Here is a 72,089-nt window from a genome sequence, read left to right as displayed (position 1 = left end):
GTGGTGTTGTCAGCCCATATGCTCCTCTAAAATGTGGACGTGTGGTCCCACTTTTAACTTCCGATTGTGTTTACTGGCTATAGTGAATACAGGTAAAACGTCAAAGACAAAACCGCAAACAGTACAAACAAATGGCATACACAGTATATACAGAACTGGATACAGAGAACAGTGAAAGTTGCTCAGTGGCGCATGAAGCCAAAAATATTCATAAAATGGAAAAAGACTCTCCATAAACTCTCCTTCCACTCGTTCCTTTTCTGCTTTCTTTCCTTTTTGACCTCCTCCCTTCCTAACTTCTCCCCACGTTTAATTTCTCCGAGGTCGTCGATTGTATTTGGCTGGCTCCTTCCCCCCCCCCACGCACGAACCGCCTCTCTTCTCTCCATCCCATTCATTCAAGCCACATTCATACACATGTACCATCTGTACCTCTGCATTGTGTCGAGCTGTCTCAGTGTACTACAATAAACCAGTTGTGATGTGGGCACAGGGCTGCACTGTGAAACTGCCAGTAGAGACATAATAGTCCCTGCCTCCGGGTGCGTTATCTCTCCGATTCTGTCCCTTTCCACCCCCTCATTTTCTCTCTCTTTCCCTCCGTCTCCTCCCCCTCTGCTCCCCTTAGAAACAAGATAAGTTTGTTGGAAACTCTTTGTTGTTGCAGGCCATTGTCTGTTGTCTCCCGTGAGTAACTTTATATCCACTGTGATAGATATGGCCAGACCCTGAAAAGATGTATTAGTTAATTAACTTAATGGCGTGTGTGGATATATGGCGTGAGTGAGCAAGTGTGTGTGTGTGTGTGTGTGTGTGTGTGTGTACAGTACGTGTGCAAGCATACAAGTGTGTATGACTGGTGTGAATTTGTGTGTTTACACATACTGTGTGTGCATTTATGCGTGCGTGTGCGCTGTCTAGTGAATTGAGCAACATAAAGGAAGAGGCTCATTACCTCAAAAACCAGGAAGACAAATTGGAACCAATGGTCTGATCGCTCCTCCACTTATAATTAATGATGCTGCGAGCCTCCAACCGAAGCGCTTATCCCTGCACTAATTTCGTCACAGATCCACCTTTCGCCACACGATTTAACAGGAAGCATATTGTACAGATGCCACCGGTGGTCTCCGGGTTAGAAAAGTGAGCACGGGAGTGGAAAGTTTGCCAGTTTGACTCTTTTGCACCAGCTGGAGAAAATATGTTCTGGGGGAAGGAAATGAACAAAAGGCAGAGTGGAGCAGACTGGTGGTGGTGGTGGTGCTGGGCGGCTGCCAGGTGTGACTTTGTGCGAGTGTGAATGTGGTGCAGGGCAACTAACTTTTTCTTTAGTTATGTATTGAAATTAAAAAAAAAAAAAAGTCTGAAGCAAAATCGTGACGAAGAGATGTTGACTACTTGACTTTTTAAGATAAAATGAGGGCGTTTCTAAAAGACTGCTTTGCCATTTGATCAGGACACTTGTATCAAACCTTTGTCAAATATGATGTCATTATGGACATTCAGATAATCCTTGAGAAGCTAAAATGGGTGACAATTGACGCTCATTCCAAAAAGGAGCCAATGAGTTTTTGCCGTTGAAACAAAAAAATAAAAATAAAAAAATGGCTTCGCTGCTTTACACTTTCGCTTTTGTTGCTCAGAGGGAACCATCGCAGGAGCCCTTGATTGTAAACTGAAAAAAAAAACAAGTTCAACTGAATAAGTACAAGCAGACATAAGTGATTCGGACGTTGTTGTCCAAAATCTGCAGCGTGGGGGGACCAATTTAGCATTGCACTCAAAATCAAAATCAATGCAGCCTCCGTTACTCACAATGCAACTCGATCACAGGGGGCTCCGTCTGAGACCGGGTGGGTTATGCTCGTAGCGGCTAGTGTAGCCTCGAGTCGCTCGCCTCAAGTACAGCAGAGCTGGGCTACTTTCTAACTCCTCACCCCCAGAGGACCCTGGAATCTGGTTTGTCGCTCCTTTTCTGTTCAGAGTGGAGATGGACCGGTACGCCGGATTGTAACCGGCACCAATGTCAACCTTTTTCGACGCATTTGGACGTAATGTTTTTATAGTTTGTGGGTGCATGCGTTTGTAAAGCATTTCAGTGCTCAGTTTTTGCTTAACTTGTAATATGTAATACACAGGTAACCTGCTTATGCACCTTACTGCTTTCTGAAGTAGATCTCCAGCCAGGCGCTTTCTAAAATAATTACGTCCCTGTCACCTCCCGGGCACCGTAGATTGATCCTCATTAAATACAGTTTCTGGGTCATTGTCCTTATAGGCAGCCAACTCAATCTTTGGCCGCATGCTACCTTACATGAAAACAATTCAGATGAGTTCCACACAATTATGGGAGGGGGGGGGGGGGGGGGGGGCCCTGGTGTTGGTTATTGGCAGACACCCTTGTTGTTGGGGTCTTGGGAGAGAAAAGGTTGGATCAGTGTTTTCCTGGTGGAGGCTGGAGGAAAAACACATTTGGGCTGCTGTGTTTCGACGAGGAGCCTGTCTAAAATAAGCAACCTTGATGATGGATGTTCAAATGTATAAATAATTGGAGACAGGTTATGACTTTATGATTGCTCTATGATTTCCTGTCACACGGTGACCATCCTGACAGCCAAAAATATTGTCTATGCCGATCCCGGCATTAAGGCGCAATAATAAATAAAGTATTCAGAAGACAAACAGGCCTCAGGGCAGGAACGGCGTGGCCTGGAAGAGGTGGGAAATCATGGCACGGTCATCATCACACCTGACATCCACGACACATTTACTGCCAATAAAAGTCATTTGCAGCGTAATATATTACTCCGGTCCCACGCAGCTCCTAGACGCATTTGTTTCACAGCACGATTGACCTGCCCCGACCTTGCCTCGCCGCGCTCCGTGTTTTTATCCATAAAGGTCGACCGGCAAATCGGGAAGCAGCGAGACCATTGCGGCGGCTTGGAAAACCTGCCGGAGACTTGGGGAGAACGCCGGCCGGCCGCACACAGCGACGAATAATTAACGAGGTGCAGCTGGTGAAGCAGGCGGCCGGTCAGGGGGGACCGGCTGAGGCAATGAGCCACAGGTGTGCAGGGATCACACTGCGGGCACCTGGTGGACAGGTGAGGAACGGCAAACAGGAAAACAAACTCACAGCAGAGGCTGTCCCGCGTTCGTGCGGAGGGTTCGCCAGATCAGAAGGCCATCCGAAAAAAACAGCTAATGGGGAGAAAGTGGACTCCAGCAGCGAGTGTGCGCCGGTGTTTACTCGCCTACGTCTAAAGGCCTGTGGGGGAGAATGGAGGAAAGGATCACCTACATGAATAAAACAGGATTTTAGAAAAGCACGTTGCTTTTTCGTGCTGGCTTCGCACAAAACCACAGAACAGCAATGCAGAACGGCAGGTAGTGTCTCCAACTACCTGATATTTAGTCCCAGGACACAGAATGACACTACAGTGTTCACAGCGGTGAAGACTAATGCGCGATTACTTTGACCACACATGAACAGACACACACACACACACATAAAAAGGCCATCCATCGTTGCCGCTGGACTGAAGGGGATTCCCTTTGAATCTGGAGAGTTTTGATTAATGAGCGGTGAATCATGGGAGGTTGTGAAGGTCACTCTGCCCTCTCAACAGCTGTGAGTAATACAGCTGTGTCTCACTCCCGCTCATCCTCCATGGGATGCGTTTGTGTGTGCGTCTACGCTCATCAGTCACATTCTAAATCAATAGGTTTTTTTTTGTTTTTTTTTTGCTCTCGAAGCCAATTTTACATTGTTTGTTTGTTGTCGTATGCAGTGGGTCTAAACCTGCGGAGTAGCATAGTGGACACTTCATGTGGGACTGTCTTTCAGCAATTTATTGCAAGGCACCAGAAATGGCATCAGCCGTAGAGAAACAAGGCATTCAAAGGGTCTGTCTTGTTATAAACGCTCTCTGCTCCATGAACACACTACCAAACACACGACGGTATAATACAATACACCCTAGCGTTGCGAGCTACACAGCAGCGACAGATTTGTGTGTGTCAGGATAAGTAAAACTCTTGCTCTGCACTTATCAATACATTCATTTGACACTCGTTTACAGTCGCAAATATAATAAAAAAAATGGAAAGAACAGAAAGTAAAAAGAGCGTACCTTTCCAGGGAAACATCCAGAACAAAGGAGTAGCAGAGCGGGGTTCGTAATAACGCCGTACATTCCCCTTTATAGGAGAGTGTGTGGCTCTGCATTACAACATATTCACTCGCGCACTTAAGGAAACTAAACTATAACCTGGACCCTTCAAAATAAAATTCTGTGTCATTTGCGTATGAATTCACAGAAACGTACAATACCCTGCTCATAATTGAGTGTGAGAACACACACACACTGCAACATTAGTACTTTATACATAGTGTGTGACAGGAATGAGAGAGATCCAAAAGGAGGCTGACAGATTGTCGCCCACGCTGCAAAAACAAAACTCCACCTTAATAAGTGACTGAATCTCTCTTTCAATATTGAAATGTGACGTTTATGAAAGCAAGAGGGGGTCTCTGCCAGCGGGGCGAGATAATTCCATTTGTTTCCAACACTGCTGAGCTGGTTTTCTAGAAACAAGCACCGGAGCCTCACAACAGTAAAGCGGACTTTTCGCTTCACTCCGTTGCTATCAAGGAAATAACACTGACATACAAGTTGACTTGCGTTAGGATCAGGCAGTCCCACAATACGCAGATTTGCCTTGTTTAGGGTAATAGAGGGTTAAATCGGGGTATAAAACCTGCATTCTTCCCTCTGCGCATGAACTCGTTTGTTCGTCTTTTTCTTTCCCTGTGCCTACGCACTTCAGATAATTGTTTTTGTTCTATGTAAAGCACCAGTTTATCAAATTCCCATTTGAGTGGCAGGCATATGACTTTGCATGAGCACCTTGAATGTGGCATAATGAGACGTGTATTCATATTAATGCACTCTGGTGAAAAAAAAAAAAAAAAAAAAAAAAAAAAGACTTGAAAGGAAGTCGTGCTCTGCATCTGGGCTCTGAGGAAAGTGTGTGTGTGTGTGTGTGTGTGTGTGTGTGTGTGTGTGTGTGTGTGTGTGTGTGTGTGTGTGTGTGTGTGTGTGTGTGTGTGTGTGTGTGTGTGTGGGAGGAGAGGTGGGCTGTCGGTAACTGAGGATCTTTTTTCAATGTCCAGCCTGAGCAGCTAGAGAGAGGGAGAGAGTGTGTAGGTGTGGAGAGGGGAGTGGGTGGGGGTGGGGGGGCTTTGTGAGGGATGGGAGGATGAATGCGGGGGAAGAGATAAACACAAGGGAGACGAGGAGGGAAAAAAGAGAGGAGGTGCACCTCAGTACACATGAAGGATATTAGAGTCCCTCTGCTTAATGGCTATAAAGTGACACACATCAGTGTTCAACAGCTATTACAAAGGCCTGGGTGGTAACATCACCCACGGGTGATCACAGGTCTGTGGCTGCAGTGAAAGCTCTCGAATGGACTGTAAAAAAAAAAAAAAAAAAAAAAAGGTAGTTTTAATGGGACATTCTTTTTCTTTACAACCTGGGCCTTATTTTCCTTGTTCCTGGGAGTTACGCCCAGAGGTTTAGTGAAGAGTAAATATCATTTATGGCATTTACAACCACCGGTTTTGTCCTCAGATCTCATTGTACATTATTATGGGTTTAAGTTTAAACTGCTGTTCCTCCATTTTGCCATGAGGGGGAGTATTTGGTATTCAAGAAAGATGGCTCCACACAGGTATGTGATGTATGTTAGCCCATTTCTAGGAATGTTCAAGCCTGTCGGGTGCATTTACTCTACATCACCGTAACTAATAGGAATTTGATGAAATGTGAATTGAACTCTTTTTTTTTTTGTGTGTGTGAAATACTTCCTGTTTCTATAATAGATGTTTAGGCGTCTCACTGTGACCTTTAAAAGATAGATAGACATTACAAGATACTTGTCGGTGGAAACTATCAACAGTCATTTTAGAGGGACGATTTAGAGATTCTTTGCATCCAATCACAACCAATCCTGTACCGTTTTAAGTGCATGGTCAACTGTGTCTGCAGTTGCATATAACATAGTGTCACCTGCGTACAAATGGAGACAACAAATGGCATCACGCCAGCCTCGAAGCCCGTCCACACGTGTTAAAGTACTCCGTACACCCAGATACTAACATGCTGGGATACAGTGATCCGCAGCTGAAAACGAATGCGAGCCAGGGGCGTCCCTACTCCCAGCGCCCTTGCTCGGACCACACATCCATGTTCGAACTCGGCCATCTCAACTACACACCTGTAAAGCTTCGTGCAGGCGTTAGGTTATTAACATACACTGTAAAGAGGAAGGGACCTAAACTCAATCCTTGTGGAACCCCCTTTGTTTGGAGTTTATACCTTCACCTATGACACAATGAAGCTTGTTTCACAAGTAATTCCTGGTCCAACCAATATTTGTAAGGCACTTCAGTACAAGCACCGAGAGTGTGTAGGAGACGTACACACCGTGGCACATGCAAGTGTCCCTAACAGGAAGTAGAGAATGTAAAGAACCTCTATGTCCACCTACTGGGGAATAGAGAACTTTGAAAAAGAGACCCCGGTTGCACAGGACAAATAACTTTATTTCAACTACACTGGTAAGAAAAGTAATACAAATAGAATTTGTTTTTCAACTTTTTTTTCCCCAATGGTGGAAAGTTTACTTTACGTTTTGATTCCTCATGACCCACTGAGATGGTGAAATCCAGCTGTCAGCACTGCCACTGGTGTTTTTCACAGCTTTGTCACTTGTCACAGCAGGAAAAGCACACATTTAGGTGTGCTTGTGAGCCAGCATTAACAACGCCAGGACCACGGGACTGGTACATCCAAATGGAATGCAGCCATTATTCATTTATTAATCCCACCTCGTAATTAACAAAGTATTTTATCCCAGATTCATTGACAGCCTCACGGTGATACAGTTGCACATCTTTAAGGGGGTCAGCTCACCGACATTACAAAACGGTACATTTGTCCATGTACACCTCGTGACATCCATTCACACAGATCCCGACTTCCTTTCAAGTTCATTTATATCTTTTGATATCCACCTCTGAGATTTCTGCCGCTACCCTCGTACAATAGGAGTGATTGAACTGGAGAAGTGCTGTGAAATGACACTTCCTTCGTCTCCGTCTTTGCTTTCTCTCTTTGCACCTCCCCCCCCCCAACCCCCAACCCCCACCGTTTCCATCCTCGCTATATCTTCCTCTCAAAAGCAAAAGCTCTCTGTGTAAAGATAACCATAGAGAGTGTGTGGGAATGAGTCTGCAATTACAACAAGGAAATATATTAATTAATTGAACTGTAAAATCAATTGTTACAGCGCTTGGGAAAAAAGAAAAAAAAAAAACACAGCAGCGACTGCAATTATGTTGATGTCGAGCCAAAGGGGATTTTAGGGTCTGGGAACACTGAGAAAGCATCGATCTCTCTTCTTTTTACTTCCCCGCCTCATTTATTTCTCTTTCCTCTGTGGGCTTCCCTCATTCTTTTGGCATTCTGTCTCTGTCCATCTGTCTCGCTCTCGGCCTGGCTTCACAGGCTTGTTGTGTCCATTTTGTGTATTTTCTAGCTTATGCTTCGTAGCTTTTTGGCTGAGAGCTGTTTGCTTATGTTTATTAGCAAATAAAACAATCATATAACCAGATATCTGAGGTTTTATCTTCTCCTCCTGTGACGTTTTCCTACCTTCCTCGTCCCATCTTCACTGTCTAATCTGCCCTGCCTCCAGCACTGTTGTTCATTGGATCACTGAGACTCTGTGCTGTTAGACTTACTGTTTTAAAATGTGGCCTTTGTGTGTTGATCCCTGTTTCTTTGTGGTTTGCATTCCTTATTCTCAGGACGACAGGAGGGAGCACCCTTGCCACTTCCCTTCTTGGCCAAGCAAAACATAAAACATAAACAAGTAAATCATAAAGCAAAGAGGAGCGTCCTTGAATATGATAGAATAGAATATTTCACTTTTGCCTCTGCCTCAATGCTCAACAAACCACTCAAATTCGCTGATTTGTGCTGCTTATTATAAGTTGTGGTCGTCTTCCAATCAACTAATTGAGAAACTGGTAAAAAAAATAGAATCAGGCTCTCCAAAATTAAAGCTTTATTTGAGCAGCACTCTAGTCAACTTAGTTTCAGATTCATTTTAGATGCTTTGTGGGGAACAAAGCTGGTGTTCAAACACTGCGTGTGCCGTCCTTGTGGTTTACAGAAAAGATCTGGTGCTGCTGAATTGAGAGTGTGTCAGCAAATAAAAAAAAAAAAACGAGTGCACACTCAAACAGGTGTACAACAACGGAGCAATGGCCACGTCTCTCCACGTGCAGCAACGGGCAGGAGTGTGTGACCCTACAATCTGCAGTGAACTACAATAACCATAATTCATTGCTGAAATCTAGAAATGATACTTACAGATTGTGTGAAGAGTTAATGCTATGGCATCAACCGGTGCCATATTATACCATCTATTTGACTACGGGGTGATGATGTATGAGAGTAATAGCCGGTTAATGGTGCTGGAACACTTACTTACACTTACTTAAAGTCACTCTATTTAGCATTAATAAGCCGTACTAAATCATATATGGTTTTTAAACACACTGTGATGGAGTTGTGAGCTGCATTTATTTATGTAATTGTCAATAACTATAACTCCTCCCGTGGGCACCTATACGTGATGATATGTAAATAAGTTATAATTGCTGACAAATACTGTACATTAACGAAAACTTAATGTCATTGTAGCTACGTACTACTAATATGTGTTATAAACCATTTATTAGATGTTCCTATGTTGCTTGTAAATGCTAAATAAGGAGACCTAAAGTGACGTGTTGCCTTTTCGGGGGTAATCATAAAGTGTTAATATATAAATCATAACATAAAAGAATAAATAAATCAAATGTAAGCTTATTTAACAAAATAAACAAATGATAATTTATCTTTAATGGCAAAAGTGACAAGTAACACCCAACTGTCAGAAATGAGTCCATCCCTATAAAGAGTCGCTGGTCAACATGTTTGTGACGTGTGCTAACATTTCAAGTCAAATCAAGCCAATTTGATTTAAACAGCCCAACATCACAGATCAGTCTGTATCAGATATGATGTATAAATGTGCGCGAGAGGGTCCCGCCGCCACTAAAGTTCACTGGACCGAAACCCTATACCATGTTCAAATTGACTGACAGATCTCTTAACACTGGGACAAACTCTAAACAATGAAATCTGTCACAAAATGTTTTCTGATGCTGTTAAAAGGTTTGTTTAAATCAGCAATGCATGTAAAAAAACAAAAAAAAAACAGAAGTAAAACAGCCATAAAGTATATTTTCAGTTGACATAAACACAGAACGATGGTTTACCATGTAAATCAAATCAACAATCTAAAGCATATGAAGTTATCTTAAAGGATAATTCCAGGCTCTTACAATTTCTGTATCATTGTTGTAGTTGTGACCTTTTGCTGAGATCTGGGAATTGGATTTGTCGAATCTATTTAATTCATTTCAATTATATTTATATAGCGCCAAATCACAACAAAAAGTCTCACGACACTTTACAAATAGAGCCGGTCTAGACCGACTCTTTATAATGTTATTACAGAGACCCAACAGCTCCCACCATGAGCAAGACCTTTGGAGACAGAGGAGAGGAAAAACTTCCATTTAAGAGGCAGAAACCTCGAGCAGAACCAGACTCTAGGTGGGGGGGTCATCTGCTTTGACCGGCTGGGTTGGAGAGAGAGAGAGAGACAGGCAGAAAGAGACAGAGAGAGAGAGAGACAGAGAGAGAGACAGACAGACAGACAGGCAGACAGACAGGAGATGTATGGCAGCACTAGCAGTAGCCACAGCAGCTATAATTATAATAGTAATGGAAATATGTCTGATAATAGTCGTTGCAGCTGTAATAATAACTGAAATATGAGCAATAATAGCAATAACATCCATCTAATCTATTAAGAGGAGAAAACAAAGGTGAACATGATGAAACATTATCTAGCTCCCGTATTGTGTCGACGGGCAGGCGGGACACAATACGGCGGGAGGAATTTGATTTGAACATCCGAAGACAGCGTGCCGTGCTGTTGCCAGCTAGCTAACCCATGAATGCTGGCTCTGTGCCGCTAAAAGTCGACCATTGATTGATGGATGGATGCCATGATATTATTGGTTGAAATTGGTTGGTTCAAGCTTATGTAAGCACACGTCATATTTTGTTTTAAAAAGGAAGAAATCATGATTGAATTTTGAATACAAATTTGTGTGCATGTATTGTTAAAATCCGATGCACATGATGGGATGTGATCTAAAAGGGTTAAAAGGGCATTTTCGACTTCGAAATACTACCCGAACTGTGTACGTCACAGTTTACAGACAGACTTCCTGGTTTCAACTTTGACTTGTTGTACTTGCTATAGTTGTACACACAGTTTTCGTGGACAACAGGTTATCACTGTGTCAATATCAAGTAATGTGCCTTTAGAATTTAAATGAATATTAAACAGTTAGATGGTGCCACTCTGGCAGAAATAAGACGAGAAAGGCGTAACTGTGTTTCGACTTTTGTAGAAATTGCTACAGCAGTGTGGAATGAGTGCTATATAACAAAGATACTGTGTTGTTTTTTTTTACATGCACTTTTTGCAGGAATGGAGATGTTTCATCCCGCTACAGATCTTTTACCTCCTCCTCCTCCTCCTCCTCCCCCGTCTCCCCTCCAGTCTCTCGCCATAATCCGGCCTGTCATGTGCAGCCACTGACTCTCCTGCTAATGAACAACTCCGTCTTCGACACTCACCTCACAGCAGCGAGGGCTATGGGAAAGAACGATGTGGCTCTGCCGAGTTCTCAGGCAAGTTCAAACCTCCCAATGTCAAACTTTGGAGTGCTGCTTTAAAGCCTTAGTCCAGGAGAGGCAGGGGACATATTAGATTGTAAATGCTCAGGCACAGATGTAGGAACTCCAGGAGATTATGTGGACTTCATTTGAATTTCCTGCGCTTAATTCAGACTCCTGGGCTTGTGGACAGAGGAAGCGAGCATGAGAGGCTACGTAAGTGCAAGTACGAGTTTAATGGGTTTTCTCTACTTCTTCCTCCCCCCACAGTTTTGGTCTCATTAATTTTTCTCTTTGTTTTGAAGGGGGATAAGAAAAAAAAAAAAAAACCTTAAATCAAAATATTTGATTCTTTGTTCGGAGGTTGGAGAGGCAATATGTTCCACCATCAGAGATCAAATCTAATTCAGATTGCCCTGAGGTGGCCATTTTGGATGTCACTGAATGTGTTAATTATTGATATTGATATATGTGCTATCCAATAAGCCTAACAGGTAGGCCGGGTTTTGATGACCAAGTTTCCAAATGGTGGATTGCGTGCTCTGTGTTTGTCCCACTCATTGCACACGAGCTAGCCAGAGGGAACTTCTTGGACAGGCATCTCAATTCAATTCAAAACACTTTATTTGTCCCTTAAGGGGCAATTCAAGGCAAGGGAGCCTGCAAACATTTACACTCATAAAAATACAAATACGACAGTGTAAGAGTTTGAATACACAAGGATTAATAGCAGTGTCACTCCATAGCTGGCAAACAATATCCAACAACCACAAAGGCACATTATGTAAAAGAACATGTAAAAAGTCACAAGTGCAAGAGCATTTATCAGTGGATATAATTATCTCAGATGTCCACCATGAATAAACTTGCATAAATCCGCTTGGAAATCAAAAAAAGAAAGACGCTCCTTACAATTCCAGAACTTGCCTGAGAATCGGGATGTTTTGAAGTTTTCTGCAGTAGCAAAGTAATCCAGTCATAGTTGTTTGTATGTCCGTGAGGACATTGCAAACAGCAACTAATAGCTAATTCGGCATACTTTATGGCGCCAGTTTGCCAATATGTAAACGGGGGGGGGGGGGGGGGGGGGCCCTCCAGTTGCTTGGATATTGTCTGAGGTGGGTCCCACAGTGTCAGACTTTGAAAACTCTTGTAAATTGTCACTTGTAAAACGTTGTCATTTTGCTTGACAGGTGTTGTGTCCAAGGTTATGATTTTCTCATCTATAACATAGCATTACGGGATTGTTGGCGGAAAGAAGTTGCAGGCTGCATGCCACGGACACTGCTACTTTTTTCATTCCATTACAGGAATCTTTGCGGGCACTATATATATATATATATATATATATATATATATAGCATACATTTCACACTCAAATAATGTTGGACAGTAAATATAGTGAACTATACAATAAACAGGGAGTGATTTCGTGCAGGCACAGTGTGTAGCAGCAGTTCCAAGGAGACGTTAAAGTTAAAGTTTTGTCTGTGTCTGTCCCACAGCTGAGCCACGACTCTGAACAGTCTTTGTGAGGAAGAAAGTTTTTAAGCCAATTGAAAGCTTTTTTTAAATGTTTTTGATGGTTACAAGTTAACATTTTCTACCTATCAGAGGCGTTAGGTTGTATTGTATTGGCGACCAAGAGCACCTTTGACCTTTGTGGCCATGTTTATTCTCTGACCTGAGAGCTGAAATATTGAAATACTAATACGCCATGTTTTGATTGCTCATGTTGAACTCCAGATGTCCCCCTCTTTTACGACTTATTCAGTTGTATCCTGCAAGAACGACAACGATACAATCGCCTGTCTGACATATGAGCGCCATTCATGCTGTGATCCTCAAACATATCGTCACAAGAGAGAATTTCAGATTCTTTTGCTTTGGATTCCGGATTTCCTCTCTTTCTTTTGTCTCTCTGTGTTTTGTCTTTCATCTGTCCCTTTTCATCTTTTTCCTCAATCTCTTTGCTCTCCTCTGCCTCTTTCCCCTACCTTACCGAGTCTTTTCACTGCACAACATCCTTGGCGCTCAACAAGAAAGACGTCGCCATCGGGAGAAAAGTAGACTTACTGTTGCTCTTTTGAAGCATCACACAGCTTACAGCACAAGGGCATTGCAATGATCAGAGAGACAGATAGAGAGATGAACACAGGGTGGGGGGGGGGTGGGGGGGGGGCAGAAAGTGAGAGAGACAAGAGGAAGGAGATTGACATGGGGAAAGAGGGGGAGACAGAAAAAGAGACCAACATAGATATGAAGAGACAAGAGGTAAAAGTTGGTGAAAACATGCGAGTTAAAGTTAATGAGCACATGAGGAGAAGAGAAAAGAGATCACAGGAAAGACTCAGTACCTGGGCAAAGAGGGAGATCATAGGGTTTAAGATTGCGCGAGTATGAGAGAAAAGACCCCGAGGAGGGATCTACCGCCTCCACCTCCTTATCTTCTGTTCCCAGGGTTTAGGGGGAGCGGAGCAGAAGACCCGGTGGGTCTCCAGAGCGCTCACGGCTCCACACAAAAAGTGAGAAAAGCCGAGGAGCAAAAGTACGGAGCAAGAGGTGAGACGGCAGAGAGGAGAGAGGAAGAAAAGCCAGACGAGAAGAAAACACACCAAAGAGGAGAATAAACATCAAAGGACTGGAAGACATTTTGGGAATTACACTGCTTTTTGTTCTGAGAGTGATATGAGAAGACTGACAGCATATCAGTAACATGTGCGTGAATTGCAGAGCTGGAGTCAAGGCATGGTTAGCCTAGCTTAGCATTTCATGGCCATCCAACAGTTTTGGAGTTTTTGCCATCCCTAGAGCCAAAACCCAAGCCTCTAATAACTCCCCCCCCCCCGTATTTATTAACCCGATGTGTCTTGTTTGTTGAACATGCGCAAAGAGCAGAAGTGTAAAAACTACAATTTGTGGTTTCCTGGGGCCTGACGTCATTGTGAGGTTGACAGATTTGGTGCCTCACTCATGATTTGTGCCTTAACAGACACCAAAACCCAAACCTGTGCTTACTGACTGGATCTGGCCCCCCTGCACTACAGCCGGGGGCACTGCAGAGAACTACTGGGCAGATGGACAAACGGTTGTTTTTCAAGAAATAGTTCCCGTAACTGACACACATGGTCGTCTTTCATTTCTGTCGAAGCGCAGGTTAAAACGAGATACCCGACAAGAAACACAAAATCTCGAAGTGTTCCTTTATCTAATAAAAGAAATGGAAAGAAAAACCAGATGAGACCATTATTCTCACTCCCACTCTCCTGACCACCCTCTCTGGCTTGCTATTGAACAGGTGTACCCTCTTCTCAGGCATTCAGCGCTGACATGCTTGACCTCAAACTGCACACTGTGCACGCTGCCATCAGCTCATCCAGCCTCTCACGCCTCCGACTACCTAAATCAAAATGTGACCCTTGTCTTTTTCAGGAAAACATTTTATGGCGGGTGTGAAGAATCCCCCCGGGCAGTGTCACCTGGTCTAAACGCTCTTTCAAACAGTCCTTTTTAAAGATATGTGGCATGTTGAGGGAAGAAATTCAAAATGAAAGACATTTCTACTCATAATGGATGTAACATAGTTAGAAAAGGATGCTGCTGGGAAAGAGTCAGAAGACGTTTATTTTTTCAAAAATTGTATTGTTATGGGAAGAAACAACAGTTGTACAGTCACAGCAAATGTGTTGCTAGAAGAAGAAAGAAATCCTTGATAATACAAAGAAAGTAACTCATGAAGCAACTCATGAAGCAATGAATTGAGGCTGAAGTGAAACTGTAACATCAGCAAGCAAACAATTACTCCCCCCCCCCCAGAAAAGTACATCACAGTGCAGCCTGACTGGGTGCTCGATGGCACTGTCGGCCTGTCAGTCTGTCTGTCCACCAGGCTGAAATATCTCAACAACTATTGGATAGATTGCCATGACAATTTGCGCAAACATTCACGATTCAGAGGCAGAATCCTACAGACTTTGGTGATCAGATAGACTCAAACATACTTTTCCTCTCGCGCCACCAGCAGAGTGTTTCCACTTATCCTGTGAAATATCTCAACATCTGCGGGGCAGACTGGCACAAAGTTTGGTACAGACGTGGGTTCCCACGCAACGTATTGTCCTGACTTTTACTCTAGTGCCACCATGAGGTTGACATTTATGGCTCTGCCAACAGCCACAAGGGGCAAAAATGAGCCCATTCCACACTCAAAAACACACTTGGACAAGCAACACATGGATGGGTTTTTCTGGCCTGTCCGCCATCGTTACTCTGCTATTTTATCCACCCCTCCCTGCTGCGAATGAAGTTGGACTCGCTGGGTCAAATCAATGATGAATAAGAGCTTTCAACTCTGTCTAATACATCCATTTACATTCCACACACTGTTCCTTTCTTTCTTAAGCTTTTGAATGAATTCAGATCATTAGTCATTTATCAGTATGTAATGCCTCACTGTGTGTTTCAGTACTTAGGTATATGTTCCCAAAGGCTCTTGGTGCAATCTTCAACCCTCCCATTCTCCCATTAAAGCCCTCCCCACTAATGATTAAGTCTCGGGGGGAAAAAAGTGAGCGGGAAAAAAAACAGAATCAATACTAGTGTTTCTAAAACTTTTCTCCCAAATGTTTTGTGTGTTTTCAGGGCAAAAGAGGAGACCGTTACCATACCAACAACCCGCCCGTTTAGAGCAGAACCAATGGATTTCTGTCACTTGCACCATCTGGCATCCCCTTTTTACTTAACTCCAATACATGCTGGCAGGGATGTAAAATGGTCTCTGAAATGTGACATGGAAAAAAAAAAAGAAGAAAACTCGTAGGACAGCGAGGAGCAGCCCGTTAGCCTGAGGGATGTTTCTCAGTCGCACCACAACAGGCAAACACGCATACGCAGGGACCAGCTGGGAAAGTGCTAGAGTTGTAATTACAGAATGATTATCTCGGAGATTGGCTGATGTGAAAATCCACAGCTTGATTGCAAAGATGGAATAGGAAGGATTGACAGATGAGGTGATCTGGGGATATGATCTTATCTGCGCGTGTTGCTGTTCAGCCATCGTCCTCCAGAAAACCCCAACAAGTACAAAGTAGCACATTGTCATTTCAGACATTTTGCTGATGAGATTTTAAAACACATTATCTGAACGCTTTTTCACGTTTGGCTCCACACAGTTACAGGCAAGCAAAGCAAAAAGCACATTGTGTTCTGTTGACGACACCACCCACCACCATCGGACTCATCTCTGGAGAGGATGAGTCTGCCTACAGGTGGGAGATTGACCATCTGGTGACCTGGTGCAACAGCAACAACCTGGAGCTTAACGCTTCAAAGACAGTGGAGATGGTGTAGACTTCAGGAAGAGCGCAGCCCCACCCGCCCCCATCACCCTGTGTGACTCTCCAGTGGACACTGTGGAGTCCTTCCGTTTCCTGGGCTCCATCATCAGCCAGGACCTCCGGTGGGAGCTGAACATCAGCTCCCTCATCAAGAAAGCCCAACAGATGCTGGTTCACTTCTACACCGCCATCATAGAGTCCATCCTCACCTCCTCCATCACCGTCTGGTACGCTGCTGCCTCCACCAAGGAGACAGACGCAGACTGCAGCATATCATCCGCTCTGCAGAGAGGGTGATCGGCTGCAACCTCCCATCTCTGCAGGACCTGTACTCCTCCAGGACCCTGAGGAGAGCAGGGAAGATCGCTGCCGACCCCTCCCACCCCGGACACCATCTGTTCGACCCCCCTCCCCTCAGGCAGGAGGCTGCGGTCCATCAGGACCAAAACCTCCCGCCACAAAAACAGTTTCTTCCCCTCTGCAGTCAACCTGACAAACTTACATTGACCCTACTTATACGTTATATTAACGTACATCACCCCCTACTGGACACTTTACTTTATTCTTGTCACTGCACTGTTGATTATTATTTATCTTATCTTATTTTTATTTTTATTCTTATTTTACCTTTTATATTCTACTTATTTGTTATCAAAACAATAGCACCTTCAGACCACGGCAAATTCCTTGTAATGTATGTTACTTGGCAATAAACAGTTTCTGATTCTGATTCAGGACATTACTGCATCACTGACTTCTTCATTTTAAAACTGGTTGTTCTCACTGATCTGCCGTGTTGCTTATCATTTCAGGGGCACCGAGTTTTCAGACATCTATCCATTATATATAACCACTTATCCTTAGAGGGTCGCGGGGGAGGGGGGGCGAGAGGTGGGGGTACACCCTGGACAGGTCGCCAATCAATCACAGGGCTGACACATAGTGACAAACACCATTCACGCTCACAGTCACACAGTTAGAGTTATCAGTTAAGCTAACCTGCATGTCTTTGGATTGTGGGAGGAAGCCGGAGTACCCGAAGAGAACCCTCCCACCTAGTTTTTAGACATCTTGCTTACATAAAATGTGAACTCACAAAAAAAAAAAAGGGGGGCCATTGGTCATTTGTTCAAATGCTTAAAACGACCTATTAAACAGAGTGTTGGGCACCTCATGTTACGTAGTGACACAGGTTATTATGGGTGGAAAACTGGCATTGTTGTATGTTGCATCTGTATAAGGTTAATGTTACTACTGGGCAACCCAGGCACACACACTCTGTCCGTTCTACACACCAGGGGACCAGATGCACAAAACTGCATGTACCACTGCTGTCAGACGGTTCGGTTCTGTAAAACCTGTCTGCCGGACTTGACGTGACCCTGCCCCTCTACACTCTCTGAATGCTGAAGAGAGCACTTTCAGGCTTGGGGCTCACCAGTTTTGGACCAGAAACGGACAGTAGACTCAGTGCTTGTTGACCTGTGGATACCAGTCTTGACTGCCTTTTTTTTTTTTTTTTATTTACTGCAAAAATAATACACATGTAGAATTACCACAATTATCACAGTCTGTGAAGTAAAACACTGCATAATGCCTAACTCTCCAAAACCAGACAAACCCTAACGTTCAATATATTTAGAGGTTCGGACCTGGCTTATATTGAAGCAACGTGACACTCGGAAATATCACGTCCGGAATGTTCTGACAAGAAACCTTTTGTGGTCATGCAAAGTATTGCTGTACTCTCTTAGAGGCAAAGGCGTTATATAGTATGATGTTGTTGTAGGGAGGAGGTCGGGGTGGCTGGTTGGTTGTTGAACATGTCTGACACCTGAGACTGTGGTTTGCGACACATGTCCTACCGACAGTCAAACCTCGGTTCTTTATGATCAAGATTATGATCGTCCCCTAAACAAGTAGTTTTAGTTGCCTAAACGTGACTCAACCTTTGTCAGACACGGTGGATCAGAACTGATCGGGTGATCAAATTGTACAAACGTGGTGTCGGTCAAACACTACAGCTCGTCTACTTCTGCCTACTTCTCTTGAGTTAGTCTATGTTGAATTAGTTACAATGAACCCAACAGCAGATCCCATTATATCCCCATCATACACAAGCACTCGTAGACTGTGGATGAGAGCCATGGTGGCCTCGACTAAATCTGAGGGCAGAGGATTGATGAGGGCCTGTGAGTGAATGTAATTCAGGTGGGAGAAGGTGACATTAGGGCCTTCTTGACAAAATGGGTCTACAGCGGTAAGTGGGGGCTTTCATTCTGACTGGAGTGGCACGGTCAAAGGTTGTTAAGAGTTTTGAGGAGGCCTTGACGGTGAGGGGTTGAGATGACCATGGACTATGAAGGGGGGGGGGGGTTGGGACTGGACCATGACCTGTTTTAAAGGCAACACTGTTTCAGCAAGGGGGCAACACAAAGCTGCTCCTGACTGAAGCTTCAAACCTCAAGAGGTCCGTAAAAAGAGCAGATGGCTCATCGCGTTATTAATTTACTTTTATGTATCTGTTGTTTCTCAGAGAGTGGAAAATCCTGTCCTCTTCCTCCCTTCCTGCTGTCAGCAGCAGTCAGCCACTGGACCGTACACTCGGGCCAGATCTGCTTTCTATCACTCTCCGTTTCTTTCTATTGTCTCCTTCCATACGAATGTTCCATTTGTGGAGCTGCGCCTGTTTAGTTTCTCCTTTTGGCTCTTTTTACACAAGCTCTCCTCCTCATTTTCTCTTTAATACTTACACCACACTCTCAGTCCTTCCTTTCTTTCTTTCTTTCTTTCTTTCTACACTATCTAAAAGTGGTTCTCCTCATTTTTTATTCTCATTCTCCGTCTTTTTTGTCTTTCTCATGACTCATTCTGCTGAATGCTCAGCCCTCCTTTTCTGTTCTGTTGCCAGTTTCTTTCCCTCTGTTACTTTCCCCTTTTTCCTCGCCTCTGTCATTATTTCTCCCTCTTGCTTTCTGTCGTCTGGCCTCCGATCCAAGTTTTCCTTCAGCATGAGAGGGTTTTAAATAACTGTGATTGGAGAGGTTGGCAGGGTGCAACAGGAGATCTTATCTGTCACTTAAACACCAATCTCACCCAGGGCTTTAATTCCTCTTTCTACTTAAAGAGATACTGAGGATTTAATGTTACCTCTGCAACGTTGAAGATGTGAGAAAATAGAATATATATATATATATATACATATACATACACACACACACTCAAGCTATCCTCTTCTGAGGTGTTCAGGTTAGAATGACGGATGATTTAAAAGTGGACTTTGTAAGAGGTGATGATAAAGTTTGACAAAGACAGTGTTGGCCGCTCTCTCCGGCAGACTGTGACCAGAAGGGATCATTTCAAATATGTTTAACGACGCATCCCTAATTTCTCCGACAAAACATTTCAAGTTCATGTCCCTTTTTATTAGGACACAACCAGGTGGTGTTTTAGTATGGCTTTAAATGTCTTTGACATTTTGAACAGTCAAACTTCCATCCATCCATCCATCCAGTGCGCAAATGAATGAAAGTGCACTGACATATTCATTACTGTTACCACAGTAAAGACAAGGAAAAGGCACCAAATCGAGAATCATCTGTCTTCCAGACTCCCTGCGGCCACAGATCTGTGCAGACTGGAGAAGCTTCGGGAGGTTCAGGGTCGTGGCGAAGGAAGGCATGGAAATGAACGTCGACACACCCCCAGGGGCCTTTGACATGTGTCCGAAAACACTCGCCTCCATTACACAGGTCCATGCACCCGTTGCAGCAAGCGGCCATGGCGTGTTGATGCACGTCAACATACCGTATATCAGGATACGCAGTGTTGAGTGTTCCACCTGTGTTGTGTCCGAGTCATACCCTCACCCCCCCTTCTCTCCTAAGTAATAATTCAAACTCAGTTGATAAGTTCAAACAAAGTTCAGCGAATAAGGACAGGAAGTGCGTTAAACCGACCTATTCTCCAAAATTGGACCAGACGTCCTGTCTCTGAACAGCCTGTCTCTATAAATTCTGCTAAACTGGCAGATACGAGTTTTGGTTTTTGCATCTGCCCGACACCCTACGAAGTGAGAAACCACACACTTGCTAAGCAAGGAAGATGAGGTATTCGGAAAATGTGGTTTATGGTCTTATTGTGATGTAGAGATGTGTTTCTCAGAAAATAACCGTTTTGAACCCCTAACCCCTTGGAGGGGGGTGAGGGGTATAAAAGGGAATGCAGAAGAAGACATGACATGCGACATGTGTGTGAGCTGAGGCGACCTGCCACCTCTGACTGACTGACTGACTGCTTAGGCTTTTGCCTTAGTTGTTTGTGAGCCTTTGTTACTTGATTGTTTTATTTTCTTCTTTTTGGACATTTTTGTATCCATTTACTCTTTTTGATAAAACTCCAATAAAATTGGGTTGTACTTTGTACACTCCAACCAAAGTCCTGTGTTGCTCCTCTCTGTTATCATCTAAGTAGCCGCCCCCCCCAGGTAAGAAGACTCCTCTCCTTGAGATATGCTGACAGTAGATAATCATTTGGCTTTGATTGATGAATTCTAAGAAAGCTGCTATGTATATATTATGATGTTTAACATGGAAGGACATGTTGAATAGGTTCAGCTCAGCTGTCTGATGTTTTGCTGCTGCTGTGGATTGTTTGGAGGTTACTGTTGAAGTTTCTAAATAGTTGGGACACAGGGAGGGATTTCCTAAATTTATCTCTAAATTGTGAATTAGGGATTTGGGCATTTGAGGCGGCCCAGTGTGAAACCAGGCGAGTGTCCGCCACCCTTCCGTGTGGACCTCCCTCAGTATTGATCTTTTCCTTCAGGGTCTTACTGGGGTACCACCAATCTTCAAACACCTATCACACACAGATATTCCTGCTAATATCCGGTCTTTGGCACATAGTCAACTATATAGGCCTCATTGTTATGATATTCCGGGAACGTAACCAGACTCCCTAAGAAGTCTTGCGTGTAGATTTTGGGAGTCCGTTCGAAAACCTAAAGATTAGGTCGTAGAACAGCCGTCACTCAATGTGATATCCGCGTTGGGTGGGGGTATCGGTTGTAACATCTAAGAACCTCTTCAGCAGGGTGTCCCGTTTCCCCAAATGAATGACCGTCCATTTCGTTTCTTCACTTTCTTTGCTGATCCGATCAAAATGCAGAATTGAGATAACGTTTATTAACACCACTTGTAAATGCAGAGGCCCGTGGATGGGATGTCCTCATTACATGTTACAGACGGATCACACGTAAATAAGAATAAATGGTGGCCCTGAGCGTCTGAGTCCTGGTATTGTGCATCCTGGCTCACTGGCATGGCTTACTGGGACACTTATAATAAGACAGAGCCATCGTCCTGCCATAACGTGTCAAAAGGTCTGCTGTGAAAACTAAATGGCACATCCCGGCGACTGTTCCTTGACTACTGCTTTGTGTGCTGTGGGCATCAAATGGTGCGACGCTCCTAGGCAGCTGCTGCACTCAGCCAGACTCCTTTTCCACACATCAGAAACATCTTTCTTGAATAAGTTCACCCACTGGGCATTTTTATGCTGCTTTCCATGATCTCAACAACTACTTTGCTGACTATAATTTGTTTTATGAGACAGAAGCGACAGCCAGAGTTACAAAAATAATAGTTATATACTGCAGTTTTTATGGAAATGCAACTAAAGGCTTGTCTACGCGGGAGGTGTTTCAGTGGAGTTTTTCAGTCATCCATCTCACGTGTGTCTGACAAAAGGTACCCGAATACAAAAAAATGTAAAATCATTTCCAACCTTGTGAATGCACACACAGGGAGGTGCAGGCCAAGACTCCATCTGAATGCGAGACATATGCCAGGTGGAGAGGCTGCGCGAGTGTTAGACGACGCACAGGGCAGGCGTGTCATCTCTCGGCCTACCTAGCACTCAGCTCCCCTGTTGTGCTTGTGGCCGGTGTTTGCACCGACTCTGAAATTGGTATGCGAGCATGAGACGCTGGCTGCGACTCGTCCCATTGTCCCTCTCACACTGGTGTCGCCTGGACTTGTTTGTTTTCATGTGTTGCGTTTGTGTTGCTGCGGTAAAAAAAAATAAAAATTTCGTGAGACTACAGTCACACAGATGAAATGAGCGTGACTGACACTCTGGTGAACCTGCAGCAGTTAAGAAGATGAACACAAGGATGCAATAGTAAAACACAATATTCTACTTTAAAAAAAAAAATGAAGATGAAGAGGTGTGAGATGGTCAAGACTGTGAACTGTGCCCCATGAAATGACTCCCCAGCACACGATAGTACACGAACATCCCCATTCCGCTTATAAAGCCTGACCAGATCCCTCTTGCACTGCACACCCGCAGGCACTCTGAGGTTTACAGTGGTTAAACTGACAGCATTAAAAATTAACCAGAAAAGTACAATATTTCTACTGTATGTTTCTCGTATTCTCAATTCACACCCGGGGGAGAAATAAATTCCCCTTGCCTCCAGGTTGGAGAACAAACTCGCCCCCCCCAATGAGAGTAAAGTAAGCCCATTTTCTACCAGTTTCTTCCAAGTCTGCCAATACATATTGGGGTTCACTTAAACATTCAAATGCTGTTGGTGATCTGGTTTTACACAGACGTCTTGATTCAGGGCCACAAACCACAAACTACGTCACCTAATTGAGAGGACAAGACTGGATCTTGATTGGAATCCGATTAGAAGAGCAATATCTGGGATGTGTTTATCCTAGCTTAGCACAAAAACAGGAAATAAAGGGAAATGGTAAACTTTGCTCAGACATTTTCATGAAAATGCAATGCCTTGAAACAACTCAAGAGATTGATCCCGATAGTCAGTGGACAGCCGGAGAACCAAGACGGGGGTCATAAGAACAACAAACAACTGCACTCTGGTTGATAAGAAAGATGTGTTTGCCGCACTTCCATCAAGGTGTCGAGAAGCATTTTGGTCTGGGCCCGTTGGTGACGCCCTTAGAAATCGGAAATTAACTGAGAGGCTCCAGATTTATCTTAATACAGCAGGTCAGTCACTAATAAATCCCTGGATTTATTTTTGGTAACTGAAAGAAAAAACCTGAATAAATGAATGGAGAAACATGATGAATGCCGATGCCTTCACACAGTCCACAGGGGTACCTAGGAAAAGGATGAGAATCATGCTATAGCCTTCACAGTCACAAGATCTCAACCTAACTGCTAACACCTATGGGAGATTTTATGCCAAGGAGCGCTGAGGTTGGTCTCGAGGCTCAAAACAGTCCCAACAGTCCTTAAGTTCTTCCTTTCATCGTCACTGCCGTGGACTTCTGAGATGGTTTTCTGTTTCTGCAACCAGCAGTTCTTGGTCAACAAATAGCTTTAAAGCAACTGCTCCTTAAACCACATTGTCAATGCTGCCGTTATCGTTTCTGATCATTTATTCGGTTCTCAAAAATGAATAATTAAATGTATGACAAAGGACAGGAGATGGTAATGCTTACATAGAAAGACAAGAGAAGTCATCTTCAATAGAAAAATACATCAAAAACAGAACGTAGACTTGTCGTAGTTTGGTGTCTGGCTTCCAACTCTTTCTAGTCACGTCTTTCTCGCTATTGGTGGTCCTGGTTTCAACACTAACAGTTTTAACAGCTTAGTAACTTTACTTTTAGTAACTACTCTGTAGCACAAATGTTATTTTTTTTTTTGAGCATACGCTTCGAGCTTGTAACACAGTGGCTCACGGTCAGTTCAATGAAAAATGATGGGAGATGGGCTTGTTTGTAAATGCATCAGTGATCAAGAGGGTAATTGAAATTAAGGCTGCGGCTCGAGGGAAACACAACACATATCTGTGCTGAAGCACACTTGGCATGTAAGAGCTGCGAGCTGAGGTGAATCATACATTCTGCTCACACACTTAAATATAACCCACAACCGTACATATCTACTATCACGGTATAATTAGGCGCTATAATTACCTCTTTAAACACTTCAGGCTGCCGGCTATTACATGCTGCCTGTTCACCTACCAGGACACGCCAGATAACCCCAAACTCCTCTTTTTGTTTCCATCAACTGCGCCGTATCTCTCTCCGACGTACATATACTGCCCCGTGGATACACTCCATGTACCTTTTTCATGTGCACACCTCTATTCAACTCACTATGTTGCTTATGCTCATGTGCAGTAGAACGTGATGATGTTCTCTGTAATGTAAAGCCGAACCATGCCTGCAGCGTGAGCCGAACTCTGCGTCTGAACCACACACATGATATTCTACGTCATACAACAAAATCTGGTGTGTGTGTGTGTGTGTGATAGCGAGAGTGAGAGAAAGGTGTGGTGGCGCCATAGATCGGCAGGCCAAATATATTTTCACTTCCTCCCTGTGGGGGGGGGGCACTCAGAACACACCAGCCTCATCTCCTGCCGTGCGTGTTTGTGTGTCAGGACCAGTGCAGATGTCCGCTGTGTATTTGAATCAGTCACAGCACACTGCCTCCCAACACAGCTGAAAATCCCCTCTCACGGCCCACTGACGAAAACAGCCCATTTGGACAGAAAGATCACAGCACCAGAGGCTGCGGAATAGCTGCTTTCTCTCGCCTTTCATTTTTAGAGTCCCCTGCTAAAATAATGATGAGCCTGGCTCAGAGAACTATGAGGGGAGTCATTCTGAGATAAAGATAGCCATGTAGATTACGCTCAATTCACCAAAGCCTTCACATCTAATGCTATTTATTTTCCTCACAAAACCCACAAATACATATTAATGGATCAATCCCGTTGACTGGGTCACCAAACTTTCATTTCAAAGAAGCCTTCATGTCCCACGATAAAAATGTGGCTCTAAATTGAGTGGATGCAGTTTCACACATCAATTTTTACACACGATTGAATCTCAATTTGAACCGATTTCACTTTGGGTTGATTGTATCTGCATTTTAAAAGTAGGTACAACACAGTGGAAGAATCACTGACATGGTGGATTGCACACGTGCTGGGGTAATGATTGCTTTAGCCTACATCCCTCTAGAAAGCTAATCCCTTCCCAGCAGGCCTGTTGTCTAAAATATGGCCACATTTGGGCGTTTTTTGCCTTTTCAACATTGCAATGATAAACACGCTGATATCAACGTGCGACTCACTTTGTTTAAGGGGCAGTGTGAGCCGCATTTTACTGTATTCCACTGATCCCTACAGGATAGGGGAAAAAAAAAAGTTATTTTCCATAATAGCAGCAATTTTTGTGTTGATTGTTGACACTAGCACTTGGGGTTATGCATGCATACTGTAGCTGCTACACCAACGTGTATTTTAGATTAGAACTTAAATCTAGTAATAAAAACATGTTTTCTCTATTTTCTTACAGGAGGGATCTGCCTTATTATACCTTGTACCTACAGCATATCTAAAAGAAAACTACTGGAACATCTGACACACCTGCAAGTGTATTTGCAGTATGTGATTGCCAACATGTCTGTAACATCCAACCACAAATTGCCACTTTTAAATTTCCGCTTGTGTATGGCTATCAAAAAAATAGATAAAATGTGTTAAGACTGGCAAAAAGGCACACCTCTGCTTCCAGTCTTAGCGCTAAGTTAAGCTAAGCTAAGCCAGTCATTTCCCTTTCGCATTATTATTTAGTAATTTGACCAATTTTTTACAGTGATAAGAAAACACATCAGCAGTAAATGGCCTGGCTCTTTTTAAAGTTCAAATATAAACAGCATAACAGCATACAGGAAGCATGTGACTTAAACGTCCACTGAAGCTGAAGAGACCGAGAATCAAAGTATTTCCCATCCATATTTCTAGGAATGTTCCTATCTGTTGAGATTTTGTCTAAGGCTATATTTGGGTCAGAAGTGATTTTAATGCTACTTGTGGGGACATTTTCAGGTTTATGTGACTAATGAAGCCCATGGAGACACACACTGATATTTCATGTTTAAGTGAATTGTGAAGCCAATACATACACACTACATTTTCAAGCTTTCAACCAGCTCAGAGTTCAGACAAAACAAGGGAGACCACACAGATAATGACGGATTAAACAAAACCAATTTATTTAACCGATGCCAACACAATGCACAAAAGAACAGAGAAGCTGGTAAATCAGTATTATCAGTGGTGTAGGGAGTGCATGAGTGTGGGTAAAAGCAATGTAGGTAAAATGTATATATCGTAAAGCAAATCTAATAGAACCCAAAACAAAACCCTTCTGGCTGGGGGGAGGGAGAGAGAGAGAGAGAGAGAGAGAGAGCGAACTGCCAAATCCAGCTCTCTTATATGGCAATCAGGGAGAGCTGTGGCTCGTCCTCCTGAGACACCTCTGCCACTCTGTATCCTACACAAGAATAGGAAAACACACACCGGGAGCCACAAACAAGGAGTGGGAGGGGTCATCACATTATAAAGACCTGGTAATACACAAAATAGAGCCTGGATTTGCAACTTGGCTCCTGTTACATATGTCTTACAATAAAAAACTAAAACTTAGAGACCAAATTAGTCATGCTCACCATTTAGATAACCTCTGACAGAAATGCCTTTTTCACATTTTGAGTAAAACTGAGCTGTTCAGAAACTTGCAAAAAGCTAACTTTAAAAAAAAAGGGACATAGCTCATTAACGTGGTCAGTCTGTTTAAGTCTTATTGCCTATTTCTGAATTTTATAGTAAATGTTAAATGAAAAATAAAAAGATGTAACACTTTATGCCTTTCTTCTTCTTTTTTTTTATTAATTGCTGGCAAAATATGTAAATTACATTTCCCAGGGTTAGGGTTATCATCGTAGTCCGAAGCATCCGAGGATTCATCAGGTCATTAGAGATCTGAAGGAAAATTAAGAAAAAAAAAAAAAAAAAAAAAGCATGTAATTTTATCAATAAATTACACCTTAAATAATTGCCAGGGTACCATTCTCCCTGCAGGACCCTGACATTGCGCCTAACACGACTTTTGAAAGTGATGAATCATTAAAAACAATACGATTTTTGTTTTTTTGTCTAGTGTCTGTCACTTAAGCTTTTGGAGTTTCCGTCATGAAATCTGCCATCATCAACTGAAGAATGTTCAACCTTTGAAACCATTATTAATAATGTAGTTAAAACTTTTGTCTTTCAACCAAGGTGCATGAACTGGAAATAAACCCGTAAATTGGAGGAATTCAGCTACTCTTGGAGGCCAATAGATGTTCTAAAAACAGTGTTCTTGAACATGAATATCTTGAAGGGAATTTGGTCTTGGCTTTACATCCTCACAGAATCATTCATTCTGATGATCAGACTAAACATCCTCCGTCTCTCAATGATCTTTCCATTAGCCTCCTCGTAACGATCCTCACGCCGCCCGTGATGCTGCTCCAGATTTTGCAGAAGGCGGCTTGCTCTAAACTGTCCAAATTAAGTGTAAACAAAACCTTAGTCTTACTTGAAATTCTACAAATAGTAAAAACGATAGCTTCCAAATAGTAAATATCCCCAAGAACATGAACTATCTTCATTAAAATAATGCAGCTGTCTTATCTGACCTGCAGTAGGAACAATTCCAGGGGACTTAAATGAAATGAAGGAGAATGAATATTTGTTTGTAATTCCATAGTAATGTAACTGGAAATGATTATACAATACATTATACTGTGTAATGAAAATAATTTCAGTTAAGAAATAAACATTGTGCTGTACTCGAGCCAACACTGAGGACAATTTGACATACATGTAACACTTTGTGACATATATTGAGATGAAATTTTAACAAAGCCATTTCATTTGTGTGTTTACATGAACCAAGATATCTATTTAATTTCAGTTCTAAATGACAACAATCCACAATAAAATGTATAACGACCTGTTGGAAGGATGAAGTGGATCTGTTGCTCACATCTGGGTCGGCTGAAGGTCGAGTCTGGATCTTGCCACTTTGTGTATCCTGCAATATAATGTAGATCATTTGTAGTCGATAAACTTATTTCAGTGAGAATAAATTCCTATGGCCTCTCTATTATAATCACCTTTGCTAAGCAGCAGGTTAGATGAGCAGAAACATGAGCAGAAGGAGTAAAAACATAGGATTTAGTGAGAATAAAGGCCAATTTCATGTTTTGAGGGGTTAGTTAGTGCTATCAAATGGTAGGAGTGATTCCTTTCAGCTGTGGTCTTCAGAAACAATGATAATGTCGACGTGAACATTAGACACAAAATGGCTGTTTTAATACAGTGAAAATGCACTTCATTAATTATTTAACGGGTGACACATAGGGATGTGATTGCAGCATAGGACCTGAACCCAGACAAGCAACTGTAGCTAGTGTTCATGAAAAGAGCACACAGTAGGCCTCACAGCCGATATCAAATGAACCGAACAATACGTACCCCGAACCGTGACAGCCCAACCGCCAACTGTCACATCGTTCGCAATTGCAACCATAGGGAACGATATATAACATACCTTATTAGTCGTTGATCCAAGGCTTGTGACCTTCGGATGGGATAAACTGAATAGCCTCAGTCTGCCTCACCTTTTTGGCATGCTCTTCACTTGGCCATGTGCTCCTCCAGCATCTCCATGGTAAGATGAAAAAAAAAAAGTCATAGAGACAAATACAGAAGACCAATACTCAATTTGCATCAAATACGATTTATAAAAATGGTAATATTTTGCCTTTAGTCACAACTTGTCTTACTACACTCTAGCACATTAGCCTACTGACCTGATCAGTGCAAACCCTGTGCAACTGCAGTTACAATAGTGTAAGCTACCTTAACAAATACTGTTAATATTACATTATAATACTATAAGCTCTGCAAATAACATTTTCTGGACTCAACAATCAATATCAATGTGGTAGAAAACATTATTGTTATCATATAAATTACAGAAACAAAATCTTACTATAACAATTAAATTTAGCTACAGGAGAATAACTGTCTCTCTAGTAGAAAAAGAAAAAGTAATGAATTACCACCATTTATTGTGCCCTCCCACCACTTCTGTTTGAAGAGTCTTCCATGTGGCACGAGTCCTTTGATGTCCTTAAGCTAATTAGCTAACATTAGCTTATCTGTCTCATCGCAGTAAATGTAAGCAATTGAGGAATTGGCTTTCTATACCAGTAGGCTGGTGACTTCATTCAGCGGTGACGATTGGGAATGTTTTTATTTGACCCTCATTACATGGATTATGTTTATTGCAGAAATGCTAAGACGAGCTTAAAATGATGGAGAGTGTGTTTGGGGAAAAAAAAATTAGACATATGGAGGACCGGTCACATGACACCGAAACACGTGACTGAAAGTGTGTTAAATTCCAGAACTGATCACTAGTTGGCACAACGGCAGATGAGCAAAAACCATCAACACACTTAATTTCATAAAATTATCATATTTTATGACATGGGAGGTTTTTGGTTTAAGGGCATGCTGGGGGGCGTCTAGAACACTATAGTGCGCTCGGAAAAATGAGGATGTCAAAAGTCCTGATAGTGAAGGTGTGTTATCATAAAATTGTTCTCTCTCTCACACACACACACACACACACACACACACACACCCCAACTCCCCCTGTCACACCCCCTGCCCGGCCAAGGCCAATTAAGCTGGCACTCTCTTTTGGCCTTAACTAAACTCCCACACACCTGTGTGTACACACACACACACACCCACCCCCCCCCCCCCCCACACACACACACACACACACACACACACACTGTGTCTCTCACTCTGTCTGACAGGGACAGATGGACATGTGTGTGGCTGATAAAGAAAGGGAGGCTCCCCTCCCCTGAAAGAGTTCAATGAAGATTGATAGCACCACTTAACTAAACACACACACACGCACACACACACACACGCACACTTAGATTAATAGGCAGGCTCTTGAGATCTTTCTGGAGAGTGTGTGTTTGCCAGACGTCTGCAGAACTTGAACCACCTTTGACTGGAACATTATTGGGTATCTTCATGATCAAACTTCTGTCCGTCACCAAACAGTCATTATATGACCAGGGTGAAAAGGCAGGTAAACTACTAGCTTGGCGTATTAAAGCCTTGCAAGGTGAGAGGGTGATCCAAAATGAATCTGGAAATATAACTTCAGACTAATTAACGACTCATTTAAAACGTTTTACAAGCACTTACATTAGTCAGAGTCTCCTGTGATCCAGAGATTCAGACAGAATTTTTTGGATGGGAGACAGTTTCCCTCTTTATCTGCAGAAGAATGAGCACATTTAGAAGCCCCAATACGATCATTAGAGTTGTCTGAAGCCATGACTAGAATGAAGGGTGGGAAGACAGCGGGACCTGACGGGATCACCAAACACATCTATAAAGCCTTTTAAGGAGAAACTACTAACCACCACTTTTGGGAATGGTTGAGGAGATATTTGAAAAGAGTTGTCTTCCCCCAGCGCTGCAGAATGTTATCCTAAAGCCAGGTAAAAACCTGTCTAGATGTGACTCCTATAGGCCCATATCATTGCTCAACTCAGACACAAAATTGATAGCTAAAGCACTGGCTTTAAGACTTTAAGAACACCTGCCTTACCTGCTAGACCTTGATCAGAATGTTTTTGTTCAGGGAAGACAGGCTTTCCGCTGATTTATATTTTACACGTAAAGAGGGCCTCCTGAAACGACCATTCTATCCCTAGATGCTGAAAAGACTTTTGACAGGGTGGAATGGCCATATCTATTTGAAATATTATCCTATTTTGGGTTGGGGGAGAATTTTGGCAGGTGGATAAAGATTTTGTATAGCACTCCATCGGAAGTATTGACCAATAGCATAATATCCAAACCATTTGCATTATCAAGAGGTACACGGCAGGGCTACCCTTTACTATTACTATTTGTATTTGCAACTGTGCTACTGGATATTGTGCTACAGAACGCACTCTCAGATCACAGGAATCACAATTTGAAGCATCGAAGATCGCCTGGCCCTTTATGCTGATGATATTGTCCCATTTCTGAGAAATCTAGCTGTGTCATTGCTGCCTCTCCTAAAACTGATTTTGGAGTATTTTCAGGCTACAAGGTTAATTGACCAAAAACGAACAAACATTATTTTTCTCAATAAATCGGAGAGACTAAATCCACCTGTTCATACAGATTTCCAAAACTCCCCTGAGGGTTTTAAGCACGTAGGAATAAATATTACGCCTGAAATAGAAGATCTGGTTACGATGAACTACGACCCAATCATAGCCTCTGTAACAGATTCTATGAATAGATGGACGCTACTCCCTTTGTCCCTGATAGGACACATTAACATTATCAAGATGAATATCTTACCAAAACTTCTGTATTCATTTCAATCCTTGCCATCGAACCCATCTTCATTCTTTCCCAAAATTAAGATTACAAATGTATTAATAGGAGACCAAGATTACGCTTGTCCCTTTTATACCTCTCTTATGTGAGAGGAAGGTTCCAGCTACCCAAACTCTATCCTGGTATTACTGGGCAGCCCAACTAAGAGCAGCAATGTGTTGGTTTTTAGATGGAACTTCTCAACCTCGGGTGGAAATTGAACGGAGTACAACAACTCCATTACCATTAAGTCTGGATTTGTTCTCTGACTCTCCAGAGAAGCTAAAAAAAGGGAACGCAAAACCCTTTTGTCAGAAATAAAGTTGAAGTCAGGTTTAAAATGCACAGCAATTTCGGTATAACTTCACAAATACCCTCTTTTACTCCTATATGGGGTAATGGGGGATTTACGGCGGGAACTCATGATCCTGGGTTCAAAATATGGGCTGACAAAAGGCCTCAACAAGATCGGTGATCTATACAATAATGACAGTTATGGACCTTTGGGATTCTATGGAATGAACATAATAATCCTTCAACTATTTTTTTTTTTTTAAATGTTTGCAGCTTAGGAGCTATATAAATCAAAAGGCACAAAACCACTCACTTCTATGTCCACCTCTTTAGATGTGGGAAAAAGTGCATCACTCTGACGGTCATGGACAAGTGTCTTTGATCTATGACAAAATCAGATGTTCAAACTATCAATACCAGATTTAGACCCCTGCAGTTGTGTTGTTTAGTATTAATATATGCTGCTTTTCATCCCATAAGGAGGACAAGGAAAGCCCTTCGCCTAACCGGTCAATATGTCTTCACCACACTGTGGTTTTGAATTTAGGCAACTGTGCAATTTTAGGGCATTTTTTTTGCCATTTCCAGGCACTGTACAAATTCCTAGAGAATTAATCAGATCAACTTCAAATTTGGCATGTGCAATCTAAAAACTAAAAATTTTCATGGAATAATAAATAATAATGTCAGTCAAGTCAAGTCAAGTCAAGTCTGACAAATAGTATTTCAAAAGGAAAAGAAAATGGCTCCGTCAAACATTCGAAGCAAATAGCAAGTTGCAATGAAATATAAGAAAAACCAGTCCTGGAAAACCAACAGACCACAACTCAATCCAACTATCTATAGGTGTATTAAATCCCAGCAAGCATCAATGAAATATAAGAAAAACCAGTCCTGGAAAACCAACAGACCACAACTCAATCCAACTATCTATAGGTGTATTAAATCCCAGCAAGCCAAGCTCTGTGTGTGTGTGTGTGTGTGTGTTTGTGTGTGTGTGTGAAACAATTCACATTGAATGAAACATACAAGACAAAGCAAATAGCAAGCAGCAGTGAAATATAAGAAAAACCAGCACTGCAAAAAGGTGTATTCAGTTCCAGCAAGCCAAGCCATATGACTTTGCGTGTGTGTGTGTGTACATGTGAAACAATTCACATTGGATGAAGCACACAAAACAATGAAGCAAATAGCAAGCAGCAGTGAAATATAAGAAAAACCAGCACTGCAGAAAGGTGTATTCAGTTCCAGCAAGCCAAGCCATGTCTGTGTGTGTGTGTGTGTGTGTGTGTGTGAATGAGAGTATGTGCATGTGAAACAATTCCAAAACAGTCCAATCCTAATCTACTTCATCACCAACAGAAGAAAGACAACTCAAAAAGCTCCAGGTTTTACCACAGATCCTCACAGCGATTATTTGCAACTATACACTGTACTCACAGCACCGTTAATCAGTCAGTCAGAAGTCAACAGTCAATAGTCGGTTTGGTGTCAGCTGTAACTCCGAAATAACCACATCCACCGCATGATTCCTCCTCCAGACACCGTCTCCAGATGAAGCTGCTTACCCTGAGATGGCTACCAAGACTCCAAGGGGGGGGTTATTTTAACCGGCGCAGCTTTTCTAGTCTTTACGGCGCAGGTGTAGCGGATCAGGAAACTCGCAAACCAATTGCATAGGAGTTACGCCAGCCCACGTGATGCTACTCAGCCAATCAAATCTGTGCATTCCAGGCACTGAACATTGCGACTCTGAATACAGACAAGAGAGGTGAGGGACCGATGATAAGACGAGTGGACGATACAGGGCGAGAAGACACATTATTTATTGTGAAATTGGTTGAGACTGTTAAGTCAAGATGTGAAACAGTTAAAAAAAGAAAAAGGGAAACTCAAGCTGCTGCTACACTTTTTGTTTTTCTAAAATTAAGCACTTTATTTTAAGATGCACAATTTTTCTAAAGCTATTTTAGTTATTTTCTCTATTTTATTTTTAAATGCAGCCCTTCTTTGACTTAATGAGAGAAGAACATTATACACATCTACAGTATTATATATCTGTAGAGTTCAATGTTAAGTGACAATAAATATTGTCAAAATGTTTTTGAATTGTACTTTCTTTACTTGATTTGACAGTCAGTTGTTGATGACATGCAGACGTTGATACAACTACTGGGCTACTTCAATATATATCACAACGCAAGTTAGACATTACGATGTTCCGGACCTTTGCTTGAGGACATTTTCTCCAACTGGACCTCTTCGAATTGTAGTTGAATAGATTTTTTCCCAGGTTAGAGTTACACTGCACATTTTTCGGAGAGTTGTGATTGGATTATTGGAAGACTGTGGGTGTTAACTGTAGGAAATATGACTTTTGACAAGTGGGCAGTGATGTTATTCTGATGGCTGGTCACTACACTCCTCCCCCCTTTGAGAAAGCCGACCTGAGGTGAGGCACTGTAGTTGTCCCCGAAATGTCGTCTCAGAATTACATGCCAAGGATTTAATTAAAGTGTTTTTTATCTATGGGGGGGGAGACTTACTCTCTGAGCCAGAGGAGCTGTTATAATGATAATCTTGCCCCCCTGCAGATCCTTTCACCCATCCACCACTGGGAGCAGAACATGCACTGTCTGAGAAGCCAAAGAAGTCCTCCTCATCAGAGTCTTCATGTAAGATTCTCCAGAACACGATTGCGCTCCTGCAGGTCTTCAACGGGAGAGTAGCAGGGTTTCAGGTGAGAAATGTGGACAACTTTTAAGTCTCGGCCAGAAGTCTTCAGAACCACCTTGTAGTTTACTGTCCCAACTTGCTGCACCACCCAATATGGCCCCTGTCATTTTGGGGCTAACTTAGCAGCAAAGGACTGGCAGGACTGAACATGTGGTCTTACATCCCAACTCAGCTTTGGCCAACAGACCACTCTCCGGGAGGTCCTGTGCTTTCCAAGACGACCAGAGAGGGGGTCTTGGTGGAAATACTCCAGACGTAGCATCCTGAAGCTGGCAAGTATGTTAAGTTGGTATGCCTGGCAGTCACCATGGACATCAACATCCCTATCCCCATCCCAAAAGACAAACGCAAAATATCCCCCCCCCCCGCCTCAGCTCGTTCAGACTCTTACCAGTAAAATGTCTGCCTTACCTCCACCACTGTCTTGTAATCCCTCAGATCTTGTCAACTATTATAAGAACACACTCTCCTCCTGTCTTGATCTGCTGGCTCCCATTAAAACCAAAGACAGTTTCATTCACACACTCCTCAACTCCACCAGATGAAATCCCGGAAGCGCCAGCTTGAAAGACTGCAAGAAAACCGGTTTAACAGTGCATCTCCAAGCCGACACAGACTACCTTCAACAATACAAAGACGCTCTCGCCACAGCCCGGTCCACCTACTACTCACACCTCATACACTCTGACTCCACCAACCCCGGGGCTCTTTTCCACAATAAACAAACTTCTCAAACCCAGTGACAACACCTCCAAATCCCTCACAGTTAGCAAGTGCAAGGTCTTTCCTCTCATTTTTCCAAACAAAAAATTGACACCATCTCCAGCAATCTGACCACCTTCCCCATCCTCTCCACCTCCCCACCTGCCCCCACACCCTTTATCACACACCCTCTGTCCCAGTTTTCCCCTGTGTCGCCAATTGAACTGCCTAAATTCATGGTTAGAATGAAAAGCTCCACCTGCACTCTAAATCTCATCCCATCCAACCTTGTTAAGGACTGCCTCCCAGCTATCTCCTTCCTCATCACAGAAATAATTAACACCTCCCTCAGCTCTGGTTCAATCCCCAAAACACTCAAATTGGCTGCTGTCACCCCCATCCTCAAAACAATTCAAAGCCAACCTCATTTCCAATGATCTGTTTGGACCATTTCAATCCGGTTTCCGCTCACGGCACAGCAGAGAAACAACCCTCCTCAAGTCACCAATGACCTACTCCTCCTCTCCTCAGACTCCAGTCATCTCACTATTCTCATCCTCCTGGCACTGTGGCCTTCGACACCATAAACCACACTATTCTTCTCTCCAGCCTTGAATCCTCCCTCAACATCACCGGTGCTGCCCTCTCCTGGATAAAATCATACCTCACAAATAGACAACAGTTCATCAACAACAACGGATCCTCTGTCCCAAGACATCCCCCAGGGTTTGGTGCTTGGTCCCCTCCTGTTCATCCTCTATATGCTCCGCCTTGGCAACGTAATTCGCCGTCACGGCCTTCATTTTCACTGCTACGCCGATGATGTCCAGCTTTACATCTCAACTAAATCCATCACCACTGCAACCCTCTCCACTCTGACGAACTGCCTCACTGAAATCAAATCATGGATGCAAGCCGACTTCCTCATGCTGAACCAGACATGGATCATCACTGGTCCCAAATCCCTCACCAAAACCACTCACAACCTCTACCTCACAATTGATAACTCCATTCTGTCTCCCTCCCCACATATCCGCAACCTTGGAGTCATTTCTGGCAGCAACCTTTCCTTCGAAATCATATCACCAGAACTGCCTTTTTTCACTTAAAACAAACTTAGCTTGTCCCCACCCATCACTCTTTCTCTGCCGCTGAAACTTTGATTTGTGCATTCATTACATCCAGAATTGACCACTGCAACAGCATTCTTTATGGCACATCATCCAAAGTCCTAAATAAACTGCAGTATATCCAGAACTCTGCTGCCTGCCTGCCTGCCTACCCACTCCCACGACCACATCACCCCTGTCCTCCAGAACCTCCACTGGCTCCCTGTCCGACAAGGAATCCAATTCAAAGCCCTCCATAACCAGGCCCCCCTCCTAACTCACCGATATGCTCCACCACCACACTCCTTCCCTGCAGCCTCCGCTCCTCTGATGCCAACCTCCTATCTCCACCTCTCAGGACCGAGCACCGGACCTGGGGCGACAGAGCCTTCTCCATAGCTGCCCCCTCCCTCTGGAACGCTCTCCCCAAACACATCTGTGACTGCACCGAACTGCCCATGTTCAAGTCATTATTCAAAACTGCTTTTAATGTGTGTTTTATGTTTTTAATATGTTGCTTTTATCACCATTTTAAGTTATAGAAAGTGTCTGAGTACCATGCAAAGCGCTCTATAAATAAAATGTATCATCATCATCATCATCATCATGGTGGTCAGCTGACTACCAGTGGGGTCATCTTTTAATATCTCTGCATGATGATGTGTTCATCGCCAGTTAACGTTTGCAGCAAACTGATTCCTCTGAGAAACAGGTTGCCTGTCCAGGGTTTGATGGAGCTGCTGATCATAAACTGTCGTGACGTCCTTTAATAAAGCTGGTATTGTACGTTGAAGCTCCTCCTTGTGGTTCTTTTGTGCCTCCATGAGGATGTGAAATTTCTCCTCCAAAGTAGCTTTCAGTGTATCCTCAGTGTCAACTGCTTCCTCATGAGTCTCAGTCCTCCGTCCGGACTGACTGAGATAATCCAGAGTCCACAAACAAATCCATATCCAATAAACAATAGTTGGTGCGTTTTGCTCCACGGCTTTGCTTCACTCCACTCCAACTGTCTGGGTCCTGTGGATGCCCATCCAATCCAGTTATATCCTCCAACTGATGTCCAACATCTCCATCCTTTGCTGAAGTCATTTCCACAACTGAAACGGTGGAGTTACGCAGAACAGGGTGGCAAATATGTATATTTTGTTTGTTGCAAGTGCTGAAAACAATGCCAGGGATCCGGAAATCTGGGGTGCCACTTTTTTTTTGTAGCAGGTTTGACACGTTTAAATAAAGAGGGGTGCCGGTCAAGTCAAGTCGAGTCAAGTCAGACAAAAAGCAATTCAACAAACAGACCACAACTAGATTCAACTATCCGTCTACGTGTCAATCAAAGGGCCAGCAAGCCAAGCAATGTTACTGTGTGTGTGTGTGTGTGTGTGTGTGTGTGTGTGTGTGTGTGTCAGAGAGAGAGAGTGTGAGAGAGTGTGTGCATGTGACATCCCCACAATCCCAACAGTTAATCACCAAAAGAAAGACCACTCACAGTGTTGCTGTGGGGTTTTCCACAGATTCTCCCTGAAAGAAACAAGAAAAAGAAAAAAAAAAAACAGTCAGGGAATCCAGCTGAATGAACAGCGTCTGTATTCACAGTTCATTCACAGTGATTGTTTGCAGCTACACACCAATGTACCTTCGATCAATCAGTCAGTGAGCGGTCAATCCTCGGCTCAGCGTCTGCTCCACCAACTCCTCCACCAACTCCTCCACGGCCGGGAACAGCTGCACGAACTCCGTCAGCGAAATACGCGCATCTTTACTGCGTGATTCTTCCTCCAAACACGGACTCCAGGTAAGACGCTGGGGAGGCTCTCCTCCGCTGACCGTCACGGACACCGGCAGCTCGGGGAGTCTGGCAGGTTTCTCCCCAGGTGAGCTTCACAGGTGCGCGGGGTTTTTTTTTTTTTTTGGAGAGCTGTGATTGGATTATTGGATGATTGTGGGTGTTAACTTTGGGAGGCGTGAGTGAAGGTTGAACAGGTGGGCGGTGATGTTACTGCTACTACTGAACAACAACAACAACAATAATAATGATAATAATACGCTATATTGAACAGACCCTGGTCGTGTGTATTGTGATTTTGAGTTCAATGACTCTTGTTGTTTTGTATTTTATTCTATTTGTCAAACATGTAACAAAATCGAAAAGCAGACTGACTGTCAGTGTGTCTCTATTTGACTTGTATTTGCAGACTTTGTTCCCTGTTTTCTCAATGGAGGTCAGTTATTACCACTAAAAGATGCGCTATTTAGGGTCGTTTTCAGTAAGTGAATGGGCTGTGTTCTGACCTGGAGCACAGAGAAAAGCTGAAATGATGGGGACGTAGACAGAAAACGCCATTTCCACTATATAAAAAAAACTTTCTGCACTTTTCAAGTACATTATATTATATTATATTATATTATACAGGGATGTCTCCCCAAGTATTAACCAAGGAAAATAAGCCAAAGCCATGCCTGACAAACCTGAGCTTTTATAATTCCTCATGACACTTTATTATTTTCCACCATGTCAGTAATTCAGTTAATGTAAGCCTAACTGTTGAGATTCTAAGTAACTGGAGACAAAGCTTTTTTTTTTTTCTACTCCACATAGACCATAAACCTTTTAATATAAAAACGAGTCATTGAAATCTGTCGAGAACGTTATAGTGGTTTTTATCCAGAAAAACAGCAGCTCCCCCGTTTACTTGTACTTGTTTGCAGACCAGTCTTCCCCTGTCCAACATGGCGGCGATGTTGAGGTATCCCAGCAACCCAATGCGGCGTCTATGTATATATATATATATGTCTATGGCTCAAATGCTGTCATCATGTGGTTGAATGCTAATGTTAGCTGTCAAACGGTAGCTTATGGGTTATCAAACATGTTCGGAGGGCGGGACATCGGGCGTGGATGGCTGGACGGCCAAAATTTGGAACAGCTGGAACACAGGGGAAGGAGGGGGGAGAAGGAAGGGGGTTTATCCTAGAGCAGAAGGCCGGCGGTTGGATCCCCGGCTTGGGCAAAGATGAAGACAGCAGTTTAACACAGAAAAAAATAACTGCACAAATTGATGTAGAAATGAATGCAAAATAGTAAAAGGTCTCAGAAAATATGTATCGCAGCATCCATGTAGCACATACGTACATAAAGCGGTACGGATATGACTGAGAAAGTTTACCCCTGACTTTGGAAACAGTACTTTCACAAAAACAGTCGGACGGAAAAAGAAGAAAGAGCAGAAATGATCAATGCCCACTGCTTACATGCAAGTTTAATGTGTGTACGAAGACCATGAGCAGTGAGAACAAGATGGTTAAATGATGGTTCTGAGCTGTATTGTATGATGCACATTTGTTCCAGTTGTCTGCTGCTGCTGCTGCTGCGGAATCAAGATACTGCTCATTTACAAGTGGAGTGTGTGTCATATGATTCACATGAGTTCTGTTTACGCATGTTAATGACTGCTGACATCTTGATGTTTACTTTTCATTATTTTGCACATTTGAGCTCTCGGACAGTCTTGACCTTTGAACCTTTAAAGTGAGTCAGCAGCAGCAGCAGCGAGCAGCAGAGTCATCAGTGTTGCACTTAAGTGTCACGTTTACATGTCAGAAGTTGTGATGCCTCACAAATAATCGGAACTAATAAAGCTTCCAAACACAGTGCAGGTTGTAGAAAGAGCTTGTTTCATTTAGAAATGACAAGCTGTAAAAAGCCACATTGCACCACCAAGTGGAGTATTTAGAAGCTAAAGAGCCAGATATTTCCCTCGGGAGTTGGTGGAGACCGAACACGAACTAACATACTAACAGAGAGTTGTCGTGAACCAGCTCAGAGTTCAGACAAAACAAGGGAGACCACACAGATAATGACGGATTAAACAAAACAAATTAACTTAACCGATGCACAAAAAAACAGAGAAGCTGGTAAATCAGTATTATCAGTGGTGTAGGGAGTGCACGAGTGTGGGTAAAAGCAATGTGGGTAAAATGTATACCGTGAAGCAAATCTAATAGAACCCAAAACACAACCCTTCTGGCTGGGGGGAGAGAGAGAGAGAGCGAACGGCCAAATCCAGCCCTCTTATATGGCAATCAGGAAGCGCTGATTCAGATGTGGCTCATCCTCCTGACACTCTGTATCCTACACAAGAATAGGAAAACACAGGAAAACACACACCAGGAGCCACAAACAAGAGTGGGAGGGGTCACCACAGAATGAATATATTCATCAGGTGGCACAAACACCACTCCGCGTGTAAAAAGACAAAAAAAAAGAAAGAATTCAGGAGGAGCTGTTTCCTCAAAAATGAATCCAGATCATGGAAATAATAAAAACATTAGCAATACATAGAGATAAATAAAAAGGAAAAGTGCCCCTCAGGCTGAAGTTGTGTCAAGAGCAGTATGACCCATCTGTTCTTTAAACCCCTGGATTCACTTTCTTCCGGTCCCACCTGACCCAGTTAGGTCCCAGTTGTATGTCCCACCTTCAGCTCTACGCGGTTGCTGGTCGGCTAGTACCAATACAAAAAAAAAAGGAAAAAAAAACAAGAAAAGTGTCCCTCAGTCCCCCGAGTCTTAATCCTGTCTCCTCTTCATGTCCAGAGCAGTGTGACACACGCCCCTGGGTTCACTTTCTTCGGGTGAACACTGTTGTCCAGGTACGAGAGGCTGACCAGCACCAGCAGTTCAGCCCTCTCACGCTGTTTCTGGTGTCCAGGGGAACCTGGAAGACAAACACAGGCTGTTTGTCGGGTTTAAACACATAATGTGCACAATGTTGCACAATGCAGTATTAGATGATAAATTATACAGTCAGTTCGGTCAGTTAAGACGGTCAGTTCAGCCAGCGGTTTCGTGATCCACAGTCCCACAGAAGTCAATGTGGCTAAACTGTGGATCACTCTTCATTGCTTTCAGGCAAAATGCATTCGGTGACCTCATCCTTCAAATGACATGAACGGTTCTCTCACTCAAACTCGACCACCACCAAACCTCTGTGTATTTACACTCCATTTTACACATGTTTACATACTGTTGTCAAAACTGTAAAGCACTGTATGTTCAAGACTAAACATAACTAAAAAAGAAACACAAATAGATGCATGAGGAGAGGGGGGCAGGTGAGGCAGGATCCAGAAGGCTCTGTAATTGTGTGGGACGATGTGGCGTTTCACCATCTCTTTATCTGATTCATTTATGCAACATCAACTGTGAGGCAGCACAATCCATGTAATAAAGAAGTGACCTTCTGTCTGTTGTAATGGAATCTGGGTTTATGCTAAAGAAATAAATAAAAGATACTTTTTCAAAGACAACAGTGACACTGTCTGTAATGCTGCCTGTTGTCAGTGATGTTTATATATAATGAGAGACACAGTGTTCTGGTTCCAGAGTTGATCCTTCGACCTGTATCAAGTGTTTTCGGTTGCTTTAGTGCTAAAACAGCGTTACACCTGACTGTCATCCTCACTTATTTTAATGTTGACGTTAACAGTAAAGACGTTTTTCTAGACTTGGTTTTAGTAAATAACCAGCGGAACAGATACGTTTGGAGGCATTTTAGTGCGAAACCAATGAATGTCTTCCCCTGAAAACCATGTTACGGCGGACATGTCAAGTTTAAGTAAAGTTTCAAACCCCAAAAATAACTTTTAACTCTGAAAAAGTTTTGAGCTACTTTTGTTGTAGTTTTCCAGAGAGGAAGAGTTTTAAACAGAGTGAAGGAGTCTCTACTGTTTCTCGCCACTGTGGCGGGTGGCACAGAGGCGGTACTGCACCCAAATATTAAAACTGAAACTGAACTGGTGATCTCGATCGGACACAATGTCCATGGGGATTCCATGGAGGCGAAACACACGATGCACCAGGAGGTCAGCTTTTTACAAGGCTGTGGGGAGTTTGGGTAATGCCACAAAGTGTACAGTCTTAGAAAATCTGTCCACAATGGTGAATATGGTTGTTTTACCTTGAGAGGGTGGAAGTCCGGTTACAAAGTCCAGAGCTATATGAGACCATGGGCAGACAGGTACCAGCAAGGAGGCGAAGCAGACCTGCAAGTAGCTGATTGGAGGCCTTGGCACACAGTACAGGCAGCGTCGAAGGCACGGGTATCTGTAGTCATGGTGGGCCACCAGAAGAACTACTTAAGGAGGGACAGAGTGCGACTGATGCCTGGATTGCAGGAGAACCGAGAGGTGTGTGCCCACTGAAAGACCTGGGAGCGGACAGAATCAGGGACAAAGAGGTTATTATCGGGACCGTTGCCTGGACCTGGCTGGGTCTGTTAAGCGCCCCTGACCAGAGACTCGATCTCCCAGATAACTGTGGCCACCACACAGGAAGCTGTCAGGAACTGAGGGAGAGAGCGTCCAGCCTGAGGTTTCTGGAGCCTGGACGGTAGGTTAGGGAAAAGGAAAACCGACCAAAGAACAAGGCCCGGCGGTCTTGTCTGGAATTTGAGTGCTTCGCTGTTTGGATATAGGCCAAGTTACCCTAACCCTAATCCTAACCCTGGAGGACCTGGGAGAGGACCACTGTTATTCAACCCAAAGTGCCCCCATAACCTGGAAGTTGTGTAGAATGCTGACTCATAGCAGCTTGATATATAAAAGCCTGGTTCTGGTTGTGTAAGATTTAATCACTGTATCCAAATTGGATGAGGTGCTGCAGATGGAAGAGACATACCTTCGCTGGTCCCTTTGCATGGTAATGAGGGTTTAATAAACCAAAAAGGCAGAACCTCAAACTTACTTCTAAAAGTTGATGGAATTGGAATTGGTGAGAATCAGCCCAGTACAGACTCAGATTTCCTTGTTTCAGTGCCTTAATGACAGTAAAAATTGACTATTGTTATGCATACATGTAGTAAATGATTCATATCAAAGAGAAACAGGGAGGACCAATGTGCACCGAATGGGTTTATATGATTTTGGAGGGTCTCTGTCTGAACTACATTAGTCTTGCATAGCCAGACCTATCTCCACACTTTGGAGAAAGGTGCCCCTGCAAAACGGTAACACGCAGATAGCAAAAAAAAGGGGGAGGGGGGGGGGGGGGGGTTCTGACTGAAATAGAGACTTAACAGCCTACATCCAGTGAGTCAGACTAGAACTACATAGATGATATAAACTCTCCCTATCAGGACGCACTGACAACTGTTTTCCTCCGACGAAACACTTTACACTTTAACAACATTGCAATTAAAAATGTGGAGCTCCAGGCAAGTTCCCAGCTGGAATAAAACCAGGAACATTACAGTTATATAGTATGTGTCCGAGACCATGTCACCTTCATGTCTTAAACCTCTATTAACTGAGGTCTTTTGGCCACTTGGGGGCAGCAGTAGCAAGATGTAGTTTAGATGGCTAAGGTGTTAGCTAACAGTTACTTATTTACACATCCAGCAGACATGGACAAACATTAGCATTCATTTGGAGTCTCTGTTTCTGCTGTCTGATTCTGGACAGGTGCTGTTGGGTCGTGTACAGAAGATTCATCGGAGGTTTGTCCCTGAAAGCGGCTGCCTGTGTCTGGAGACGAGGCTGATGAGAGCTGGGGGAGTGAACCAAAACAGCGTCGATGCGTGCCGTGAAACCAAAGCAATGAGCTGACAGACGCTAAAAGAGCTGAGGGGAACTGCAGAGTTGCATGAGTTAATCGCCACAAGCAGCCCCTTTCATGTTACGTGTAGAATACATAAAACGAGTCATCTGAGCGGCTTTAACTGATGACTTCTCATCTGATGAGAAAATACTGCTTCACGAAGCCTTTTCTAAGCCACTTAGTGTATGATTTACGACCACCGCGAGTTGCAGTTGTCATAACCTGGCTCTTGAGGCCATGACAAAGTGGGAGACACAAGAGGCATGTGTGTGCACATCAGTGGTGTAAGGATGTGCGTGGGGGGAGGGGGCGGGTGAGAATGGCACGTGAATGTTCCGATGCAACCGACAACAACAAAAGGAGACCGACGAGGAACTAACGCCGCCACATAACCTGAAGGGCTGCCTGCAGGGAAAGAGACAGAGATCCCTAGATTTTATAGGCTGGGAACACCGGGCCCAGATGTTACCAGGAGGCACTGATGACCAGCCTGTCAACCAGCCAGTGAGGTGAATGCAAGTTTTCTCATCAAAAAAAACAAAAAAAAACTGCAGGTACTACAAAAGTAGAGGGATGAGAGATGCGAGTAAAGGCAGAGGGAATAACCTGAACCTGAACTACTATAAGGCATCTGTCCCAGTCCACCGAGCCACCAGGCAGCACCGCTCCGGCTCCTCTGAGACGACAGAATGAAGCCACAATGTGCATTTCATTAGTCCTCTCTGCCGTGTGTGTGTGTGTGAGTGTGAGTGTGTGAGTGTGACAGTGTGTGTCACAGGTTAAGAAGTTAGGGACAACTCCTTTACAAAAGGGTACAAAAGGTTACGGGGCACTAAGCTGAAGGACCTGTCACTGTGTCTCTGTGAAATGATCTGATGAATCAGGAGGAAGATGAAACGCTGTCTCCGAAGCACCCTGAGCAGTTCTGTATGTGTGTGTGTGTGTGTGTGTGTGTGTGTGTGTCACCCCGCCTACAGCTTTGAAAAGTTTTTCCCAGTCACAAAGAACAGACAAACAGGAAAAGAAAGAAATAAAAGGCTGGGGGACAAAATTACTCAAGAGAAATAAAGACAGTCTTGTGTCTTTCGTAAAAGGTAGAAAGAGGGAGCGAAGAGACGCAGAATCTCAACAACAACAGCCATGATATCAGCTGGATATCTAATTTGGCTGTTAGGATAAAGAGTGATGTCGCCTCGCTTCCGGTGGCGTCCCCTGACGCAACAGAAGCCAGTGGCTAAATCAAATTAACATCTCCTCTGACTCGGTGTCCCCACAAGCACAAATCAAGGTGCTGAATTGCAAACAAGGACCAGAGCAACAGAACAAATCAATGCCGCCAGGCCCTCAAGTGTGTGTGTGTGTGTGTGTGTGTGTGTGTGGTTAAAAGCACTCTCCCCATTTGTTTGCTTCCAAGAGAGGCTGCAGATTCCAAATGAATGAACAAGGATGGAGGCAGGGATAGATAAAAAGTGTTTAAGTGAGGTCCTGGTTAAAATTGGTCTTAGTATACACACACACACACACGCACACACACACACACACACACAAATGTGTTTCCATCACTTCAAAAGGACATTACATTCATTTCCTGGAGACTAACCCTTAAACCAAGTCTTCACCCTAAACTTCAATAACTTTCCCCAAAAGGAAGGCGAGTCCCCACAATGCGACTGTCTAAACTTGTCCCCACAACACGAGTAATACATGTCCCCACACACACACACACACACACACACACACACACACACACACAAAAAGTCTGACAATTGCATTTTATTCCAGAAAACAAGACAGCAGCGAAAGGAGAGTAACCGTGCAAAATTTGTCCTGTTGTCAAAAGCGACAGCAGGTCTTAGCTGCTGATGGCCGTCTCTGCTTTTATTTTGGTGTGACATGGCCAGGAGCCTCTTTTTGAGGTTGCCGCCATTAAGTCAAGTCCGTGTCGACACTTCCTCTCATTGTTTGCTGCAGACTGAGGAAACAGAAAGATGAAAGAGGGGAAAGGTAGAGAAAACGTCAGTGTGTTTTTATGCTAAAGATTGCATGTAAATAATCTGAATACAAACCAACATATTGTTATATATTTAGCTATGGCTTACAGAGTCAGGGCCCTTTTCTATCAAATGAAACATGGACCAGTTTTGTAGGTTTAATACATATTGATTGTGAACTGATCAATACTGCTGGTTGCGTATGGGTAGCACGCAACCTAAGCTGATTCAAACGAAACAGATTGGATTGATTAGATTCAACACAAATATGTGAGCAACATGAAATGTGAGCTACCAGCAGCTTTAAGCCAAAAAAAAATACTTTTATTGGTGTCTCCTTTCAAAAGCCAACAAGTCCTCGTGCAGAAAATACAAAATTGGTTGTTTGTCATTGCTTTCCCGTGGAAAAAAAAAAAAATGCAAATGTTTTATGAGGCAGGAAATGCATTCAGCACCTTTGTTAGACCCCAAAGATACACACAAGGCGTTTCGGTGAGTAACAGTGAATGTAAACAGAAGCTCCACAGGCTGCTTTTCAGCTTTGGTTACAGCTGTCTCTGTCGTGTCAAAAGTCACACACTTTGCTTACGCATTCATCCACAGCGACAATCACACAATCAGCTGTTTTGTCAATGGAGTTCAACTTTTAAGCCAACATGAACAAGAAGTCCTCAAAGTGCTCCAAAAAAAGAAGAAATAAAGACTTCAACAAACTTCTACAATCTGCCAGGAAAGCTTTTCAGGCTTCCTTGGGTCTCCGTCTTTATAGTCCCATAGAGCACGAGCATTAGAGTCTTAGAGTCTGGCTGAGCCAGATGTCTTCCCGTTGGCTCCCTGCACACATGAATAGCATGAGAATAATTTACTGCTATGGCTCTCGGAGACTTTTCAAACAGTGTTGGATCAAATCTGATGACACGAAGAGTCATTTCAGGGTGTCCGTGATGCTCATAGGGTGTCCGTGATGGTTCATTTCTACACCAGCAAAACTGATAATAAAAGCCTCATCAGCCTGAGGTGCAAATGTGTTTTGTCTTTATATTAGTTATGCCATAAACAGTGATGGACACATTATTAGAGAGTGTCTCTTAAATATCTGCCCAATTACAACTCCCAGAAATGTCAAACCCGCTTCCCCCTCCATCTGCATAATTCTCCACTTGGTGGCCATTAGCTGAAGTATTACCAAGTGCATTTCATTGTTATCACCTTGACTGTGAAATTTTGCCAACAATAGCTGACATTTAGGAACAATAACAAACTGCATAATGCTGATCAAATCCTTCTTCTGATGCCATATGGAAACCTTTCCATTGCATTACTTCAACGGCGGGAAAACACATTGACGTAATTTTATTTTGGGTGACATTTCAAGGAGTTTGCTGAAAATTCCCCTGACAGCTGGATGGAGACGCGACCAGCGACAGAGAGAGGATAGTCAGTGTGTTTCGTTTTCAACCCTGCCTTGTTCATTTAGCACTGGGATGTCTTAGTCTTCATTCCATCTCCGCTCTGTCACAGCCTGTCCTCACGGCGTCTGTCAGCGCCGGGTTCATCACCGGCACTGAGCTGAAATCGTATGAAAAAATAAAGTTTCTCTTGGCACGGACTGAAGACGGGGGCAAAACGGGGACACCAGACAGAAATATTACTGTCATCAGAGGGAAAAAAAAAATTAATCTAGAGGTTTTTGGGAAAGAAGGAAAGAAAGTGTTTCTCTAACTGTGGTGATGCTGTGGATTCTTTGAAATTTGAACTGGTTTTTAACATTTGGAAGCGTCCAGAGGACATTCAGGCATGTTAGGGAGACAACAACAGCCTGTGGTGTGTAATTTTATCAGAAGGAAAATAAAAGACGCATTTGAATAGAATCTTAAACAAAGGTTCCACTTGCCCCTGTTTACAGAAGGTCAAAGGTCACGATCGGGACAGGGTACTAAAGCGCAGGATACTAAAGCTTGAACTCAGGAGCTTTGTTTGAAGTTTAGCCTCTTTCAACCTTTCGTATCACAAACGAAAGTGAGGTAGGAATCTTCATGAGAATCATACACACTCTGACAAACAGAAATAAATGCATGCACACTTCAGGTCCACACTGCACCTTTTTTTACTTGTTTGTAACATAAAAATATGATCTAAAAGTCACGTTTGAATAAGGTTTAAGCATCGATCATTGTCACTTGCTGAACTTTACACGCATTAGAAAACTTGGACTGTAAACATTTATGATGATGCCAACAGCATAGGCACAATTTCAGGGTTAACAAAACACGATTTGACACATTTCTAGATTAATAATAAGCCAGACCAATTCGCAAATGCAGATTAGTCTGGAACCTCTCAATTCATTTCCTGCCCCTGGACGCTACAACCAATCAGAGCAAAGCAAAGTGTGACGTAGCGGTAGGCTGCTAGGCTAGCCTGTTCCAACATCCAATTCATATGGCTTCTAGTTCAACATAATCCACGTTCGGCAAGACATGATTAAGAAGCCGACACTTAACAGTTCGTTTAACACTGACATGACAGCCGATTCAGAACGTTCCACATCAGCGGCAGCCATCTTGGTTGTTTACGGAAATGATATTAGCTAAACGGTTGCGATTGGTCCGACCTGAATCAGGTCAGATGGAAATGTGTCTGAACGGGAGGCGGTGGGGTGGGGGGAGACGCATCCGACAGATCAACTAAAACATGAACTCGCAGATTTGTCTGGTTCCCAGGTGCTGTACTGTGCTCCTAGAGCTGCAGCCTAAAAATAAACAGATGATCTAAAAAAAAAAAAGCGACTCAGAGGACCTTCATCAAATGCATCTAACCGTGTTTGATGGAGGTTGCAAGACCAAACTGGGGTTAGTGTTTTTTTAATCAAATCTTCACCTTGGACTTGAGAGAGTGTTGAACCTCTATTTTTTTTTTTATCTGATTATCTTTGAGCACAAAGCAGACCAGACTCTCTTCTTCCATCCTTTGGCGTCCTGACACACACACACACACACACACACACACACACACACACACGCTGCTTTCAACAGGTATCCTTATCAAATGAATGCATCCTCATAGCTCTGTGAACTCTGCCACTCAGAAAAGTGTTTGATACCCCCCCCCCCCCCCCCCCGCTCTCTCTCGCTCTCTCTCTCTGTGTCTCTCTCTCACACTAACCCACACAACCACACAGTTCACAATCATTCCCTGAAGACATCTCTAAAGACTTTGGTTCTTTCTCAAAGAGGTTTCAAAGAGCTTCTCTTTGAATTTCTGATGTCTGGGGAAAAGCTCTGGAAGTTTGGAAAATCCCAACCAAGAAACTTCAAAAACTACTGTGTGTTGGCATACACACACACACACAAGACACACACACACAGTCTGTGACATAGCCCACGCATCCACGCCGCACAATTATTCCATCTCAGATAAGAACATGATCTCGGTTCACAAACAGAGGCAATTTTGATGGGAGTACATTCAGGTGGGTTGCCTTAGACAGATATCAATCATCAACCCGCCGGTGGTAGTCCTGGACCGTGTGTCATCAACGGGGTGCTGCAGTGCAAGTATGGATTAGACTTTGAAGTCAGTTTCTGTATCACGGCTACAGTCCATCTTCTTCCATCCCACAGGATAAAAAACTGAGACTAATTTCAATGCAAGTCTAAATTTTCCTTTTTTTTTGTAAACAGTCCAGAGCAAATGAGTTTCAAAAATGTTTTAAACATGGGACGAAACACTGCAGAAACTTGGCCCGGGTGATAAAATGAGTGATATGTACCGGCGATAGACACTTCACCAATAGCCATGAGAACATTGTTCCATAGTTTCACTTAAATGCATTGAATGCAAGCCGCCGTGAAATCACATGACGATTACGCCCTGGCTCCGCCAATCATTTAACTGTGTGTGTTGTTCGGTTGGAACGTCGACACGGGACACAACCAGTGAGAGAATGAGTGCAGGCAGTGAGGATATATATATATATATATCATAAGAAAGCACAGGTCAGCTCGCGAGGATGCTCTTTCCAGTGTGGAGATGAGAGAGGTCTGGCTATGCAAGGCCAGCTCCTGAGTACGGCTAATTCAAAGCAAGTTAAGGCGATGAAGTGGTTACATTTCAAATAAAGTGGTTTAATTCAACCTGGTCTTTGTTAAAAAAATGTTCAGTCATTATCGATATCAACTGAAATGAAACATTTTATCGTGATAACGTTTCATCTCAAAGGGGCACTCCACTGACTCCCGAAGAGCAGTTTGCTTGTCATGTCAACAGTTTTCTGTGTTTTGTGGTTTAGCGGGAGCATTGTCAAATTTATGAATAAAAAAAAGAAGAAGCGGAAACTGGGGGTTTAAAGTTCAGAGGGTGGGGGCATTTACCAGCCAGGGAGGGTCTAACAAAAGACACTAATGAACTGCAAATGTCTGCCTCATGTTATCGTGTTATCCGGCCGCTGTGTCTTTTTTTTATTCGCCCCAGCAGCCGATGTATCGACCACACAGCTGCAGCTAATCACGGACGTGCTGACCTTGTGTGCCTAGTGTGTGTGTGTCTGTGTGTGTGTGTGTGTGTCGGGGCGTCAGCTCAGACTGATCTCAGAACTCACCAGGAACTTCTGTTATTTCCTCTTATTTTAAGTTCTTCCTCTCATCTTACCGGTTTATAGCGTAGACTCATAAACTCCGGGGAATAAGCTCAATTTCTTTTTTCTTTTTTTTTTTTGTGCTTAAGTTGAAACATTTTCAACTTGCACGGACGTGTCGTCACCTCAGAGTGAATGCACGGGTATTCGCGCACGCTCTTCGTAGTGGCTTCACATGCTGTTACTCCGTGTCTAAAATGTGCTTCTCACAGTGTTTGAACACACCAGTGGTTTTGACCACTCCATCAACTTTGTGGAGGCGCAGTGCACGTGAGGTCGACAGGAATCATAACAAAGGCATGCATGACTTGTCAGATTCCTAACGGGATAGCAACTCAACCGAAACATTGTAAAGGATGAGAGAATACTGTACGAGCTAACAAATCATGAAACGAGATGTGAAAAACATTCAAAATGCTGTAGAGAGAGGCATTTTTCAATACTCTGAAACACAACAATTCGTCATTTCATCACATCATTCACTGCGAGAGAGAGGCTGACAGCTACAAAGCTTAGGACGATGGACTATAAACTGGACGGATCGAAGCGTGCTGTGTGCTGCTGCGTGTTTTGTGTGTTTCAGAGAGAAAGGCAGGCGTTTGTGGGTGTGTGTGTGCGCGCAAATCTCCCCTCAGACTCTCGGCTTTATTAGGGCCAAGTGATTATGCCATAAAAATCACGTAATTAAACCCCAAAACACACGCGCAGGGACCAAGGGACTGCGAGTGTGTGTTTGAGTGGGGGAAAAAAAACAAAAAAACAGAGACAGAGTAAGAAACGGAAGTAGAGATTGTGTGTGTGTGTGTGTGTTTGTGTGTTTGTGTGTGTGTGTGTTTGTGTGTGTGTCCCCTGTGTGCTAGTTATGGCTGCCTTCCAGTGGCAGGCACTCTCATTTGGTCCTGAGGGGGCTCAAACACACACATGCAGACACGCACACGCACACACACACACACACACACACACACACACACACACACACACACACTTTCTCTCTATTTAAACCAGCAGGACAATGGAGCCAGAGCTTCCAGCTCCATCAAACACATGGTCTACACAGGAAGCCAAGGGGGGATTGAAGGCGTGTTTATTGAAGCCTCGGTCTGTGGAAAGCAAGGATCTATTGTTAGACAGCCAGGTATTCTTTCACTCTCATCCATCCATCCATCCTTCAGCCACCAAACACACTTAGCTAAATAGGATATTTCAGTTTCAGACCATCTGCGGGACCGCTCTGAGACAAAGTGTCAAAATGTTAAAGTAATGTAACGATATAAATACTACTTTTCACTGTTCTCTATGATTGATCGCTATGAGCGATTCAGCCTACATCCAGCCCGTAAATTTAAAAACGTATAGCAATCTGGCATGCAGGAAGTGATATGTTTAATACATTCTATTCATTTCCTTTGGGACAAGTGGAAGATTAAATGGGCGGTAATAGCCCCGATTTAACTCTTCAAAATGTAAATTATAGTAAATCTTCAACAAACTCAACATTTGTGAGTAATCCCGGCGGACCAATCTGCCACTGATTTAGAGTCGTTCCCCTCTAATCCTTCCAAGAGCTCTGTGCAACAATCGAGAAGCGTGTGAAGGGTGTTTGAGCCTTAAAGACTTGTTCAACTGGTCGACTTGAGCCAAGACAGCTTGCTTTTGCAGAGTGCTCAATTTATTCAGCAAGTTTTGTGAAGTAAACCCTTAAGAAGGCTAAACAGCGCAAGAGCAGGGGAGTAAACAGAGAAGTGGATGTGCGTGAACTCATTGTGCACTCACAGTAGGACAACAGAAGACTCCACAGGGGAGAACAGAGACTAAGGAAACTTTGGCTGTGTTTGTTTGAGTGTGAAATGTATGCACTGTCCATGGCAAGTGCATTACTAGCCAAGTTGTGCGACACTACACCTGCGACGATGCTAATGCTGATGACAATCCCTGTGTCCTCAGTTTGCTGCTCAGCATAGTGTAAACTATTGTCTATTTAGTAAGGACTAGTCAACGAGGGAGTCATTTCAGACACAGCCCCTTAGTTCAATAGTGAACAAGCTGGCAAGCTCACCTACTACGCACATGGAAGAAATGTGCCTTAGTGCAAAAGCCTTTGTGTCTTTCTGCCAGAAAGGCTTCAGGAAGTCATGTGACACAGTATAAAGAGAGAGACACAGGTCGGGGTGGAATGGACGGGTCAAACACAGGACTTTCACCCAGGCTACTGCTGCTTGTGTCCCGTATGAAGTCAACGTTGACTTTATTGATTATTCTAACCATGATTTTTTTCCAAAACCTAACCAAAGGCATTCTAACACGTGCTTAACGTGAAACAGTCGCAGTTTGGTTAGGTTTAGGCACCAAAGGTACTTGGGTAGGCTTTCTGGCAGAAATCCCTCAGGGCTAACTACTCCCATGTGCACCTGCTACCTAGCGTTTGCTCACAATGAATAGCAGTAACTTGAACTGCTCTAGATGTCTTAACTTACTTGCCAGAAGGTTGTCCATCTTCAAAAGTAACGTTCCCGCATAAGTAATTACAAAAACTGTGGAAATGATTTAAATGTAATAGTTTAGCTGTAGCCTGAATTTGTAATATGACAGAAAATGTGACCTTGTAGATACAAGCACTTACATGTGTGCACTTACTGTAGCCTATAGATTGAGGTATCTATAAACAACTGTGCACACAAAGCGCTAACGATGCTAACAGATAGTTTACAGCTACAACACACACTGCGCGCACAAATCGAGAACGGTGAAAAGACAAGTGGTACACAGGGGTTGTAAAAGAGACTAAAAGCCTTACTTGCATGTTGAGGAGACCTGACAAGACAAACTTTACTTTGCCATGTTTTTTGGTGAACAAAAAGCTAAAAATAAACACAAGAAAAACATTGCTAATTGCTAATAACTCAGCCCTCTCTGCGCTAGCTACAGGCGCTCTCTTTATTTATGAATTACTGGAACATTTTTGAACTCTTTGCCATAATTTGTAATAATAATAGTTTTAGGGTCGCCATCCTGTCCTACCACTTAATATCATTGATGTCTGTAACGCAAAACACATACAGAATCTTATGAATTACCAATTCGCTGTCAGTGCATAGGCTATATGATGTGTCACACACATCAATACACCACTGTCTAAATGAATAACCTAGCTATGTGATTACTTGATGATTACATTATATTGATTGACTGATTATATTTATGTTCTGAGGCTTGATGGCAGCATATAAAAAACCAAAAACATATAAAAAGCTGAGTAAACTGAGTTTTGGTGAGTTTATTCTCCATTTCACCCTTGTTTCTGTGCCCAAATCAGTCCTCTCAACCTTTCTTTTCCAATATAAGTGTCTTCAAATTCACATTTCTGGTCTTGTAACTTTTCCAGATTTCCCACTACAATTTAGTCTGACATTGTCCGTTCAACATGAAAATTGTTGGGCTGTCCCCTCCAAAACGCTGGATGTACTAACACATTTTCCTCATGCACGCACATAGCCAAAATGGCAGGCAGTAAAAGCCTTTTCTCCACTGAAGGTGAATTAGGCTGAATAGTGTGGCGCTAACATCAGCCGGTGACAGAGGCTTTTAGTGGGTGTTTATAAAAGCTGTCAAACACCCAGGAGAGGAGAAGAGTAAAGAAGAGGACATGGGAAGAGAAATTGGATAGGGGGAAAAAGAGGAGAGCAGGAAAGGAGGGAGAAGAGAGGACCATGAGTGTGATGAAGGCAGAACAAGGAACAAACAGGGAAACAAGGAAGGAAAGGAGGAAGAGGTAATGGCGATGACAAGATGGGAAGAAGAGGAGGTAAAAGAAAGACAGGCCATTTTACAGAACTTTTTGTATTTCTCGATCAAGAGCTTGCCGACGCTAACATGGAAAACATCCACCAAAAGGCCGCATTCCATTCTCCAGATGGTGGCCAAAGAGAGGTGCCAGATGTAAAAAAAGCGCCGGCGTCTGGCTCGTCTCTTCCATTTCTCACATATTGGGGAGGAAGCAGAAATCTCAGAGAAAGATAGCAAAGACTGGGCACCGTTCAGTACGCTTCAGGATGGAGCTAGGCCCGCAGGGTTCAGGGGGAGTCAGTGTGCTATAACAGTTTCTAACAAGCAACAGTTTATCCATCTGCCTGTCATTCTGTGTGGCTTCAGGGTGTGACGTCCACCATTGGTTTGTGGACTAACATTTTGAAGCCTTGAAGAGTTTGGCATTTTGGCGGTCGCCATCTTGGCTTTTTGGGACCAGAAGTGACCATATATGGACGAGAGTGGTGCACCTGGCTCCTGGTTACACCGTGCGAAGTAGCTGCTAACAAAGTTTCAAGCTGATTTGAAAAAAAAAAGAACAGCTGACTCCTGGAGTGTCTTTTAGTACAGCGAAGGCCACTATCCTGATTGACGGGTTGCCGTGGTAGCGACTTGTCAATCACAAGGTAGACATTCCCAAAGCATACCCTGCTTTATCGTCTGTTTTACTCTAAATGGGACCATCATTTACGCAATGAACATCGTGCTGTACTGAAGAAGACTTGAAACTAGCGACTGAGACCATAAACTCATGAGGAAAATGTTTACTGAGGTAATAAATCAAGTCATTTTCTTATAGACTTCTATACAATCAGACTTCTTTTTGCAACCAGTGGAGTCGCCCCCTGCTGGCCATCAGAAAGAATGCAGGTTTAAGGCGCTACCTGCCAGCAGCCTCACGGTGATGACAACTCAGGGGACAGCAAGTCCCTGCTTCAGGCTTCTGGCCGCCAATAAATAGTTGCAGTACGTTACATGACTCCCCATAAGAAAAGCAAAAAGAAGTGATTTTTACATTTTTGTCTGTGTAAGTTTTAAACAAAACATAGCGTGCTAATTGGTGAGCTTTAGATCTGTTGTAAGGAAGATTATTTTTTAAATGTGGCGTGAGCCAGACTAGCTGTTTCCTCCTGCTTGCAGTCTTTATGCTAAGCTAAGTGCCTCCTGGCTCCATCTCCGTACTTAATGAGCTTGATATCCATGTTCTTATCTAAATCCTCAGAAGATGGCAAATAAGAGTACTTCCCAGAATTGAGCTAGTCCTTGAAATCAAAACTATCTGGATGATACGCTACAGTATAAACTAGGCTTAGTACAAAAATATTAATTTTTCTAATTAGATTGAACGAACCTGCAAAGTTCTGTGTGAAACAAATACAGAATACTGTCGGAACTTTAACCACGGAAGAAACAATGGCAAGTGGATGTGCACACACACACACACACACACACACACACAGACACACACACAGCTTTCAGACAGAAACCTGGACAGGCAGAGACACTGGGTTTAAGCTGTGCTGACAAACAGCTCGGGGCAGAAGGGCTCCTGGGAAGGAAAAGTATCATCGGACAAAGTCTGATCACTGTGTTGTGACATGTCGGCTGATGCTAAGCGTTTATATCTGCTTGTTCCTCACTGACAAAAGTAGTGTTTCCCACTTTAACACTGTATCAGCATATATCACTTGTCCAGAGCCTGTGTGTGTGTGTGTGTGTGTGTGTGTGTGTGTCTGTCTGTCTTCAAGGGGAATATTTGACCAAAATGAATAGATGTAGTTTTCTGAGGCCTAAGTGCTGTGTCAAGACAAACTTTGATTTGTGTTCAAAACACACTATCTATTTCCTCTGCACCCTTCTGCTTCACTCTCTTCCTCTCGCTCCACTCTTCATCTCTCGCTTGTACTCTCTCTTGTAAAACAAATGGATTTGTGTTCCACCTTTTGGGGATGACCCCCCCACCCCCCACCCCCCCCCACACACACACATCTCTCTCTCTCTCTCTTTCAGTCTCCCCCACACTTCCGGCTATTGGACTTGTGAAAGATTCGGGGAAATATTGAGAATCCATATTCGAGCCAGATGGAGGGCTGAGGAGTTGTAAATCTCTGTGTGTTGACAAGAAAACAAGCCAAAATAATGAAATGTAATGCTGAGCCAACATAAGAAGGTCTCATCAGCAACGCGGGCCAAATGAAACTGGAGAAAGAGCAACACTCAGTGTTTTATGAAGCATACCAGGGGAAACTTTTTATTTGAAGCCAAGTTACCAAAATGAACGGTAACGACACCCAGAACAAGGCATCTGAAGAACCTTGAAATGTCCTGGAATATTTTTTTTTACAATTTATATGCCTCATCCAAGCTTGATGTGCTGTACAGTACCCTTTTCGTCCCAACTGGAACAGCACGGCAGAGAGAGCATATCGAAAGCTGTACATGGCCATTTTTGTATGGTGACCTCTTTATGGACACACAACAGGAAAGCGCACCATGTGGAAAATGAGCTGCGTACCAGCCATGGACATATTTGCAAATATGAATAATTCAAGCCTTTTGTGGCCACATCTTCTCGGGGTGATGAGACATTTAGATAAATGGTTGAATTCGCACTAAATATTAAAACTGGTGGCTGTGTCTATTCATTGGATTTTAATAGTTTATATGTAGTCAAATGGAGAACGATTGTCAGTCATTAGATGTCCTGGAAGCAGCAACACTTTTCAAGATAGCTGGTCCACCACCGCTCCCACAAGAACTGGCTCATAAAATGATTACCTTTCCGTCCACCCAGTCCTGAGTGGGGGTAAGTTTAACAAAGCAGTGCCACGTTGGCGACTGTTGCTTTGATTCCGCGTAGCATTAACAGTGGCAAACAAAGTGTGATTGTACGTGTTACATCTTGCCTTGACATATGGATATCAGTTAGCCTGGAAACCAAATAAATCTGTGAGTTCTGCTCTGAAAGATGCGTCTGCCCCCCCCCAAGTTAGAGCACACGGGGGACACCACTTTAAAATCTTGCAGTTGACACAATGCAAAACCAAAGCAAATACAAAGGACAATGCTCTGGACTGGAGCAGTATTCACAGAGTTTATCAGTGAAATCCTAAACCTCTGTCCAGACTGAAGCCTCATTTCAGAACCTGGAGACCTCAGTGTGCCACAGTGTCGGCACACAAAAGCCAGCAGCCGCACTGAATTTCAATCACAGGTGTTGTAACAGAAAAGACGACAAAGTAATGTCAGTATGAGTGAGGGAGGTTGCAAGACGGCGTGGCATTCAGCTCCACTCTGCTCTCAGTTAACAAATGGTGGGGCTTGCACCCACACGGTGTCGGACCCTCCACACTCTGGCACGACATTAAATCCATTTCATAGACGATGACAATTCTTTGACACACAAATGACATGACAACAGCAGCTCTGACCAAAGGAGCCAGAATAGCGGCTTTAACAGTATGTGCAAATACTATGTACTGGATGCCAAATGGGCCGGGAAAGCTGCTATTGGACGATCTGTAAGCAGTGGCTGCTTAGGAATTCTAGAGAACATCCAGATGGCCAGTCTGCCTCTGGGTCACATTTGTTGAAACGGGCAAGTCGCTTATTTAAAACAACAACCAACTGTCAGTGTTGCCAAAGGACAGGCATGGCAACGAGAGGCGTCACCTGGAAGCTCTGTATTAAATCAGATGGCCTGAGAGTTACTACGTGATCCTGCATTTAGTTACAAACAACGTGCAATGCATTGTTCTTACCGTACTTTCTTGGACAAAGACAGCCGACCTTCATTTTCCCTTAACTGTGAAATGCCTTGCGTCCTTTTTTTGTTATGTTGGTTCTTGTACTGACCTTTCTATTCCAGCCTTTACTTACTTAGGGACAGAAAAAACAGAAAACATTCTCCAACTCTGGTTTCCCCATTTCCCCCAGCGTTATGAATGGAAAACACAATCTCAATATTTAGTGTCAGGTTTTTATGAAAAAACTTTTTTCTAATTAACTACCAGCAGTTTTAATGTCTTAAACGATGGCAGAGAAGCAGTGATCCACTTTGGTCCGGCTCAAATGGATCACTTATGTCGACAATTGTGAACTTCTTTATAACAGCTCAGTGCAACATGGTAACAGTCCACTGTGCTCCGCTGTCATTTGTCCTGCCAGTCGTTCACCTTGGCGCTACCCGCCCCCCCCCCCCCATTTCAGCTCTTATTTCTTAAGGCTGCAGTGCCATTTACAAGCTCAACTGACAGAATGTCCTGAGTGGCATTGAATGCTGCAGGCCCAGACGAGAGCTCATTCACCAAACACCACTCAATAACGCCAATGACAGCTTCGGTCAGGCTGTGTGTGTGTGTGGACATGGGCGGGTGGCGCATGCGTGTCTTTTAAGCATTTTATATATAATTGATTATTACTGATTAGTATAAGTGAGTATAAGAGTAGTATTTTGGGGGGGAAAAAAACTTCTTATTTGCTTTTTCTTTGGCAAGAGTTAGATGAGAAGATTGACACCTCTCTCAACAGGTCTGTGTGCTAAATTGAAGCTAGATCCAGCAGCCAATTAGCTTAGCTTAGCATAACACATATATGGTGTTAACTAGTGAGCTTTAGAGGTGTTAGTAGGTGAATACTGTTACCTTTGGACAGAGCCAGGCTACCTGTTTCCCACTGTATACCATCTTCACTAACAACCCACTGGCTGTAGCATCATATTTACCATACAGCTACGTGAGTGGTATCATCCTCTCATGTAACTCGTGGCAAGAAAAAGGAATAATGACTTATTGTCTCCGACTCACACCATTGTCACTGATTGACTTTTCGAAAATAAGGTCACATTTTACACGAGTCCATTTTTTTTTTTTACCTGTTCCAAAGGTGATAATTGAGTCTTTGGTCGAAAGTTTTCTCTTCATCTCAGTGGCTATTCACAATGGACTGTTGTCAAGTAAGTAAGTGAGAGTGGCTTAGCAGGCAATCCTGACCGTGAGCTGTGGCTCAAGGGATCCTTCCGCCGATCTGCTGCTAAGCTGAAGACACATGCTAGGGAGTATCAGTTCCACCTGTTGCCCAAAACCCTAATCCTAGTAAACAGTTAGTGGTTTAATTCAGTTGTACACACTGGCAATATGGTTAGCTTCTCCCTATGGCAGAGCCCAACCATCGCCATCAGGCTTTTCTATCCCTTTCACTTTTAACATCACTCCGCAGAGGCCCCCAACGAATCTTGTAAGCGGAAGACAGCAAGTTACGACCTGCGCAGGCTGCGTTCATCTGTTTGAATGAAAAGGTTTGACCTGCTGGGCTCTAGATTCATGATGTTTGCTTCAGGGCTCTGGTTTGCTCATTCACGGCCTTCCTCGCCACACAGATCGTTCAGTGGTTGAACTGATCGGGGATCAGATGAACACTCCGGTGCCTTTCATGAGACAGAAAGAATTGCTCGGTTTTCAATTTGTTTCTAATGCATTTTTTCATTGCACACTAAAAGAAACACATTGAAAACAAATAGAGTGCCTTGCTACCAGTATACTCGTCGGAGTGGTTGGAGTTGGGGAGGTGACAGTAAGAAGCTTATAAGTGGCAGGTTGAATTTGGTATTTTGCCCCAGGTTTGCATACTCAACAGCAACAAGAGCTGAGTCAAGAGGCTTTTAAAATGTTCCCCATTTTCTCCCAAACGTGTCCAAGCAGCCTTCATCACTGAGAGCATTCTGAATTGCAGCACACTCACGAGCATCTAATAACATTAATGACTGTGCTACACTCAGGTGTGCTAGTTTCAGGGGCCTTGTATTGTGGATGTTGGCCCACTGGCATGGCTTACTTTAATGCAATGGAGCCACTATTATTTCCTACCAAAAAATAAAAAGGAGCCTTTTCTTCTGTACTGTCACTTTGGAATTAACAGTGTTGAAGAACTACCGGGGAGGCTGAAGACAGCCAGACCAGAACAGTCGCTCGAACAGCAACAACTTCCACAATCCCTCAGTGGCCAGTGCAAATGATTTTTGTTAGAGTCGAGCACCAACCTCCGGGTCTGAAAAGTGAAGCCGATGCAGAAGTGCCTTAAACCTGCATTCTTTGTAATGGCCAGCAGGGGGCGACTCCACTAGATTGTATAGAAGTCTATGATTTTCATTGATTTCCTCAGTTAACGTTTTCCTCTCATTCTTTCCACGAGTTTATGGTCTCAATCGCTAGTTTCAAGTCTTCTTCAGTACAGCGTGATGTTCATTAAGTAAATTATGGTCCCACTTTGAGCCAAATATAAAGCAGGGTATTCTTTAGGGCGTGGCTACCTTGTGATTGACATGTTGCCGGGATAGCGGCGTTTGGTGGTGCTAAAAGACTCCCGAGGAGTCGGCCGGTAAGAACACTTACAAGCTAACTTTGTTGGCAGCTACTTTCGCACGGCGTAGCCAGGAGCCAGGTGCAGTCAGGTTGCTGGCATAAGTCGGCGTGCATATTGTCTTCAGGTTCTCAGATCCCCAGCTCCACCCTTCAAAGGCTTCAAAACAGTAGTCCATAAACCAGTGGGTGACGTCACGGTGGCTACATCCACTTCTTTTATCCAGTCTATGGTCGGAATGCACCGCCAAGATGGAGGCTCCGCTGCTTAGCGAGTGACACAGCTCTCCGCACTGGTGAGCGAGGGTTTCATCTTCACATGATTACTGTAATTACACTCATGTATCAACTTGACGGCAGCGATGTTTTATTAATGATCGAATGTCACCCGTACAGTAGCGCATTTAAAGTGTGTTCAGAGGCCAATGTGAACACAAGTCCAGGGGGCAGAAGAGATTAGAGAGCGCGAAAAAGATATAAATGAAGGTCCAACGTCAATCAATCACGTCTCTCTTCTTATTTCCTGTTTCCAACACGTTCTGTCATTATCATTTCTCTGCTTTTGTAAAAGTGAATCACAGGCCCAGACACTGAGTTAATTTCCCAATCATTCGTCTCGTGTGTGTGTGTGTGTGTGTGTGTGTGTGTGTGTGTGTGTGCATCTGTGTTCATTTCGAGCCCGCAGTGAAACAGATTGTCGGGGGGGGAAATGGCCGCTGCATGCTGGGAATTTTACGCAATAAGAGAGACCCCTGGGCGAGTCTGGAATGACTGTGTGACTCTTTATAAATATTTTCTTTTCTCCCATTCTAGCCGTGTTTCCATATGAATGAAATAAGAAAAGAACAACTTTTTCGACATCATTAAAACATTTTTTTTCATAGCTGGAAGCTTTAGAATTATTGGGAGGTGACAGTCGTAGTTTTACAGAGTGCCATTTATAGAAGCTAATCATGTCATCAGTCATTTGTAAAATACTTTCCCATTGTCCATTTCATGACAAAACGCTCCTATCAAATTGTTGTGTCGTATTTTGTCTCCATCTTTATCTCAGGCTGTTTGCTAATCACTTGAAGCTCCATAAAACACTCACAGAGTGTATGAAGTGTGTGCCAATCAACTCAATCACAGACCTCCACATCTGCCATTTAACGTGTTGTTGCATTTGCAGATAACAAGTGGAGAACGCAGCCTGCATGACTGTCAGTCTTCAGCCACACTAGCAGCAGTCCAGACTAAAATAGTGACAAATATTGAGTGGACTTGGTATCCGGTCATGAACCCGCCAAATTCACGAGATTCCCAGCAGCCTGTGCTGTGCTTTGTGTGAGAATTAGCAAACGTGAGCATGCCAACACACTAAACTAAGATGGTGAATATGGTAACCATTATCTGTTGGCATGCTAATGTTTGCACGTAGCTAAAAGTACCGCTGTTCCCAGGTACAGCTAAGTCCATGTTACAGTTTAGGGCGTCTCTGTGAACGGTTTGATTTTTAACTCCACCACAACTGGCCATCGTGGAGTTTTTGACCACTAATAGCGCTATGGAGCAATGTTTTTATGAGTGGGTTCCCGCTCGTGAACGAGGGTGCGCGTGCACGCGGGTACACAGTTCTGCAGACGGTTTCATGCATTCAACATGATACACAAAATGCGTTTTTTTTTTTTGGAGAGTATCACTGAATGTAAACATAGCTGTGTTTATTTACAAGAAAACTCCACAGGGCACCTTTAATGTGTCCTTGCATTTAAACCAAGTGGAGCAAGTAGCCTACATTGTCAGCTATTCCGCAGAGTAACTAAAGTAAGTTACAATTAGCTGATTACCTTTCTTTCATTACATCTCCGAATGTTACACTAAAATTAAGCTGGTATCTTTCTGTATTTCTGGAAATTTACTCATGATTACTGACATCAGTTGTACAAACTTGTTTATTTGAGATGCAAAAAGCCTCAAAATAGATACAATATGGACCTAAATTCTTAACACAAAGTGCAACTACTCCAGTCAATAAAATTGGCAGCAGGTGCAGGTTCCAGTGGAGGACTAAATGAGAAGAAACAAGGATTCTGCCCTCTGCTTCCTGCCCTTGCCCCTCTCACCTCAAGGTGAAGTGCATTCGAACGTTTGCCTGCTTCTATCTGGCACTTTTTTTTTTTGCACTCTTACACATCGAGGCACGCAGAGCAAGGCTCAGCAAATGACTTGAAAAGATTTTATCTGCTTGTGAAATGAAAGTCAGGAGCTGTGGCAAAGTGCCTTTTTCGTTTTTCCCCTTGTGACAAAAAGACTGGTTATCGTAGCAAACACATAATCATTGAATAAAACAAGATCTGACACCAAGTTGGACATCAAAAGACACTAATACGGGAATACAAGATGCATGAGGCTAAATTTATTCTCTCTTTTTTGTTTATCTTGTAGTCACACTTTTTTTTTCTCCTCCGCGGAATATTTTAAGCCCAATGTTGGCTGCCACCTCACTGCAGTTTTCATTTCATTTCATGTCACTTTTACTTTGATAATCTGACTCCGTAATGAAAGGAGTGAGCTGATCTGCCGGCGCGGGGAGATCAGTCAAATGTGTTTCTCTTGGAAGCAGCGTGACGGGTCCGGATACAAGACGAAATAATGTACTTAGCTCATTATTTTTGTTTTGTTTTGCCGGCGTAGTCCTTACAGATCATCCTTATGAATTCAATGAACAGGCAGCTCCGGCCTGAAATTCACAGATGCTCCACGCTGATGGGACAAAAATGATGTTTCCCTTGTAGTCTTATTATTTGGTGGGTGGAGATTCACACACACACACACACACATCTAATCGGCTAATCGGCTGGTGGCAAGAAATCCCTCAAAAGCTTAATTTTTTTTTATTGACTTTTGTTCTCCACTTATGCATCACGGACAGAGCACATTAATCCGTGTTTATTCAAATTTGAACATGCCAGTCAGCCAAGGTTAACTGTTCTGTCTTCTGCAGGCCACAATGTTAATGTTAAGGGGACGGATCCCTGTGCAGCCCTTTAAAACAGGGAGGGATCGTTAGCTATGAGGTGGATCTTCATCGTGAGCTTTTCCCAGACACAATGAGATGAGAACAACACGGGCTGAGATACGGAGGCACAGAGATACAAATGCACACACACATTCTAACACATGTATACCACAGCAGCTGCCCGTGGTTAGCTGTCCATGGTGCTGAAAGCACGACCAGTGGTTTCAGACACTTTTCCTTCCCAAGCAAAATGTGGCATTGCTGGTGTTGTTCATTTTAATTTGAGAGGATTGTTGAAGATGATTTTATGCCCGCTGATACACAACACATAGTGCTAGTCAGTGCAGACTAGTAGCTGCCAAGAAGGGGCCAGCAGAAATCTCATCGTTTCAGGTTTTTTTTTTTTTTAAAGGAATTGTTTGGATTATTTCCATGTTGAGCTGTCCGTGGTGCTGACAGTGCACATAATGCATTTGAAGTTTGAAGTCTCTCTTTTATGGTGATATGGGCCCCCCCCAGATGCTTAAGGCCGCCACTGCGTAGCCCATAATGCTGTCGTCCAATTTCATTGCATTCGTTTGTTCACAAAGCGGCAAATGGGGGCCAGCTCTGGCCCTCCTCGGAACCCGGGCCGGGGTGCACCGCCCACGCCCTCTGATGACGCTCGTGCTCTGCCGCTCGACAGCGACTGGGTTGTTTTTCTTTGTTTCTTCTTCAGAGGAGCCTCATGTCACGATAGGCATTGCTAATGATTCAGTCAGTCAGTTAGAGAGACGCTACCCTACAAGAAAGTGTAACGATTACACTAAGTGACATCTAAAGAAGGCACGGGCAGCGACGGGTCATTACGCTCAATTATGGATCCCATTTTAACCAAAGAGCCAGCCAAAGAGATGATTGCAGTTAATGTTTTGACAGGCATTCTCTTTGGAAACGTCCCCTGCTGTAGAGCGCTAATGAAAGCGGAGATCTGTTTGAGAAAAGCTGCCATTAAAGTGGAAGGGAAATATGGTCATTGAGTGTACTGTGTACCTGTCTCACATGTACTCCTGTGGAACTGAATTGAGGCTTCACTGGGCGGACTTCTTTTGTAAATGCACTTTTTAATCGATGAACTATTGTGACAAAATAGCTTGTAGCCTTGTCACCCGGTTGTGCTCAGTGTTGATGTATTTCAGATTTGATTGCGCTTTTGATTTTGTGAATGTTACGTTAGGGGCCAAGCGATAATTCAATATTGCTACTTGAGATTATATGTACTTTATCTACCTGACATTTTCATTCTGCTTCTGCATATTGGAATTCTGCTACTGCGACTTCAGCCTGCTCTGTAAACACTGTTTATAGGGATTCCTCTCCCTCTGCTCTTTGTGAGGTTTCTCCTTATCTGAATCAAGAGAGCAGTATGTTTTATGGTGTGCAGATTACACAGTAAAAGTCTAGGATTAGGGGCTGTAAAAAAAACAAAAAACTTTTATATGGACCTCTGTGAATTGTATTGTGAGAATATGATCATAACGTGTGATTGCTTTACAAACTCCTGACTGTCCAAATTATTGATTTTGAAGAAAATTGCAATGAAAACGAACAAAATAAGTGTTTGTTTTCCACCATCAATATCATGATATTGATTTCAATTACGTCGGCCAGCACGAAGTTAGCAAGCTTCTAAGCTTTGCATCATGGGAAAACACAAGCAAACTTTTTTTGTCTTGAATCGTTCTGTAATATCCACAAAACAATTAAGATAAAGCAGCTCGGCCCTCAGCGAGAGCACTATCTCGCATAATAACCTCCTAATATCTAATGGGCGCATTTGCCTTGAGGTAGGAACCGTAACGCAATAGGGTTGCGTGACTACTTACCTTTGAAGTGGTATATTCTTTTAATTCTGACAGTTATAATCGTCCAAAAAACAGGCTCATGTAGCGTTGTTATTTTTCTGGGTTGTAGAATTTGCACATTCCAGTAGGATATTGTAGTTTCAGCCTCTATACTGACCTTTGTCAGGAAGGTTAGTGATGCCACTTTGCTGTTGCACTATTACACCTGTATAATCGATTGGTCTTAAACTGCTCGTCAGCCCATAGTTTGTCGTTTTCACACCGAACCTCTCAGAATTCACTGATAACTTGGATTACTGTTCTGTAATGAGCTTTTACGCCTTCAGAAATCTATCAAAATGCATTTTGTCAGCAAACCCAAAGTCCACAGTTACATGATCCATTGATAAATCTTGCAGTTGTTCATGTAAATCTTCATTTTCATTGGTTATTGTGGAAAAGAAAATGTGCAGTACATCCATATTTGAAGAAAACAAGACACTTTGAGAGTCTGATAAATGCAAGTTATCTGCCTGGAACTGTAATTAGGTTTTTCCATGGAAAATGTGTGACAGTGTGTGTGTGTGTGTGTAAAATGAAGTGAACAAAGGCAGTGAATTCCATAGGTATATGTATGGTTTTATAACTTTCTCTTTCCGACAAACCTACCCTGCCGCCCTGGGGGAAGGTGACTCACACACACACACACACACACACACAACCATACAGAGTGACCTGGAAGGACCTGCAATACAACTTAATCCAGTGTTAATCCAGGAGTCTACACCTCGTGTGCCCATATCTCTCCTCTGTAGCCTTTTACGTTGTACAGGACAAAGCTAATCCTGGCCTCTCGCGGTCAGGAAATGAGATACGGTGAGCGCCTCAGATGTCTTTAGGTATGTTCGACAAGCGGCGAACTCCACGAGCCGACTTTCACCGGAGCCGCCTGGAAGAGCTGGGGCTTCCGAAGAAGCTTTCAGAAGTTGAATGACTTTCATTTTCCTCTGTCTGCTCTTACAACAGCGTCAGAGTATCAAGTCAAATGTACTTTAGTAGGCGTTACTAGGAGTGAACTGGGGTTATTAAAATTGACATACTTAACGTATGCATTTACAATGACAATTTAGACTTTTGGCCTTGGTCTGAGTCAGTCAGAACAAACCTGTAATTCCCTAAAAGCTGCTGTAACTGTGAATGAAATATGACTCATGCACCCTTTTCTTACGGAGTACATAAATCTATGTCAGGCTTGACGAGCATACAGTGTATGATATCATATTTGTGATATAGATGTACATCAATTAGTTAGTTAGTGCAGCATCTCTTTCGTGTGTTGTCCAAAATCCCCACGGGAAATATGCAACGTGCTTTTCAAAATATACCACAGTAAAGGCTGTGATTAACGGCCACGAGGTAGATTTCTGACAAAATTGTCATAATCAGGAAACGCAGATGCCAAAAGATTCATCGCTTCCACGTCGACGTCACGAGGGACTTCAGTTTCCTTTTGAGGTAGATAGAACTTGAAGCTGCACATTGTTTTGGCTCTCATGCATTTATCACCACGTACCAATTGTTTGATTGGAAGCTACGGGCTAACATCAGCTTCTGTTCCCTCTCCCAAAGAACTCCAGTTTCATTAGCCGCAATCAGAAGCCAACGCAATTGAAAGTGCTCTCCTAACCACAGCGCTCACAGCACCAGCACATCCCACTGACTATCCTTTAGAACCTCGAGCTCCTTTGAGCAAGCCTCAGCTTTGTTCTGACTGTCGGTAAGAATAATACGCAGATCCATTCAAGCTCCACAACAAGGTGAATATCACACCATTCGGCATTATGGCCGCGTAAAGTTGACGTCTGCTTAGAATTGACACATCCAGTAGACACGGAGCAAGATTAGCATTCATTTGGAGTCTGTTTTCGGACACCTAGAGGTAAGTCCAATGTTCACTGCCTGCTGCCTGGAAAAACTGAACCAAAACCGGACAGCTGCGGACCCTAAAGCCAAAGACAATGAGCTGAGAGACGCTAAAAGGCGACGCAGCTGACAGGAACAGTAGAGTCAGGCGATCCACAGTTAACATCAAAATACTGACTAGTGCAGCTTGAAGAGTGTGACCATCCACGGTGTTCTTGTTTCACTTTGATTGCCTGTGCCCCCGGCTTACACAGCATTCTGGGTGTTACTTGATGCAATACAGAATTCCATTGATGCATAATTGATAATGAAGTGCCTGGTCAATGATGATTTTTTTGGGGGGCCTACTCCAGCAGATATATTGTCAATGGTGCGTAAAATGAATGTTTCAACTGTTTAAAGGCGCATTAGATGATAATAAATGTGTCTAACCTTGCAGATATTGACATCATGCTATTGGACTTCAGATCTCTTGCCTGCTTCTTGACTGTTTAATCACCATCTTCCTGAAAATGTGTTTCAACGCAGCACGTAGCAGTGATGCACTGTTTTCCAGTCTGGAAGGGTTCGTGACTAACCTGGGAGCTAAACGAATCTGCGAGCTCCGGCAGATGCGTCTGGCCCCCCCCCTCCCATTCAGACAGATTTCCATTCATTGCGATTTGTAAAAATCAGAGTTCCCCTTTAAAGCTGTGTCGGTGTGTAAATGGTGCCTCCAACAAAACCTATTTCAACCAAATTAAGAGACCATTCGCTGCCTTTATTAAGTAGTTGCTTAAAAGCCTATTGTTTATTTCCAGCGGACATTTTCCGAGAAGAGTCTGGAAAACACCAAATGAGCTGGTCCCTTTTTCTTTGCCCTTTAGTGTTCTTGTCACTAAACTTCATTGTTTTCCTTTTGTCTGCAGCAGCAGCAGCAGCATAAGTAGGAGTAGTAGCAGCCATAGCCCTGGCAGCGCAGCAGCATAGGTGGTGTTAGTAGCAGGAACAGTGCTACTGGTACTAGCAGCAGGAAGCAGCTGAGGTAAAGCAACAAACGCATCCCCAGTTTCCTGCTGTTTGACTTGAATGACCTCACGGCAACAAACAAAAAAAAGAAGAAGGGTGAAACACTTCTCTCTCTTCATCCTCCTCTCATTCCCTCTTCCAGTCGTTCGCTCAATAACCAGCTCCCCCAAGGTGACCCTCTCCCCCTTGCCCTCCCTCTTTCCATCACACACTTCCTTAATACTCTGTCAGTCAGAAAAGAGCCTGCCGGAAAAAAAAAGAGAGCGAGAGGTGCGTGCGTATGTGTGGGGGCATTAGCCGGTGTTTGTGTGCCTGCACGGTTTGCATGAATATGAGGAGGAAGGCAGCCAAGAGGAAACCAGAGAGGGAAAAAGGCAAAGACAGGAGCGGAACAAAGTAAGACGGAAAGACAGGCGGAGGGAGAGGAGAAAACAAATGATGGATCAAATCACAGGTTGCGGGTTGATGTCTTGTCAGGTGCTGCTGTTGACTTGTCAGTAAGAGCGCGTGGTCATAGGTCTGGACGTAAAAAGAGTTTACCTTGACAAAAAAAAAAAGGGGAAAGGCCTGACATGATTTCACGTAAAGACATTTTTTTTTGTCTCAAAAAGACAAATAACTGCCCTTGTCTTCTTTGTCGTCCTCAGCTTGTCCGAACGATCACGATCGCCGTGTTCACTTGTGCCCCAGTTGTTACGAAAGTATCAAAACTATCAGGCTAATATGTACTGATTAAAAGAAAGCTGCACAGCCGGTATGCTGCAGAAAGTACCCACATTAATCGTCACATATTTACTCATATTAGTATCTGTGATGCTCTTTTCAATGGGGGCCTTCACTGCTAATGCTAACTGTCCAGTTACCTACCTTCCATCGCATTCGAGTCACCAATTAAATCTTCGAGGACTAGTTTCTAATTTTATAAGTAACGAAAGATTTTTGTTGTTGTTGTCAAACTCCTATTTCAAGTAACAAGGTGGAACTTTCCCGATCTTTCACACGTTTTCGTCGATTCTAAATAAACCAGATATGAAGTTCAAAGCAGCAAGCCTGGTCCTCGAGGCTTTGACTGCTGTTTTTTTTCTTTCTATTCCGTCGGTATAAAGGAGTATGCCCGACACCCAACTGGATTATTCAGGTGCTCCGATAAATCCCGTCATCGCCACGGCCCCTTTGACTGTAAGGTCAGCCAAGGTCCTAAGGAGTGTCCCTGGCTATAGTTTCGTCTCTATCTTTTTATAGCTCTGTCCCGGCTCTGAATGGCTCTGGATTTATGTGCTGCTACATAAGCCTTTTCCCTCTCTCTCACCCTTCTTTTGCGCCGTCATTCCACACACACCCACACACACACACACACACACACACACACACACAGAGAAAGACACACTTTATTTTATGTCTCTTCTCAGTATTCATGTAGTGCAGCATATGGCTTTTCTTCCTCTATATTTATGAAGTGTTCCGTGGCCCCTCTCCCTCTCAGTAGTAATGTATATGTCCTTTACGCTTCCATTAAATGACCCCCCCCCCCAACACACACACACACACACACACACTCACACCAAAACACCACCCTTACCCTTACCCAGTAAGGGATAAATAGATGAATGTACTGTGTCCTCTCTGGCAGGCCTTACATGATGTGTGTGTGTGTGTGTGTGGTGTCCATTACTCTGAAAGCCTCCTTCTATCTGATTCACTGTGCTTCTAATGATATTTAACCTGCCAGGCCATTTTGAAAATGGGCCCTGGCTGTAAAACCCCCCCCCCAATGTATGGTCCCATCTGTGTGTCACCCATACACACACACACGCTCGCACTGACACTTACAAGCACGCACACACATGCATACAAATGCACACACACACGCAGAATCATGATCTCGTGCGCTACTTTACCCTCGCTGCTTTTATCATTAACTCCATCTGCCACGGGGTGAGGGCAGTTCATTCATTAGTTTCTCTTCTAAACATTATTAGCTGGATTTCACCTCCACCATTATCCGCCCCGTGGATCTGCTTGCCCCGGCTGCATTCATAAGTAACCCCCCCCCAGCCTCGACACTGTTCTGCTAAATATGATATGCTCCAGCAAAACTAGGCTTTCATCACCACAGCCCTTCTTGGACTTTTTGAAACATTTTGAATTGCTATCTTTGTGGCGTTGCAGATTAAAGATGAGGTTGAAACTGTTTGTCAGTGGGTGCACATTTGGAATATGAAATATTGGTGAAACAGTCGTGCTTTTATCGCCGAAACTATCTGTATTTACAGGATGAAAGTGACAAATGTTGCTCTTGCGGGTCGGCTCCAAATAGCCTACACATGCTGCACAACCTGAACTTGCAAATACGAATTTTCACATCTGTGCAACACAAGGCAACGCACACCCAAACACCACATGTGCAAGCCCAAACACAGCTGGCACCAAAACACCAGTTTCGCCCTTCAGAAGACAGTCACGTCATTGTCAATTAGAATTATTCTGTCAGGTTGACAGTCTCTGTCATTCAAACTCTTAACCTCCGTCACATTTTTTTTTTTTAACTGCTTAAATGTGGCAGGAACATTGCAAGTGACAAATAATAATAATATATTTTTTTTATTTTTACATTCATTCATCACTTCTGATGCTGATGTGTCTGTTTGGTGTGTGCTTTAATGAGCCAGGACCCCAAAAATGGTAAAGGTAATTCTGTGTTTAAGACCATATTGTGGTTACATACAGGTACCCGGAGCACAACTGTAAGGCCTGAGTCTGTTTTGAGAAAGCTCAAAACTAGAGATGGCTTGAGTCCAGACGCTGATCCACCGATGCCAAACAGTACAATGACTTTTTGTCTCGAGCGTTTGCCATCTGAGTTTTGTCGTACTTCTTAACGCTGAAGGTAACAAGCCAGAATACGTGCTGATGTCACGGTTAAATCACGCTGTGTGCTATGACTGTTTCCGCAACATTAGCTACCCGTTCATTGTATTTGCAGCAGCCTCTTTTTTTTGATGACACCAGATATTAGACCAGATTGTCTCCGATGCCCCTCGCTTCGAGCAAGAGTTGTTAATGTTCACGATTATTGATTTGGCTGTCCGTAGCCATATAAGTAATTACATGAATCAATTAAATGTGAGCGTTATTACCCTTTAAGTTGGAGACTGAGGCGAGATTTTTGCACTATCTGTAATGGCGGAATCTATAGAGTGTCATTTTGTCATCACAAAGTGCAATCGGCCAAATTAAAGCTTTCGCAACCGGTTGATGTATGAGCTCTGGGAAGGGGAATCAATAACAGAGTAACAGATTAGTTATATTTTATTAGTTTGGTTCTGCCACAGAGGTAGGTGTCCAAAAAGGAACAAATGGATACGTCAAGATGCTGCCACACAAGCAGAACACAATGCCCTGCAAACGCACACGTATATGGTCTGTCCCCAAATGTGCCTTCATCTAATATAACTCCATTTAGTGATTTCCCACATTAGCCGGAATGCCTTTTGACAGCCCCCAGGAGAGCAGGTGTTCTCCTCACAGCTGCGGGTGGAGGAAGCAGATGCAGCCACCCAAGAGCAGAGACTGCGGATGTCCAGTGACGTGAATAT

Source organism: Enoplosus armatus, chromosome 10, assembly GCF_043641665.1.
Source record: "Enoplosus armatus isolate fEnoArm2 chromosome 10, fEnoArm2.hap1, whole genome shotgun sequence".
Classification (NCBI taxonomy): Eukaryota; Metazoa; Chordata; class Actinopteri; order Centrarchiformes; family Enoplosidae; genus Enoplosus; species Enoplosus armatus.
Note: the sequence above shows the minus strand (reverse complement) of the source record.